Below are 72,089 nucleotides of genomic sequence, written 5' to 3'. Positions count from 1 at the left end.
CTTCATCTTCTTGGTTCTTTCGGTATTATTATTTTATTACTTCCCTTCTACGTGACTTTACCGAAAGAACCAAGAAGATGAATCCCTGCAGTCACGAAAGCTTTAAATCGAAATTTATTCTGCCTTGTTGCCAATAGAACCATAGTTACCTGCATTGCCAAGTAATCTTGAAGTGACTGTACATGGTTTCCCCTCAGTATATGTGTAGAAAATATTAAAATAGTGCTACCTCTTAAAAATGCACCTTTGATTCAACCGTGATTTTGACAGTCATTCCGAATTTGGAGGACATCTTTACAGGGAATAATTACATTTGAAATGTAAAAGCATATTTCTAATTACAAATATTTTTTTACATTATATAATATTTTTGTAAAAGTCTGTGCCAGATTTGTTGGGATTTTCTCTCATAGGAATTCAGTTGTGTAAATCCAACCCACCATTAATTAATTTCTGCTGGTAAATTTTTCATATTTTAAAGTGAAGATGTTGAAATGTCTAACAACACATTCCTTGCAAAACAATATATATCTTGGCAGCATCAAAACAAAATTAAATAGTCACTATGTGGAAATATATCCGAGTGTGAAATGTTTCTACCCGTCAACATGTATTGGTCATAATAATAACAGAAAAAGTGAGTGTGTATATTTTATTTGAATGTTTGTAAAGCCAAAACACACACTACTCGTAATAATCAATACATTATTAAACCTATTTTATTGTTTATTCAGACCTAGACACTTAATGATGCCCATCTCTTAATTGTACTCATTTATTGCATTCCGTCCAGCCCCTTACAACTATAGCAGTCAGTTTGTATATTGCAGATGTTTTTTTATTGCAAACGAGGGGGTAGGTGGACAGCACCACGCCCGGCCGCCTTTGTCTCCCCAGTGGCGATGTTCACACACCAAAAGCAGTTACTCGTTTGAGGCTGAGTGGACCTAGGGGAGGCCCAGGAGCGGTTAAAATAATCGTCACCAGTGGTGGCTGTGAGGGGGAATCGAACTCGGGTCGCTGGGCTCGTAGCGCGGCGCGCTAACCACTACACTACGATGCGTTACGCTTCCACATGCGCGGGTCACATGACATATTTGACGTCACAGCTCACTTGCCGTGAAAAACATATATGCATTATTGAGCTCCCCCCTAAAAAAAAAACACAAAAGTGTATTTTAATAATTTTTGCATGGTGTACCGTCTGGAAAGTACCAACATGTAAAATTTCAAGTTTGTTGCATGTCGGGAGGTACGCTAAACATTTTGAACAGACACACATTATCACAGCTTTGCCTTTTATATATATGGAGATAACTTATATTATATCCTGGAATAATAATTTAAGCTACGTTTGGAACATCCTCAAAGGTTTCTTCTGCATTTAAATGGAAAATAAAGAACATCTCTTTCAATATCAAAACTCTTCTCTTCCTTATTCAAATTGAACTATTGGCATCATGTCATGGGAGAAATTACCCATTTAGAACTCACAGGGTAGTATCACCCCATGTGTTACAGCAGTCGTGGAAAGATATACTCACAGAACTACGTTAGAGATCCCTTCAAGTATTTTTTTTCAGACGCACCTTTCCCACACTCCCTTTTATGTAATAACTAGTGGTAAGTACCCGGCGTTGCCCGGGCGAAAAATACAGACACACAGACATCGACCCACACACATATAAACACATCGACTTACATGCACACACACACATATGGACTCACACAGACAGATATCGACTTTAGACACACACATATGGAGTTACACACACGTCGACTCACACACACACACACACATAGACTTACACACAAATATGGACTCACACAGACATATATGGACTCACACACACATACACATCGACGTACATACACACACATCGACTGACACACATAGCCACACACACATAGTGACTTACACACTCACATGGAGCCATGCACACACATCAACTAACACACACACACATCGACTAACACACACACAGCGACTGACACACACATAGACTGAGATGCACACATCGACTTACACACACACATGGACCTAAACGCACACACATATGGACTCAAACACACACACACATCGACTCACGCACACACATCAACTTACACAGCAATCACCGATGATGCCAAAGCTAGAGCAATTTTCCCTCCACCAATGGAGTGCAGTTTGTCCTGAAGGAGGATGAGGGCCTGTTAGAAGATGACATCAGAAAAGTTGACGTCGAGGTTTGTATTTTCTCATTGAGCTCTGTGGAGGATGTCCTCACTCATGCCCTCTTTGTATTTTTGCCAGTCCCATGGGTTAGATGGGCTGCAAACTTGAAGATTTATGCAGAAGAGCAATGTCAGTTGGAAAGGGGACTGATCAACATAAGCTTCTGTCATAGCTTTATGAAGATGGTGATCATGCGCAAGAATTGCACGAATATTGCAAGCTTCCCTGTACGTTTGACAGACAACTCCTTCCACTGTTTAGAGGTCTTGAAAGATTTGTGCCCTTTGGCAACACGGATAATCATTGGGAGTAAGTAGCACATATGATTTTTGGGATGAACTGTGTAGACTCGTCCTAAGTCATCAGATTCACCGTCAGCAGCACATCGCTTCCATTTTTTTTAGCAGTCCATGTATAGTAGGAGGGAACTTAATGGTACAGCAGGTTGGCAGAAAATGGGTCACTTGGGCACAAAACAAAGAACGCCATAAGGAGCCAGAGCCTGTTTTTGGGCATTTACTTTGGTGACGTAGATGCATTGACCATTTTGGAGGTGAAGTGCCAAATGGACGACTGGGGGGGAACGGTCATGGATGGGGAAGCCAAGAATTCAGCAAATGGCCTCATTGTTGCTGATGTATGTTCCTTGGAAAAAAAGTTTGAGCTCATGCACACTTTGCCCCTCTGTTTTGTAAGGCAAAGACAGCCATGTCAGAGCCTTCGTTGATGTATTGGCAAACATATTTGATGGCTTTTATTAGAATAGCAGAATTTAACATCAAAGTGGGGCTGGAAGATCTTGCACAGAAGAGGGCAGTTGGGAACGATCCACCGGTTGTGAACCTTAATTAGCGAGTTAGTGGCAGGTCTGAGCGTTGTTTGAAATCTACCATGCTCAGTATTTCTGTGACGATATAGAGGATAGCCATCATGGGCCGACTGAGTGTCTTTTAAGTAGTTCCGTGGATACTTTTTGGTATACCTGTGGTCTTGGATACATGGCGCATTTAGATAGAACTGGCCACGTGGGCCAGGGACCATTTGGTTGTTGACCACATAGAAAAAGGGCAGGGTCTTGATGGGGGTGAGGTAGCTCAGCACTGATAAATGTGTCAATGTGAATTGCATGAATTGTTTCCCTCATTCATCACGAAATGTGAGCATGAGGAAGACGACGTTTTTGCCACCCAATGGTGTGCAAGTTACTGCTTGGTCTATCCAAAGACCCCGCCTTCGTTGGTCGTAATAAGCATCATGAGGTCATAAACTTTAAGTTTTAAGACCCTCGCTAGGATGTCATGTCTGTCTGGTGGCTTTTGGTTTGGATAAAGGTAAACCTGGATCTCCTCCACATATATAACCTTGTTGTAACAGCTCTCTCGCTGGTTTAGCAGTTCCACTGCTGGATTATTTTTTCCGCCTGAGGACGACCGCTTGTGTTGCGATCGAAACGTCGTGATATATATTTTACCTACGTGACTTTACCGAAAGAACCAAAGAGTAAGTGAAGGTGATGAAGAGATTGGGCATGGCATATTGGCTGATGTACGTCATGGCATCCTGAGTCTTCTCATGCATGTATCTTGGTGGAGCTGTGAAGGATGAAGGCAAAATAACACATTATCACCGTTTGCATCTCCTTTGGCATTGATGGCGTCGAGAGATGAGCATACTGTTCCCATGCAGGCGGTTTTGATTCAGTTGAATGTAAAGAAGGTGCTCACTCTCAATGTTGGCATACTCATCGACAACATACTGGTGAAAGAGGTTGGTGCACCGTAATACGTGGTTTCCTCCTCTGTCCATAATCACAAAGGAAAATATTTTTTTTTAGAGGAGACAGTTTTGTGAGGATGTCTTTGTCCTGCAGCTTTGTAATTGGAGGTATCTTGACGTGGTACCCATCTTGGTCTTGCGACAGGAAAATGTGTTATTGTAGGGCATCGTATGCTCTGTTAGTGTCAGGAAATCATGAGATGGTGTTTTCTTGGTATGGAAGAACAATGTCTCTCTCACAATGTTCCTCACCCACCGTAAGAAAGCAAAGTCAACAATATTTGGGGCATTGAACCTCCCTGCGTGCTCCCCGGTTTGGTGGAAAGTAAAAGTGCGGTACGGCAAAATTTAAATGATGGGTGATGTTCCCACAAATGTAACAAAACGTTAGACGAAATGCAATGGGTGGTAGCTATGAAAGTCCAACGTAGTTAGCAGTATAATATATTAATCAGCATTGCAGTACTACTTATCAGTAAATAGTGTGGCGTGAGCAATCGAAACAATAGAAATGCATTGAAGAAATAAGCTTAAATTAGTGTACATTAAAGAGCAGCAGTACGCACAGGTAAGTTGAGAAGCAGGCTACAGTCTAGATTATAAACTGCCAGTACGCCAACTCAATGATATAAAAAGCTGGCAATACGGTCAGCAGCTGAAAAAGCAGGATACAGTCGACATGAAAGGCTGGCAGTACACTGAGTGAAGTAAAGAAGCAGGCAACAGATAATTATAGACTGCCATACACTCATCATGGCCAAAAGCAAAATTAGCAGTGTAGATAATAGAGTGCCAGTGCACTGACGTTAATTAATCAGCAGGCAGCAGGTCACGTCACAGACTGGCAGTACACCGTCGCAGCGTCATAAAAACACATCTAAAAAAGGAAATAATTTGCAACATAATAATGAAATATTAGTTTTCTGCACACTAACATTATAATTGTAATATTTTCCAACTTATTTGTTTCATAATAGTAAACAATGAACCTGAGTTCTTAGCGAAAGATTCAATAAAATAATACTTTACATTGCCGTGGTGAGGCCTCGTCCCGTGCAGAGCCCGCGGCCTAACCTAGATTGCCCAGCCGGAGGAGGTGACACATTGCCAGACTGGGGGCTGGGCCGCTCTCGCCACCTGGCCTGCAATAATGTTATGTAAGCGCTATAATATTAATATCTACGGACTTTATATCAGTAACTGCACGCATTGGAGTGGGGGGGGACATAAGACTGTGAAGAATGAACCTCAGCATTATGTGTATATTTTTTAAGCATTGTTAACGCGAATGAAAATGTGCGTTGCTAGGGGCAACTCCTGTCAGCGTTTCGCAAATGCGCAATTGTGCGCTGTGTCCCGGGCCGGGCGGCAAAATACTGTTAATAAATAAATACTCGCCAAAAAACTTTATTTAACTATTTTTAAGGTTAGTGATGTGAAAACGGCATAGCGCTTGCCCACTGCGGGGCTTACGGCATGCTGCCCGGCAAAAAAAAATCGACGAAAAAACCCCACCGTTTGAGAGCCAAATTCCTCGCAAGCGCGCGTGCGCAGACAGACAAAAAATTACTTTCATAGGTTAGATGTTAATCACGTCACAATTAAGCAGACCTTGTACATTCTGAAAGTTGGAATTTTTTTCCAGTTCGATTGAAAAACCAAATTTAACATGATGATTGTCTTATTCAGTCATTAACTAAGATTATTAATGCACGACATTTGAGAGCATGATTTAAACTTTTTCAGTGACTCTCATTCCAACACAGAGAGAAAACAATGGACGATACTGCAATGGCACTGATGCACACAAAGCAAAAGACTCAGGTAAAACATGTAACAGGCAACGTTTCAGGCAATGGTCCTTCTTAACAACATAAAATGTGTTTATATCTCTGCTGCGAAGAAGTGTATTTTTTTTGAAACGGCACCTATTATATACTCGGGGGCACCTGCGGCACCCCTCACAACCATTTACGGCCTTCGGCCAGGAAAGTCACAAAAAAATTGCACACGAAAGAAGCTTTCACGCAAGCACCCGATGCTCCGTTTGGAAGTTTTAAAATGAATCATCTTTGAATTGTATTGTTTTGAATTAGATAATTGTATTTCTTCATTAAAAGCTTATATCATTTTACATCTGGAAGACGTAATTGAAAACGACATTTTGTGTGAATTTTCTCTCGTCGTTAAGTAGATGGCCTTTATGGGGGTTTGGTTCAATGTGGACTTTCACCTGTTTTTGATTTCGGGATCTAGATAAGTCGACATAGAGCTGGCCGTGCGAGAAGACCACCATCTGCAGATCGATTCCAACGTAATCGAACGTCTGTCCCTGCGCCTCCGCCGTTCATGCAGGGGCAGCGTAGGTTTGGAGTGCCCCCTGCATGAAAACGACGATAGATAAAGTTGCGCGCTTATATAGGAGTATTGTTTCCTCTTTGGTTCGGTGATGTAAGTTGTACAGAACACACACATTTAACTTTTAAAAAATCTGTGAAATGTCACCCTGTCATTGATTAAATTTCATGCGCAGACCTGGCCCCTATGTTTAATGGAAAACAAGGTTCTTAATTGGTGAAAATGGTGGCACTGACGATGGGTTTGGCACCTCCCAGTACTGGGTTGTACATGGCGCAGGACTGCAGGGTCACATGTAAGTGCGAATGCCACCGGCAGCGCAAATTGGCTGGGTTGCTGACATTTTAAGTCGTTGAGGCCACTGGCTATGAGGGTGGTTCACTGGTCTCGTTCTGCAAGGCTGTCTGCCTTAGTTGCGAAGTGCCCTCGTGTTGCCACAACTAATGCATTTGTTCACACAAATGGCTAACTCAGTAATGCATTGCCATGGGCATTTACATCAATAACACATTCATTGAGATGTATTAACACGTTGCGGGTCTAGTGACATTGAAAACCCAGTGGATTCTAAAAGTGTTGGGGGTTTTGTTGTTACATGAGTACGTGTAGGTGTGTATTGGGGGGGGTGTGTTAGTGCACAAACTCACGTTTATATGTACCTACAAACATTTATAGGAGTAGTGGTGCATTGGTTAGCGCACTGCGCTACATACTTGAACTTCTTTCGCATCGTACATAGCCAACCTTGCTAATCGGAGGTGTGGGGGAAGGACAACAAACTCAACACAAAAAGCAGTTCTAAAGATATGATTTGTCAATTTAGATTTGAAATTGCATCGATTTAGTGGCTTCCTAATATGGGAAGGAAGAGCATTCCAAGCGGCCGTAAAAGCACATCTGAAAATGTCGTCTTTGTTCGATGGCTCGCCAAAAGCCACTGCAAGGATGACCGGAGTAATCCTTGCAGCGGCAGTACTCTAGTGTGTGGTTCACGGGACTATGAAACTGGCAAGACGAGTTTAGCTTCTAGACATGGCTAACATCAATGGTGAGTAAATCCAATCCAGTCCATGGCACCTCCACCCTTTTCCCTAATTCCCCAAACCCACACTGACCAGCATGATGAAGTATATTAAATAAAAACGAATTTCCTATGACCAACACAGAAGAGGATAGGTCTTCATCAACTAATGAATTGACAAAGGGCCGTACATTATTTGTATTATATTTTGTAAAATTATTTTATATACATATGCATGGTGACCAATACACATTTTTGAGGGCTGGGTACTCAAATAAAGTGAAAATTAACACTTATCCAAAGGTTATAAGTGAATTATATTCACTTTAAAAAATTATAAAGTGCAACAGTCCACAAAAAGGTTTCAAAGTGCTATACAATATAACAAACATCTTTCAAGTTAAGTCACAAAACACATGCATAAGACAGCATCAGTAAAAAAGCACATTCATGCAATTTTAAAAGCTAATAATGCTTAAGACCAACTTAAATTTCGATTTAAAGCTTTCGTGACTGCAGGAATTCATCTTCTTGGTTCTTTCGGTAAAGTCACGTAGAAGGGAAGTAATACAATAATAAAAATAAAACATAATAAAAAAATTCTCACTGAGAATTATTTTATTATGTTTTATTTTTATTATCACTGAGAATTATTTTATTATGTTTTATTTTTATTATTTTATTACTTCCCTTCTACGTGACTTTACCGAAAGAACCGAGAAGAAGACCAACTTACTTGTACACAAATATAATTCATAAATACAACGATTGTCAAATAACATACTCTCAAAGCTTAATAGCAACATATGTTAAGTTTGTATACAGCATAAATACACAGAATACAGCCGTTTTGACTGCACGACAATGTTATTAAGGGAATCAACGTGGTTTCTGCTCAAATAGAGGTGCGCAGGAAGGACAACAAACCAACTGCTTTTCTGTTTAGTTTGTTTTCCTTCCTCCGTACCTCCGATTAGCACAGTGGGCTATATACAGTGAGGGAAAAAAGTATTTGATCCCCTGCTGATTTTGTACGTTTGCCCACTGACAAAGAAATGATCAAGAAGAAGCACATTAAGGTCCTGGAGTGGCCTAGCCAGTCTCCAGAACTTAATCCTATAGAAAATCTGTGGAAGGAGCTGAAGGTTCGAGTTGCCAAACGTCAGCCTCGAAACCTTAATGACTTGGAGAAGATCTGCAAAGAGGAGTGGGACAAAATCCCTCCTGAGATGTGTGCAAACCTGGTGGCCAACTACAAGAAACGTCTGACCTCTGTGATTGCCAACAAGGGTTTTGCCACCAAGTACTAAGTCATGTTTTGCAGAGGGGTCAAATACTTATTTCCCTCATTAAAATGCAAATCAATTTATAACATTTTGACATGCGTTTTTCTGGATTTTGTTGTTGTTATTTTGTCTCTCACTGTTTAAATAAACCTACCATTAAAATTATCGACTGATCATTTATTTGTCAGTGGGCAAACGTACAAAATCAGCAGGGGATAAAATACTTTTTTCCCTCACTGTATGGTGCGAAAGATGTTCAACATACATGTGTAATGAGCGACTTCCACGACCCGTCGTGTAGACAATGAGCAGAACGAGATAAACAGAATCACAAGCTTTTAGACTGAGTTCGTGGCGCCGGTCCATTGACGGGAACGCTCTTCCTCTCGTGCTCAGGTGGTGTGCACACTGCCTGAACCCCCGGAAAAGCGGGTCGCAACGCAGGCGGCACAGGTGCAGTAGGCTTGGCAGCAGCAGGCACAACCCCACTTCTGACACCAATGTATTGAGCGACTTACGTGACACGTCGTGTGGGCGGTACTTCTTTTATTCTTACACGGGCATAACACAGGCCAACCTTATCTTTCTCACTCTGAGTACAACACTTAGATATTAGCGTCTCTACTGACTACACACACATGGCCGATCACTCGGCGCGGTTCCACCGTCCACACTCGGCTATGCCGCTGGCTAGCGTCATGACGAGGATGGTGATGGAAGCCCACAGGAGATCTTCCACTTGGCTGGATGACGGAGAGAGTTGACGGCGAGCAGCGTCACAGTCCGTACCCAAGACTCCACACACAAACCCCGAGCCCCGGTCCGGCCCTGCTTATATCTCCCCAGGCGTGGCTAGGCTCCGCCTCTGGCCATGCCCTATCGTGGAACCTTCGAGCAGGTTCCCGGAGCATCTGGGCCAATCCCACCTATTACTTTTGTCCCAGATACCTCTCCTTTTCAGATTGGATGTTGCCTTTAGCGGTGCCCGTACCGTGCTTCCTTTTCGAGCCAGCAAGTGTCATCATGTCATTACACATGCATACAAGTGAGCATAGAAGTGGTGCTCGCCTCATGTATACAACATTGAGCCCGCTGTTGAAATGGTGGGGCCAGGTACATTCATCGGACAACCACTGTTGAATTCCCTACAAAGTGGTAGAGATTTTATCGACCTCTTAGGGATAAAGATGGTGAGCTGAGTCAATTCCTAGCCAGGAATTGAACTTGCCAACCTTACAATTGCAAGCCACCAGTTTGATACCCAATCTCACTACAAACCCAATTTTCAGTCGAGATGTGGTGTGAACAAAATGTTCTTTCGTGGGCGATCCAAAATGATGAAGATGTTTTGCATTGGTATATTTAATGGACCGAATTATAATAGTGTTACTTATAAAAACTACACAAAAAACACATTGTATCATGTTCAAGGACTAATACCCTCCACAATTCTTTAAATTTGCATTAGTTTGCTAAAATAGTTTGTTTTGTGCTTTTGTTAATCCCGTGATTAAAAAAAACAATTTAAAGTGATGAATACCGTAATAAAGTATTGTTTACCACAATGTACGGTGATGTTTATTTTGGAGTTTAATAATGTTACAGAAATGCAACAACACAACAAGTACAGGGCCCCTTGTGCCTCAATTATGTGTAATGGACTTGAGACGTTTTTAGAAGCGGTTTGTTAATGTTTTGCTTGGGTGTCGCAAATGCTCCATAAATATCCTGGCACATTGACTGCACATAAAACTGGCATCGACAATCAAGGTGTTGCATAACAAATAAACAGCTTTGAACAAAAGAATTATTAAGGGATGGCCTAAATTTTGATTAAAGGGTGATCAATTGGATCCACTTTACAACCCTGTTCACATTCACGTGAAAATAATTTAGTTGTGACACTTAAACATTGCAAATTGTTCCGCACTATTGATTTTAGAAACACATGCCTTTTTATTCTGTATGTGCGCTATGGTTATGTTTATACCTACACAACTGATATTGAGCCACTTCGAGGTGATACTACATGATATTCGACATGTATTTTTACACATGTTCTGGTATAAATCCAGGATTTTTCTAGATAGCAATAGCGTTAACTTTTTTTGTCAGACAGTCGTGCTACAAACCTTTCATATATGCATAGCAACTTATTAAATATAAATAAGAAAATAAAAAAAATCCATTTGGTTAAAATTATTTTGAAATCATAAAGCTTGCAGCAAGCATCCCAGATGGGTTTTCAGCATGTAACACAAGTGATCAAAATGCAATTTCTTCTTAAAGTAATTCAGCCGCAGCCTTCGAGGCAAAAAAAAAAACTCTCCCTAGGCTGAGCATTGGAAATCCATTTATTCTTGTACATGGTGACGACGCGACAAGCGCGGCAGCCTGGTTAAGCCGGACTTGGCCTGCAGAGAAGCATCAGCGTGAGCGATCGACCCGCGCGGCGCTGCGCCCCTGGTTTGACGACGGCGGTGTTAACAGAACGGATCATTCGATTCCTGCCACGTTGAGCCGGCTGGCTCCGTGGCATTACCAACGGACTATGTGGACATCTTGCGTTCAATGTTAATGTGGGCGAGGGGAAATCATGTTGCGGTGGGGGAGGGGGGGGCAAGTACAAAACAAATACTGCACTGCATATCGTATTAGGTATTGCGTTGTAAGGATAGCTGCTTCATTTACGATTATTTTTTTGTGTAGGTATATAAGATTACTGATGTTGGTGTAATGGTTAGCACACTGGACATGCATACCAGAGTTGTCTCGTAGAGGCTTTGACTTTTGGCTAACCATCGGACAACCACGCATCGCGCGCTTTCAGATGCGCTTCTGCGGCCGTCTGGAACGCTCTTCCTTCCGATATTAGGAAGCTGCTGGAGCTATGCACTTTTAAATATACATTTACATATAATGTCTTGTTTCTTAAGAATTGCTTTTTGTGGTTAGTTTGTTGTCCTCCTGCATCTCTGATTAGCACGGTTGGCTATGTATGGGGAAAAAGCAGTTCAACATACATTCATACAAGTTTCAGAATTAGTGGTAGCTAGGTAATATTACTCGCCTGTAGTGTGACTAGTGAGGCATTGCTGCTAATTGCGGAGATCATAAACAATGAGAGGTAGCTTCACAACCCATTAGTGTAACATTGTGTAGACAGATGTACAGTTTTTTGTGTGCAGTACTCTAGTGTGTAAGTCACGTTTCCAATTGTGTCATATAAAACCTCCTGATGTGAAACCTTTGCAATTATCCATGAACTGCAGTTAGCACGGTTACCTACGTGCGGTATGAAATAAGTTCGACATACATCCATACGTAAATTTTGGCAAACATGCTTTTTTATCACAGTTGCTGGTCACAGAGCCAAAATTCGAGTCCATAAAGACGCCAACAAACAGCACTACTGACGGTGTAGTCAATAAGATTGAACACAATTTGTTGCTATTAGGCAAGTTTAGAAAAACATTGAGGAAAGAGACGTTGAGAGTGAATTACAAAATATAGCAGTGTGATGAAAGAAGCAGAGACATAAGAGTTGTGACCAGCAGTGTGGTGGGTGAATGGGTGCGTGAGTGAGGGATTGGGTTGAGTGGGTGACTAAGTGTGTGTGTGAGTGGGTCCAGATCAGGACATATTTACATCAGTGAGTTCCTCTGGCGGGCAAGGCTGCTTTGGCATGGGTCATGTAGCCCACATGCCCAGCCACAACATGCTCATGCAACATGGGCTGGAAAAGAGATGGACTGTATGTATATTGAACTTATAAGAATAGGTTTTCCCCTTATTTTATGGCAACACAACTGGTGTTAAAATGTTAAAACACCAAACTGAAACCTTTTGCAAGTGTAATGCGGGCGTAAGCGACCTTCCGGATGTGACGTCACGGGGGGTGGAGTCATGTGACGTGGGGGGAAGGTTCGGGTCCTTAAGCGGGTAAACCGGAAGGGGAAGTCAGTCGGGGTGTGAGCGGAAAAGAGTGAGGCCACGCGGGCGAGTGTGGAGAGGGGGGGCGCCGACGGCCATCGGGAGCCAACCCCGAAGAGGAGAGGAAGCTGCGGAGTGGTGTGCAGCTGCAGAGGAGACAGCCAGGAGGGCTGCGTGTTAGAGGCAGCGGTGTGGCTGCCAGGAGGAGCTGCGGAGAGAGAGGGAGAGGGGGCTGCTTGTTAGAGGCAGCGGTGTGGCTGCCAGCAGGAGCTGCGGAGAGAGAGAGAGAGAGCAAGAAGCTGTCAGAGCTGGAGTACAGCCAAGGGGGGCTGTGTGAGAGAAACAGCAGCGGAGCTGCTGTTGTGGATCGGGCCGACATTGGAGTCAGCACCGTGGAAAAGCTACAGAGTAAAGACAGCCGTGTGGGTGTACAGCACGAACCGAATAATAAAGGACACTGAGCCAGACATCGTGGTCCAGTCGTTTATTACACTGGTGTCGGAAGTGCAACGGCATGTCGAAACAAGTGAGGAAGAAAGTTAATCCGGCGCCTGCATCGGCTTCTTCGTCCGACGACGACGAACTCCCTCCAACCACGGATCCTGTTGGGGTGGTGGAGGAGAGCCCGGCTGAGGCGACCACGGGAACGGGAGTGGAGGATGTTGGCGCGGTGGCGGGTCCGTCGACATCATCAGACGCGGATCAACGATGGCAAGCGATGGCGGTACAACTGGAGGCACTTAAGGACGTCCTGGCGCATCTATGCCATCTCGTCGCGCCAGGGACGATGGATGATGCAAGTGGTGCTCCGCGGGCCGCCACGTTGCCTGTCCTGCCGCCGCCATTGCCCACGCGGCAAGAGGCCGCCATTTTGCGCGCTCCGTGGCGCCAAACCGCCATCTTGGCCACGCCGCGGGCCGACGCCATTTTGAATTTGCCACCACAACCACCACCATTGGAAGACGGCGGGAAGAGGAGTCGGAGTCGCCACCTTACAACGGTTAAAGAATTTTCCGTCGGTGGGGACTGGAGCGCGTTCGCCTGCCGCTTCTTGGCGGCGGTACGCACAGCAAGATGGACCGATGCGGAGGCTTTGGAGGTGTTGCCGACTCTCCTGGACGACGAATCTGTCCGATTCTTCCGTTCCATAACGATCGATAAGAAGGCAACTTTACGTGGTGTTTTTCAAGAAATGGCCGATGCTTATGAGCCACCAGATGATGCGCATCGGCGATTCGCTCAACGACAACGAGCACCAGAGGAGTCGCCCGTGGCGTTCAGGGGTGCGGTGCTGGAGCTGGCCATGGCAGCTTATCCTGAGACGCCACAGGACCTGCTCGAGCCGCTCATATTAGGGAAAATGTTGGAGCTGTCTCGGGATCTAGGGATCCCCATGCCTGTGTGTGGGCATGAGAAGCTAACTTCCCGGACGGCTGCTAAGTGTCTCGATGCGCAATTCAACCTCCGTCGCTGGAAACAAGTGACGGCGTGGACGGGGGGGCCCGTCAAAGAAGGGGATGCGCTGGGGTGGAACCCTGCGCAGGCCGTCTATGTTCCGGATGACCGGGGCCCTCAACAACTGACGGCCGCCTCCGCTCCATGGACGGGACGCGGCGGGCCGAGACCGCGCGCGGTGCTACCAGAACGGGGCCGTCAGGAGGCGAGGCCTGCGCTTCGGCGCAACGAGGCCGAATGTTTCCGCTGCGGGCGTAGGGGCCACTACGCCAGAGACTGCTGGGCCCGCTTCCCGGCTCCGCCGCAGCAGGAGGCCTCGGCACCGGTCAAGTCGGCTAAAGATCCTCCGAAACAGGCATGTCGGCACGCACCAGACACTCGGCAAGGCTTTCCACCTCACCCACCACCTGTGTTGCGCGATCCTATTGTTGTTGTTAAAGAAAGGCCATCGACGGGGCCTTGTCATTCAGTTACGCAGTGGCGCAAATTGGCACGGAAAGTTGTCGCGGCCGCTACGGGTTCGTCCATTGTACCGGGGTCCATACAAGGGGTGGACGTGCGCATTTTGGTCGACTCGGGGGCGTCTGCGACTATTATATCGGATGTCATTTTCCATCTGTTGGGCATTCCGTCGGGGGCTGTGCGTCCGGTTTATGGGTCGTGCGTCGCTGCGAACGGGGGTAGCATGGGTATCGTGGGTCAGGTGGATGCTAAGATATCTATTGGGGATGTGTCGGCCTCGGGTGTTGTGTTGATATCGAGATCTTTGGCGGTTCCTTGTTTGTTAGGCACCGATTTTTTGGCTAAGATGCCCATTTTGATCAAAGTCAATGAGAATTGTATTGAACTGCCGGGGGGCCGTCAAATCTCGTTTCTGCCGTCGCCCTGGGGGCGACCTGCTTCGGCCGTACAAGTGCAGGCGCTGTCCGTCGCATCTGTGGACATCCCACCTGGTACACAGATGCTTATACCCTTGCGGTATCGGAAGCCCCTGCCTGATCGGCTAGGAGCAGTAGGGGTCTTGTTGTCACCGTCCGCCACGATAACAACCGGGTTGGCGTTAGTGGGGGCACAGACCATCGTCCGGCCGGATCAATTACCGTTTTTACAGGTGCTTAATGCGGGGGGAGAAAACGTCCGTGTCCCGGCCGGTACGGTTGTGGCACATGCCACTACGGCGTTTGCGACCCATGATTGTCCACATAGCCGGGGAGTTGTTGCTGGGGTTTCCGAGCCAAGGAGTTCGGATGATCGTTGGGTTGCTCATTTATGTGACGAAAATTCTTCCCTGTCCATGGAGCAACGTGGTGCGCTGCGTAAATTGTTGTTGACATATTCCGATGTGTTCAGCTCCGATGATTTGGATTTGGGCCGCACTTCCTTGCTTTACCATCACATTGAGACGGGCGATGCTGCCCCTATTCGATTAAATTCGCATCGGATGAGTCCTGCGGAGCGAGAACACGTACGGGGGGCAGTGGAAGACATGTTGGCTGCGGACATTATATCGCCATCTAACAGCCCATGGGGCGCTCCAGTCGTCTTGGTTAAGAAGAAGGATGGCAAATTGCGATTTTGTGTTGATTTCCGCAAATTGAATAAGATATCGGTGGCAGATGCGTACCCCCTGCCGCGTATGGATGACTCCCTCGACGCATTGTCGGGGGCTAAGTTCTTTTCCACACTGGACCTCTCTTCGGGATTTTGGCAGCTTCCCCTTGACGAGTCCTCACGGGAGAAAACCGCATTCCGTACGCCGCAGGGGTTATTTCAATTCAACTGTCTCCCGATGGGATTGAATGCGGCCCCTGCTACATTTCAAAGATTGATGGAGCTCGTTTTGACGGGGTTGCAGTGGGAGACATGTCTTATATATTTGGACGATATCATTGTCTTCAGCCGCACATTCGATGATCATTTGACGCGGCTGGAGACAGTGTTCACGAGGATGCGTTCTGCCAAATTGAAATTCAAACCAAAGAAATGTCACCTACTGCAATGGTCCGTCCGCTATTTGGGGCACATTGTGAGCGCTGAGGGAGTGTCCACGGATCCGGAAAAGACGGTGTGCGTCCGGGATTGGCCGACTCCGGCCACCGTGGGGGATGTTCGGCGGTTTTTGGGATTTGCCTCGTATTACCGAAGATTTGTGCCGGGTTTTGCGACGATTGCGAGGCCCTTGCATCTCCTTACGGGTAAAGGACGGAAGTTTGTTTGGGGACAGCCGGAGGAGGCGGCCTTTCGGAGTCTGCGTGATCTATTGGCCACGGCCCCAACATTGGATTATCCCGATTTCGATCACCCATTCATTCTTGATACGGACGCGAGTGACACAGGTATTGGGGCGGTGTTATCACAGTCTAAAGGGGGTGTAGAGCGTGTCGTGGCGTATGGTAGCCGAGTCTTGTCTCCTGCGGAAACCCGCTACTGTGTCACTCGCAGAGAACTATTGGCGGTTGTTTTTTTCCTACGGCAATTTCGACCATACCTCTACGGTCGTTCTTTTATTGTGCGTACGGATCATGCGGCCTTGCAATATGCCCTTAAAATTGACCAGCCATCCGGACAGTTGGCACGTTGGTTGGACACGCTACAGGAATTTTCCTTCCAAATTCAACATCGGAAGGGAGTGCGCCATGCGAACGCTGACGCACTTTCCAGATTACCGCGGCGCGCCCCTTGTAAATGTGAGTCGGGGACGCATAGGTGTTCGCCGATTCCAAACCCCCCTCAGCCGCTCACGTTGGCCGTCGAGAAGTCGGACACTCCGATGGAACCGGGACCGGCTGACGGGGTTTTGAATCTGCCGCGGTCTGTCTGGATCCGGGAACAGATGATGGATGAGTCATTGGTGTCCTTGCGGAAGCGGTCTGCTAAGGACAATGGGAGTCCGAGTACGGCTGTGGGGCCGCAAACCGCTCTCCGAGATGGTCTGCTTATGTGGCGGGAGGGGTTCCAGGAACGTTGGCGCCTGGTGGTACCAACGTCCTTGCGGTTCGAGTTGATTAGAACCCTCCATTGTGACACTCTCTTACATTTAGGGGTGCAGAAGACCTTGTTGACGTTGCAACGTCATTATTTTTGGCACGGCATGGCGACAGATGTCGTAGGGCACGTGCGCGCGTGCCCTGCGTGTGCACAACGTAAGCCGCCGAAACATCCTTACGTGCCGCCTCTCCAGTCGATTCAGGTGTCTCGAGTCAATGAATTGGTGGCACTGGACATATTGGGACCTTTTCCACCATCGGCGAGGGGTAATAAATATTTGCTGGTAGGGGTTGAGTACCTCTCCCGTTGGCCGATGGCCTGGCCGTTGCCCGATCAGTCGGCCGCGGCCATTACCGACGCCTTTTTGTTTGGGTATATTATGGATAAGGGGGCGCCTGAGAGACTCCTCACGGACCAGGGCAGGAATTTCTCTTCTAAATTATTGGCGGAAGTGTGCGCGGGCCTTGGGACTAAGAAAGTACGGACATCCCCATACCATCCGCAGACGGATGGTATGGTTGAACGGCTGAACAGGACATTGTCTGCCATGCTTTGCCATACCGTGAGTGAACAACAATCAGATTGGGATCTGCACATCCCCGGGGTGCTTTCGGCGTACAGGATGACGCCTCATGCGGCTACAGGATATTCGCCGTTTTACCTTATGTATGGTCGGGAAAACGTGCCGCCGGTGGATGTGCAATTGGGAACTGGGGTGAAGGGACCTCGGAAACCACTTCCTGAATACATTCAGGACACGGTTCGCCGAGTCACGGAGGCGCGGGAGAATGCCCGCGTGGCTACGGCCAAAGCCCAGGCCCGGAACGAGCGATATGCGCGACGGTCTGAGGGGGAGTGCCCTTGGAAGGTTGGGGACCTAGCCTGGCTTCATTGTCCACAGGTACGTCCGGGGACCTCGCCGAAATTGCACAAACCCTGGCATGGTCCCGTACGCCTCATTGCGGTTCCCAACCCACAGTCAGCACGCGTCCAGATTGGGTCTCGTCGCTGGGTTGTGCATACGTCGCGCTTGAAACCATATGTTGCTCCCTTACATGATGCGTCATCCCCCAATGTTGCCTTGCCGGGGTCTGTTGCTGCTGACTCTCCCCTGCCTGCGTCCATTGATCTTGCTCGAGCGCCTGTCGTACCTGTTCCAGACAGGCCGGCCGTGACATTGCGGGGGACGAGGGGCGCTGCTCGGAGGACGCCTGCCAGGTCTGCGGGACCTTCGAGCCCTGCAGCCCTTCCGACCCAGCTGCGGGCACGGTCACAGGACAAGCCCAAGACTAACTCTTTAGAGACACGGGACGGCGGTGGACTTCCAGCTGCGACAGGGGGACTACCCCCTGTCATTCCTCGACTTTCATCGCGTTCCCGTTCTGCGAGTGGGCCGCCGACCGTCCGGGACGGGCCGGCGACCCGCACACGTTCCAAATCGCTTACGTTTCGTTGATTGTTGCTGTCTTGTTATTTTTTTCTTACAGTTGTATTTATTGCATGCTTTTTGTACGTTCGTTGATGTTAATTGTGTTGTTGTTGTTGTTCTTGCTGTTACATTGTATGCTTAGTGTCCTTTAGGGGGGGAAGCTCGGTTCGCCGCATTACGATTTGCTATTGGTCAGCCGAGGTCGGCTGGGATTTTTCTACGGGGGAGGGTGGTGTAATGCGGGCGTAAGCGACCTTCCGGATGTGACGTCACGGGGGGTGGAGTCATGTGACGTGGGGGGAAGGTTCGGGTCCTTAAGCGGGTAAACCGGAAGGGGAAGTCAGTCGGGGTGTGAGCGGAAAAGAGTGAGGCCACGCGGGCGAGTGTGGAGAGGGGGGGCGCCGACGGCCATCGGGAGCCAACCCCGAAGAGGAGAGGAAGCTGCGGAGTGGTGTGCAGCTGCAGAGGAGACAGCCAGGAGGGCTGCGTGTTAGAGGCAGCGGTGTGGCTGCCAGGAGGAGCTGCGGAGAGAGAGGGAGAGGGGGCTGCTTGTTAGAGGCAGCGGTGTGGCTGCCAGCAGGAGCTGCGGAGAGAGAGAGAGAGAGAGCAAGAAGCTGTCAGAGCTGGAGTACAGCCAAGGGGGGCTGTGTGAGAGAAACAGCAGCGGAGCTGCTGTTGTGGATCGGGCCGACATTGGAGTCAGCACCGTGGAGAAGCTACAGAGTAAAGACAGCCGTGTGGGTGTACAGCACGAACCGAATAATAAAGGACACTGAGCCAGACATCGTGGTCCAGTCGTTTATTACACAAGGAATCATGTCTGCATTAACCACAGATACTTGTGGTGAAAATACAAACAAAAAACATGCTCTGACAGTATATGCATTGTCTTTGAAACTGATTTGTCCACACCAGAGACAACTTTCTTTAGAGCCTAGTCTCAAACAGTGTTTTGGCGTCCTCTGGTCTATTTGGAGGAGCGGACGAATACAACACAGGAGGATGCGAACCTGAGTGGAATCATCGAAGACTGGTACTAGCAGTCTACATCATTTTCTCCTTTGCCAGTACCAGAATATAATAATAGGGTTTTTCCCCTTTTTTCTGGCAACAAAACTGAAACCTTTTTACAAGGATTAATGTCTGCATTAACCACAATACTTACGAGGCTCAAAAGAAAGCCGTCCCTGGTGTGGACCAATCAGTTTCAAGGACAATGCATATATTTTCATAGTGGTTGTTTTTTTTGTTTGCATTTTGACTGGAAGTATTGTGGTTAATGTAGACATGAATCCTTGTAAAAAGGTTTCAGTTTTGTTGCCAGAAAAAAGGGGACAAACCCTATTATTATGGTACTAGCAGTGTCAAGTGTAGCCTCTACGGAGGAGGCTCGTTAACGATGCTACCGGACAGATGGAGAGAATCACCCTCCAACATCAACGGAGCGACACTCACAACAACGAGCTGAGCACCGGGCAGTTAAATTACAGCACGTTGGCACAGTAAGGGGCACAGCTGGTGCTCCTGCCAGTCAGCTCTGTCAGTCTACCCATGGCATCTGGGTCTGTCCCGTAACCTCCAGTCGGCAAGCCTTCGACACTTCACGTGGCATCCGAGTGCACCTGGCCTGGCACAAGTGCCAGGCCACTTCGTGGCAAAAGGCAGCTGTTGTTGTCGGTGAGTCATTAGGTGTGTGTGTGTGTGGTTAAAAGTGGTGTTGTGACCTGCAGTGTGGTGAGTGCGTGGGTGGATGAAGTGGGTTTGTGAGTGAGTGGGTTAGTGAATGGGTCGGTTAGTGACTGGGTAGTGAGTGTGTGGGTGGTTCAGAGTGTTGTAATATATCTATTATATAACAATGATAACACAATATTATTATGACTACATTCTGAAACTACGCCCACATCTGTCACAGGGCTGATTATTTTTAGCTTCAAGAAAGCAATGTATTACTTAGCAGGATCCAGCAGCAAGCAATTAGCATTCTTGATCAGAATTGACTGTGATAAATGGCCGGTCTCTGTACTGACAATCAATATAAAACAAAGCAATTGCAATTTCACTGAAAATTATAAATCTCCCGCTCATAGAGTAAACTTGCGAGGTTTTTTTTCTCTCTCTCTCACCTTGTTTCTCGTTGAATGCAACTGGAAAGCCAGACTTTATTATCATCGTTTACCACAATTTATGAGCTACAACTGATCCAGAATGGAAGAAGAATTGGTCTGGTGCGCTTTTAATTAATTAATTAATTATTGACATGTGTAGACAAGGTTGCTCAATTAGGCTGAAGCCAGAAGGTTCACAGCAATCTCCTTGGCATCGTGGATTGAATGACTCAAATAAGAGAGCAAGGGGAACCCAACGAATAGTTTACCAGTTTCAGATGACAAACAAAAAAATGCATTTAAAATGTCTTCGTAAGTTTGTTTTTGTGATAAACGTAACACATACATTTCCTCTGGGTAAAAATTCCCAAGTCCAATTGTATTTAAATCGAATATTCGTCGGACACGTGGACATTGACATTGTTTGGGGGAGCTCAATTATTCCTTCTTGTAGCTGATGGTTGTGCTTTTCAACATTGCAAAAGTCATGCATCCTTTTCCTAACTTAAGTCGTTGATATATAGTGATTGATCGCTGGAGTTAGATCATGCACAGCCAAATGTATTAATCATGGCAACGTTAATTGCCTTTATTATGGGCTAAGAAGATAACTTTTACTATTTAACAGGGGGTGGGGTATTGTTCGCACTGTTATTAGTGCACTGTTCTCTGAACCCAACAACCTGAGTTTGATCCCCAACTGTGGTTAACGTCAGTGACAAGTGACTCCGGAACTGTTCATGGGAGTCTCCTCACATTCACCGATTCACACCGAGTCGACTGACACAAAGGGTAGGAAGACCTTCATCCCATCCCGTTGTAAAATTACAAAAGCCTGAAAATGTATTCACAAATAATATATGGAATAAGTGTCGGTAAGACAGCAATTACAATGCCATCAAAGTCATTTTGAGAACAATATTAAACGTATGCAGACTCACTTTAATTGACTCGACTTAAAGGTCACACGTACATATTTGCGGTTTTCATGACGTTCAGTTGTGAAACCGATTTCACCCCCAAAATTGTAATCACAGTAAACCACGCTGTGTGTGCTTAGAGAATACAAAACCACGTATCACTGAAACTCTACATTGCAACGGTTCATTCCCACTGCCACACTGTGGTCGGTGTGCTACCACAATGTTCTCTCTATCATTTATTAAAGAAGAACATTGCACTGTCCATTCTACTTAGTGATGTCAAATTTCCAAATTACGCATATAATCCATAGGTCAATGTGTGCCTTTGAATTGCTGACGAATACCACCTCCACACTATTACCTCAAGTAATATAAAATCGTTTTCAGGACTCTACAGCCTCTTTGCACTGTCGGTAATGAGAGTTGTTTGACCATACTTCACCATGCTGGTCAATGCGGGATGATGAAGGGGAAAGGGGTACCAGGACTTGTTCTGACATCACTCTGATTAGCATGGTTGGCTACGTACGGCGCGAAAGAAGTCCAACATAAATACACACTCGCTACTGATGTTAGCTGTGATCGGGTATCGAACTCAGATACTATATGGGTTGATAGCACAATGCTCTCAACCATGTACCACCGATCCAATTATTGCTTCAATCAGCCTTTTTTTCAACAGGAAATGGCACTTCACTAGCTCGTGTTTCCGTGCCGAATTATGGAAGCGTGGGTGTAGTTAATGCACGTGAAGCAAAGGTAATTAGTTTAAGCTTGACTTTTTAAATGTACGGGTCTGTTCGTTGCCACGGTAACATCGTAAACAGCATTGGGTGAGGGTAGGGGGCAACATGAAAGCTCGAGGCTCCTAATCTCTCTTTCGTCGGAGTTATTCAATATTTAGCTTTTGCCCGTGGCAGAAATTGGACACAATTTGGCTTGAGCCACTGCACCAAGTTCATGGCTTGGCTTCGCGAACGAAGATCTAGGAAGGACATCCACGTCTTCTGCAGGCACGCTGGTGGCTGACGAGGCCTATGCGGGACAAGCAGGTCCTGCCACAACAGCTGCAAGTATAGGTCTGATCTGGGATGGGTGCTGAGGGATTATGGTTCTTCCTCCTTCTCCTTTTGTCCTCCATACGGGCCCTGCGGGTACCTTCGAATAAGGAGGTGGCCTGGTGGACTGTGTGCCGCCAGGAGTTGCGATCAGCTGCTTGTGTTGCCCACTGACGGTGATCGATGCAGCAAGCAGTGAGGGACTTCTTCAGGGAGTCTTTGTATCGCTTTCGTGGTGCCCCTATGTCGCGATGACCAGAGGACAGTTCCCCATACAGCACAATCTTAGGTAAGTGGTGGTTCATCATCCTGGCGATGTGCCCTGCCCAACGAAGCTGTATCTTGAGGACGATGGCCTCGATGCTGATGACCTTCGCTGACTCGAGGACTTCAGTGTTGGCGACGAAGTCACTCCAGTGAATATTGAAGATTGTGCGGAGGCAGCGCTGATGGAAACGCTCAAGGAGACTCAGGTTACGACGGTACGTGACCCAGGACTCAGCGCCATACAGGAGAGTGGTCAGCACAACAGCCTTGTAGACGTTGACCTTCGTGTCTCTTTTAAGGTTGCTGTTGTTCCAGACACGTTTGTATAGTCTGCCGAATGCACTGTTTGCCTTGGCCAGCCTGTTGTCGATTTCGTTGTCTATCTTGGCGTCAGACGAGATCACGCACCCCAAGTAGCTGAACTGGTGGACAGCTTTCAGTTATGTTTGTTCAATAAAGATGCTTGGTGGGTGGTGCTCCTCATGGGGTGCGGGCTGATGAAGAACTTCAGTCTTCCTCAGGCTGACTTCAAGACCGAAGATCTGAGCTGTTTTCGCGAAACAGGACGTAATTCGCTGCATAGCTGCCTCTGTGTGAGCAAGGAGGGCAGCATCGTCAGCAAACAGCAGCTCCATGATCAGTTGCTCCATGGTCTTTGTGTGGGCCTGCAAACGCCTGAGGTTGAACACGCTCCCGTCGAGACGAAAACGGATGTATACGCCATCAGCGTCGCCGAGGTCCTCTGTGGCCTGCTGGAGCATCATGCTGAACAAAATGGTGAACAGCCTGGGAGCAAGAACACAGCCCTGTTTCACGCCGTTTGCAAAAGGGAAGGGCTGCGAGAGATCGTTGCTATGTCTGACTTGTCCAAGCTGGTCTTCATGAAGCTGGACGATCATGGTCAGGAACTTCGGTGGGCAGCCTAGCTTTTCAAGAATTTTCCAAAGTCCCTGACTGCTCATGGTGTCAAACGCTTTTGTCAGGTCCACAAAGGTGACGTACAGCGCTTTGTTTTGCTCGCGGCACTTCTCCTGAATCTGCCTCAGGACAAACACCATGTCTGTGGTTCCCCGGTTGGCTCTGAAGCCACACTGGGTCTCTGGGAGGTGATCTTCAGCTATTGTGGGTACCAGTCTATTCAGCAGTACTCTTGCGAGGATTTTGCCGGCGACGGATAGAAGTGTTATGCCACGATAATTGGAACAGTCTGATTTCTCCCCTTTGTTCTTGTACAGGGTGATGATGACTGCATCTTTGAGGTCTTGAGGGAGTTTACCCTGCTCCCAGCAGCAGACGAATAATTCATCGAGTTTGGTGTGCAGTGCTGGGCCTCCGTTTTTCCATACTTCAGGAGGGATGCCATCAACTCCTGCAGCTTTACCACTCTTCAGCTGTTTAATGGCTTCCTCAGTCTCTTGTAATGTTGGTGCCACATCCAGTTCAGTTTTCACTGGTTGTTGTGGAATGCGGTCAATCACTGGTTCTTGGACTGAGCGGCTAGCATTGAAGAGCATGTAGAAGTGCTCAGACCAGCGGTTTAGGATTGAGTCCTTTTCGGTGAGCAGTTCTTTCACGTCTACACTCCGCAGGGGGCTCAGAATTTGGTAAGAGGGGCCATATACCGCTTTTAGAGCTTCGTAGAATCCCCTGTAGTCGCCAGTATCAGCGCAAACCTGAGTTTTTACTGCGAGGTTGGTCCACCACTCGTTGTGAATCTCTCGAAGCTTACGCTGGAGGGTGCTGCATTCCAGGCGGAAGGCTGCTTTTTTGTGCGGACAGGATGGTTGAGCCAGGTGGGCCTGGTGTGCTGATCTCTTCTTTGACAGCAGCTCCTAGACTTCTAAGTTGTTTTCATCGAACCAATCTCTGTTTTTCTTCGTGGAGAATCCGGGGGTATCTTCAGTTGTTTGCAGAACAACAGTTTTGATGCGGTCCCACAGCACTTCAGGAATTGGAGGCGAGTCTGCTAGGCAGTTTGGTTCCTCTAGCCTAGATCTTAGGCTTTTCTGGAAAGCTGCTTTGACCGTGGCAGACTGAAGGCTGCAGACTTTGAGCTTCTTCCTCGGGGCACCTCCTTTCCTTGGTCTGGGCTTAAAGTGGAAGCTGAGTTTTCAGCGGACAAGACGGTGGTCTGTGTGACACTCGGCGCTTGGCATTACCCTGGTGTGAAAAACATATTTTAGGTCACGCTGGCGCACTAGGATGTAGTCTATGAGATGCCAACGTTTTGACCGAGGGTGCATCCAGGTTGTCTTCAGACTGTCTTTCTGCTGGAAGATGGTATTGGTAATGGAAAGCTGCTGTTCCGCATCCATTGTCGTTGCAGCTGCCCACACCGTGCCTTCCAAGTACGCCGTTCCAGGTTTCCGAGTCTCTGCCCACTCTGGCATTAAAGTCGCCAAGGATGACAATCTTGTCGTCAGCTGGGATATCCTGCAGAAGGCTGCGTAGGTCGGAGTAAAACTTGTCTTTGTCAGCGGGATCTGCCTGGAGAGTTGGAGTGTACACACTGAGCAGTGTTGCTGGTCACAAAGTGGTAGATGCATTGAGATGATGCGGTCAGAGTGGCCAGTTGGCAGGCTTTCAAGCTTGGTAGCGATAGAGTCCCTGATCATGAAGCGGACACCTGAACGGTGTCTCTGTGTCGCTGGTTTGCCTGACCAATAGAGAGTGTAACCTGCGCCATGCTCCCTCAGACTGCCTTCCTCTGAAAAACGGATTTCGCTGAGGGCTGCGATGTCAACATCCAGCCGAGCGAGTTCGTGTGCAATTAAAGCAGATCGTCGCTCAGGTCGAGTGCTGTCAGCTGAGTCTAGCATGGATCTGATGTTCCAGCATGCGAGTTTGAGTCCTTTTCCACCTTTTAAGGTGAGTGGGATGCGCCGTTGATTCTTTGATATAGTTCGACCGCATATGAAGATGCCCGTTGACCACGGTAAGCCAACTAAAGGAGGAAGAGACGAGCATTGGTTAGGCCACCTTTTCTAGGCCCCTTTTCGTGTGGAGCAAGCAGTGCTGTCCCTAGAAAAAGGCTGCTTGGTCGCTCAGGGTGCTGCCGGGCAGAGGTGGGACAAAGTCATTGTTATGCAAGTCCAAGTCGAGTCGCAAGTCATCAAATTCATGACTCGAGTCTGACTCGAGTCCAAGTCACATGACTCGAGTCCACATCTCATAGGTGGGACAAAGTCATTGTTATGCAAGTCCAAGTCGAGTCGCAAGTCATCAAATTCATGACTCGAGTCTGACTCGAGTCCAAGTCACATGACTCGAGTCCACACCTCTGCTGCCGGGTGATGATGTCGTCTCCAGTTTATCATCAGACGACCACTAGCACCTGAGCCGCCTGCATGCAGGATTGAGACTGCGGCTGCCAGTGTCATCTTACACCTGCCGAGTTCACCCATTTCCCATCGCTACAGGACTTAGTGAGACGGGGGGGTGTAGACGTGAAGATTTCCTTCTTGCCTGCGCAAAGGAGCTTTTAAGTGGAGTGCAGTGTGCGCAGAACTGACCCCACCCTTTAAACCCGGGGTTCGTCTGCCATGACCTAGCAAGCTGGGACGGTGACAGCGAGGTCCTCGGGCCGTAGGTTTTACATCAGAGTTTCCTTCTCCTAGGTAGACGGCCTTCCAAGGCTGAAGAGATCCACCTTCCCTGCTATTTCAAACCATAACTGGTAGGCCACAGCCGCAGTCCACAGTAACGAAGTGGCGCGCCATAGTCCCGAACACTTGGCCGTTGGGTCCTAACGAGACCTTTCCGCCCTGGCCGGTGACTCCGTTGTGGGAGTTCATTCGCCCAGTGATGCAGTGTTGACATCACACCCTCACGTCGTTTAGCCCGCCAGCTGAAGCGGTTTACCGGGGTGTGGCACTAGGAGCCAGACGTCAGAGATTTAGGAGATGGATGAGGACCTGTGTTTCCGTCCACTCAAAAATTGAGTGCAGCTACCAGAAAACAAAGGTACTACCTCTACCCAGAGCTCCCTACACCCAAACTCTGAGCAAACAATCAACACAAAAAGCAATGGACGAAGCAAGCTCTGAAGTAAATAAAAAGGTTACACAGATTTATTGTTGGGGGTTATTGAAACAAAATCTCTACACTTTACTGCATGGCCCATCTCACAGATTCATGTTACGCATATACTTTAACAATGGGAAAGACTTTAAACGTACATATGAAGCACATACAGTCGTAATAATGAGAATAATTTAGAGCCGTTATTTTGTCAATCAATATGTGTTGAACTTTTTGCACTGTATATAGCCAGCCATGCTAATCGGAGGTGCATCCATTGATACATGCAGGCCTCCCCCCTATTTGCCGGTTATGGTAGTCGCTTGACCATACTTCACCACACTTATCACTATGGGTTTGTGAAGGGAGTTGCGGGGCGGGGGGGGCAGGACCAATTCAGATATTACTCAAAACTGCTATCTGTGGTCTGCATTCAAACTCAGTCTGCCGGGTTGATCGAGCAGTGCGCTAAATACTGTGCAACCTGTCCACCCCACAGTCATGTTTACTCAACAATAATTCAACCCCCCCAATTCCCTTATTCCCCTTTCTCCCCCTTCCCTGGTTAACCCACTGCGTCGTTGTAAGGTAGTGGACCCGGGTAACTTTAGACGGCCCCCATTTGGAGGAGAATTACTCAGTGCTTGCGGCTGGACCGGGTAAGTTGGGCACAAGCGGAATTTATCCACTCTGTGACTCCTGTTCTTTTGGTAACACCCACCCCCCACACACACAATTCCATATACGTGTATGCATAACACCATTGATGCTGTGTATATGAACCTGGGTAATAGAAAAAATAAAAGACAAAAACAACTACTGTGCATGAATGGCTATCAGGGATCCTGGACATAGTGTGTTGTGTCACATACAATGTCTTTGATTTTCTGTGAAGCCTCAAATATAGTGGCCATCTTTAAGTTAACGTGGCATCAGTGCAAATGTCAATACAATTCCGCTCTTTTGTGTTACCGCCATGGCCTGCTTGCAGTTCACGGTAACCTGCCATACATAATTTGAAGAGTGAATATATGGTTTTGAGAATTACTGAATGCATCATTTGCATCTATATATGTGCATATGCATTCCTAAAAATAGAACTACAAAAACACGTGATTTGTTAATTAAAAAAATTGTCAAGTACACTTCCAATAAAATTTAATAACCCAATGGGGTTTATTACTGAAAATCAAGTTAAAATACTAAATTGGCAGAAAATAAGAAGCATAATTCTCCGAAGGTTATTTTAAGATGCATTTGTGTGGAGGTCATGTGTTTAGTTTGTATATTCCACACAAGTTTCAGAATTAGGAGTTGTGATGTGATATTTCCTCTTAAATTTAGTCCAAAAGATTTAATGGAAGACGTTTCATTACCATTCAAATATAACATTGTGAGACTGGTAAAACAAACATCAGATCTGTAATTCATGACATTCACATGCCTCGAGATGTTTTAGCCAATATGATCGACCCAGATCTGTACGTTGCACATCTATTAAACACTGCAACCCTATTTGTCAAGGTTCTTGGCGTCATTTATTAGCCTCTTAAAATCCAGGTTGTAACGTGCTCAAATGAATCAGGCCTCAAAAGCAGATGGCGAGCGCCTATGACATACTGCATTGTTTTACTCGCAAAGAGAAAACAAATAGAACCATCAGTGGTAGACCATGCATCTCAGATTAGCACCGTACGTGGCCAATCGTGATAATCTGAGGTGCAGGTGAAGGACAACAAACTAAATAGGAAAATATTTTACTGTGCAAAATAAGTTCAACATACAGGACATGAGCTGAAACGTGATTTGTATAAGATGTATCTTAAGCACATTTAGAAACCTTACTGTCACAGTTCCACATAGCTTGGCAATATAACGTTCACTTGTTATTTGTAGCCTATAGTTATTGTTTAAAGAATAAAATGTATTTGCGAAGTATATATATCAGAAGCAGTTCTTATGCTGAAACCTTAGGCTATATGCCTGATAGTGTCCATATTTAGGACACTTTTTTCTATGAAGGCTCATTCGTTATTGTTTTGCTGAGCTCCTAGAGGCTTAGGCGTAGTGAAAATTGGGGCTTTTTTGGCCTGAAGCAAACTGGTGGGGAGAGAGAGTGATGTAACGTGATTTAAAGCGTCAGTATAAGGTTGATCTTTTAACGCATGTGTCCGTTTAAGTATGTGATGTGCAGTGCTACTCTTTGAGCAATGCTGCTTATATAGTATGTGAACAAATAATAATAATAACATTATCTTCTTTTAAAAAAAAAGTCTTAAGGGCTTTATTAAAACAATGCATATTTCAAATAGTCTGTGGTTGTAAAATCAGGTCATTAAAATATTTTTGCGTATACCTATCCATATTTCATTCCTGCTAAATTGCCAACAAATATGGCTGTGGCATTTAATTAAAATACATTTGCAATTAACTGAACGTCATTGTCCCTTATTAATGTTTAGATAAACCTGCTGGAGTATGAATGTTCTATTCTGTTCAGTGACTGCTTTTTTGCTATTCTGTTTGCCTTTAAGTAAATAATACATCGGAAGAATTTCTAAACATTATATTGTTTTATTTCGTAAAATGTGAGGTAATGCCTTGCTATAATATCACAGATACATGTGTAATGCATGTTTATTTCAAAGCAAAGAAAAATCTATCTCATTTGTGTACTATTTATTTATAGGTGCTTTAAGTATGTCCCAAGAGCCCTTGGAATGCCATGAGTTTGCTATTATGAACATACGGCGATTGTTAATGAGCATTGACATTGCATGGCTTGTTATCGCATAAAAAAAACATATTGCTAAGTTTATTGGAACAGGTGTCAGGCATCCAAATGAACTATTCATAACATGCATCTTCAATCAGCTATTTGGTTATATAAGTTAAACTGAGAAATGCCAGTGTTGTGTAAAACTGTTTTATGAGGAGCATTCTACTCCTTTGGTTTATTAGCGACCTTTATCAAGCAATGATAAAAACTATTTGAGATGCCTCCTCTTTTTTTCAGTCAGGCGTTGTTAGCCGTAACCATGATGGCAAAATAACATTGTGCAGGTTTCCACAATTGTGCTTAAAAGTATCCAATGTGAGGAACTGAATGAGCTCCCAGCTCATGGAGTGAAACGTCAAAAAATATATTGAAGAATGCGCAGTGCAACCTGGAAACACATCGGAGAGTGATTTGCTCGGATAATATTAAAACATTTTATCCGTACTATAAATCATAGCAATGATGTTGTGTTTCAGTTCGTTGGATTACAACACTGGAATATAGCAGCCTACTCACAATGTATTTAACCTCAAACTCCATCCTTTTGTGTCAAACTCTTAAACGTAATTTTTATATTTGTACAATTGATATGATTGACTCAAAAACGTTTGCAGTCTATCGCTTGGAGCTACTTGATATATTAAAGCCCTGCTTATAAAATATTATCATTTGTCCTGTAGCCAGTGGCGTCACTAGGGTTGGTGTCACCCAGTGCGGTAACTCATGGTGTCACCCACCATGGACCTCCTCCCGTACCAGACTATACAGAATCCTTCGTAATGTTTTTGTACTGTTACTCGTAAATCGTAATTCCTGTATATCACTGAATGTGATGGCAGTAGGAGTGACATAAACAACTAGCAAAATTTCAATTACACCTTTAAATTACAATATCATACGTACAGCCTAAATGTACTTTTACATAGTTTCATGTGGTTAAAGTGAAAATTCGGTAAGAAAAAAATAGAATTCTCAGTAAAAAACGTCAAAACATTAAAGAACTACATTAAATCAGATGTATATTTGCAAAACAGTGATGTTTTTAAAGAAAAGTAAAGACTAAAATGAAAACAAAATTAAGATTTAAGTTATATTTCTAAATTCTCAGGTTTTTTCGGTAAAGTCACGTAGGTAAAAACATTAAAATTAATGAAAGTAAAATAAAACAAAACAAAAATAAAATTCACGACGTTTAGGAGGCACCACAAGTCTCCGTCATCAGGTGGGACCGTCACAGCCGAATTAGCTGCATCAAGTGAAGCAATGATTCAAGATGTAATCCCTTATAAGCAAGTTGAAGGGAGGTGGAGAGGGGGGGGAGAGCTTATCAGGCTGTGGTAGCCAATGAATGGAAACGTATCGGGCGGGAGGAGGAGCGGTGATCAAAGACTGCACGCAGTGCTCAACACAATGAATGGAGACGTGTCGGGACGGAGGGCGAGCGGCGATCAAAGACTGCACGCAGTGCTCAACACAATGAATGGAGACGCGCCGGGACGGAGGGCGAGCGGTGATCAAAGACATCACGTAGTGCTCAACACAATGAATGGAAACGTGGCGAGCGGTGATCAAAGAACAATGAAGAGATTACTGTTAAACACTGTGGATGTTAACACTCGGTGAAGTAAATTAAAATAGTGCCTGTCAGATAAGATGGTCCAAAAAGTGTAATTAAGTCTTTTTTGCGTGGTTAATAACATCTTTCCAGTGATTACTGAGTTTGTACCCATCATCACGGTTGAAATTATGTCTGTGTTTGTATATTTGTATGGCTTCGTGTACAAACCTTTGATGGTAGCCCGGAGGTTTGCAGAGAACCTTGGTCTCGGAAAAGACAATTTCATGAGAGCCCGCCGAGTTGTAGCAATGATCGGCAACGGCCGAAGAATCAGTTCTGCCGTGTTTCAGATCTGACTTGTGCTCGCGGACACGATCAGCAACATGACGTTTTGTTTCTCCAATGTAGCAATCACCACAAATGCAACTCAATTTGTAGACTCCAGGATACTGTAAGTTAGGAACGACATCCTTCACAGATGGAATCAGATCACGGATTTTATGCACTGTACTGAATCGGACTTGGATCTTATGTTTGTTTAGAATTTTGGAGATCTTTTTTGTCACGCCTGCTATGTATGGTAACGTGATAGTTTTGGTCGGAGTTTCATGTGGTTGTTTCTGTGTGGTGGGAGAGACAGCTTGGCGGATAGTGCGGTCAGAGTATCTGTTCATCCTGAGGGCCCGATGTACATGTCTTAATTCATCAGTCAGGTGGTGTTGGTCAGAAATGCCATGGGCTCTGTGGTATAGCGTTTTGATGAGAGAATTCTTTTGAGATGGGTGGTGGTGGGAATCCGGTTTCAAGTAGGAATTTGTGTGGGTGGCTTTCCTGTAGACAATGTCCCAAGGATCCGTCAAGCCTCCTCTTAAACAGAATATCCAAGAATGGTAGTTTACCGTCTTTCTCCACTTCCATGGTGAATCTGATAGATGGGTGTCTAGAATTGATGTGGTCCAAGAAGTGGTTCAATGCTGGGAGGCCATGTGGCCAGATGACGAAAGTGTCATCCACATATCTCTTCCACAGGGAAGGACGCAGGGTGGATGTCTGGATGGCGTCTGATTCAAACTTTTCCATGAACATGTTGGCTATAACTGGTGACAAGGGGGAGCCCATAGGGGTACCCTCATTCTGTTTGTAGAAGGTGCCATTCCAGGTAAAATAGGTGTTGGTGAGGCAATGCCTAACCAGCGCAGGTACATCAGAATTCAATCCATGTTGGACTAAGTCCTCAATTATTGTTAGGGTGTCCGGTACTGGGACTTTGGTAAACAAAGATACTACATCAAAGCTGACGAGGATGTCATCAGGAGATAGTACCATGTCCTTAACCATAGAGACTAATTGGGTTGAGTTGAGTACTGCCGAAGAGGTCTTGCCTGTGAAGGGGAGCAGAGTATCTGATAGAAAACGGGCTAGTTTGTACGTCGGAGAGTTTATCGTCGACACGATGGGTCGTAGCGGGGTGCCTAGCTAAAAGCCTAACGACAAAAACCAACAGTATCATCACGAGTTCGACTTCCCTAATCGAACCAAGCAAACGTCCCTCTCTAAAACCATCGGCGGCAAGACCTCCCAGACTCTATGGTCTTCCCAAAATCCATAAAGAAGGCACCCCGCTACGACCCATCGTGTCGACGATAAACTCTCCGACGTACAAACTAGCCCGTTTTCTATCAGATACTCTGCTCCCCTTCACAGGCAAGACCTCTTCGGCAGTACTCAACTCAACCCAATTAGTCTCTATGGTTAAGGACATGGTACTATCTCGTGATGACATCCTCGTCAGCTTTGATGTAGTATCTTTGTTTACCAAAGTCCCAGTACCGGACACCCTAACAATAATTGAGGACTTAGTCCAACATGGATTGAATTCTGATGTACCTGTGCTGGTTAGGCATTGCCTCACCAACACCTATTTTACCTGGAATGGCACCTTCTACAAACAGAATGAGGGTACCCCTATGGGCTCCCCCTTGTCACCAGTTATAGCCAACATGTTCATGGAAAAGTTTGAATCAGACGCCATCCAGACATCCACCCTGCGTCCTTCCCTGTGGAAGAGATATGTGGATGACACTTTCGTCATCTGGCCACATGGCCTCCCAGCATTGAACCACTTCTTGGACCACATCAATTCTAGACACCCATCTATCAGATTCACCATGGAAGTGGAGAAAGACGGTAAACTACCATTCTTGGATATTCTGTTTAAGAGGAGGCTTGACGGATCCTTGGGACATTCTGTCTACAGGAAAGCCACCCACACAAATTCCTACTTGAAACCGGATTCCCACCACCACCCATCTCAAAAGAATTCTCTCATGAAAACGCTATACCACAGAGCCCATGGCATTTCTGACCAACACCACCTGACTGATGAATTAAGACATGTACATCGGGCCCTCAGGATGAACGGATACTCTGACCGCACTATCCGCCAAGCTGTCTCTCCCACCACACAAAGACAACCACATGAAACTCCGACCAAAACTATCACGTTACCATACATAGCAGGCGTGACCAAAAAGATCTCCAAAATTCTAAACAAACATAAGATCCAAGTCCGATTCAGTACAGTGCATAAAATCCGTGATCTGATTCCATCTGTGAAGGATGTCGTTCCTGACTTACAGTATCCTGGAGTCTACAAATTGAGTTGCATTTGTGGTGATTGCTACATTGGAGAAACAAAACGTCATGTTGCTGATCGTGTCCGCGAGCACAAGTCAGATCTGAAACACGGCAGAACTGATTCTTCGGCCGTTGCCGATCATTGCTACAACTCGGCGGGCTCTCATGAAATTGTCTTTTCCGAGACCAAGGTTCTCTGCAAACCTCCGGGCTACCATCAAAGGTTTGTACACGAAGCCATACAAATATACAAACACAGACATAATTTCAACCGTGATGATGGGTACAAACTCAGTAATCACTGGAAAGATGTTATTAACCACGCAAAAAAGACTTAATTACACTTTTTGGACCATCTTATCTGACAGGCACTATTTTAATTTACTTCACCGAGTGTTAACATCCACAGTGTTTAACAGTAATCTCTTCATTGTTCTTTGATCACCGCTCGCCACGTTTCCATTCATTGTGTTGAGCACTACGTGAGGTCTTTGATCACCGCTCGCCCTCCGTCCCGGCGCGTCTCCATTCATTGTGTTGAGCACTGCGTGCAGTCTTTGATCGCCGCTCGCCCTCCGTCCCGACACGTCTCCATTCATTGTGTTGAGCACTGCGTGCAGTCTTTGATCAACGCTCCTCCTCCCTCCCGATACGTTTCCATTCATTGGCTACCACAGCATGATAAGCTCTCCCCCCCCCCTCTCCACCTCCCTTCAACTTGCTTATAAGGGATTACATCTTGAATCATTGCTTCACTTGATGCAGCTAATTCGGCTGACGGTCCCACCTGATGACGGAGACTTGTGTTGCCTCCGAAACGTCGTGAATTTTATTTTTGTTTTGTTTTATTTTACTTTCATTAATTTTAATGTTTTTACCTACGTGACTTTACCGAAAAAACCTGAGAATATGAATCATTGCAGTCACGAAAGCTTCAAATCTAGAATTATATTTCTAAACATGTATCAAGAAACATACCATTTCCCCCCACTTCATGTTTTAAATTGTCAATTTCTCTATTGAGTTATCAAAGAGTTATATAATGAATAATTGTTCTACATGTATGTTTATTATCAATTTTAATCATAGAATAATATGTGATATACTTGTAAATTGCGTAAATGTAATATTTCTTAGATTATATGAATACTAATAACACAATTGTTTAGTAAATCTTTCTAGATTGAATTACAACATTATTAGGTACAACATTATTCGTAACTGAGAGGAATAATTTTTCTCCTTTTCCTTTAATTACTACTTCATTCTCAAAAAAGTTATTGATATAGGTTCACAAATACTAATTACCACAATATTGTAGCTAAAACACCAGAAAATTTTACAAAATCGGCGACTAAAAAAACACGAGCAGCAACGAAAACAACAGCGCGTGCTTGTAGTTCGTGCAGACGAAACCACGTGACTCGCAGCGTCACTTATTGTTGGGTAATAATGACTGCTCTGACCGGAACGCATTAGAAGGTTAAAAAAGTAAATTAGCATTTAGCCTTGTAGGTATATTGATACAGTCTATGTAAGCTGGGCTTGCGAAAACAAATTTTGTTATAACTAACGACAGGGATATTTTTATGAAAATAATTTCTGCTGAAACACTGCACAAAAATGTTATAGACAGTCATTTTGGTGTCACCCCCTCTAATGGTGTCACCCGATGCGGTCCGCACCCCCCGCACCCCCCTAGTGACGCCACTGCCTTTAGCACAAATATGAAATTACCATGCACCAATATTTAGCCACCATAATAGCTGGCAAGTTGCACTGATTGAAACAAGGTTTTTTTAAGCATATTGCCAGCTATAATATTACGGGCCAGAAACGTGAACATTGCCAAAATAATAATGGACGAGATATCTGAAGTCAAAAAGAAACATACAAAGAAGAGCTGCATGAAGAGCTGAATTCTCACAATTACACTGAGAGACCAGAAGAGGAGAAAAATGGACCAGGGAACAAACACAACTCAGAGACATCACGTTAACCTGGTCTTGAACAAAATAGCTACCGACTGATGGCCATCCTCGGTACGTGCCCGAGAGGATGGCCATTATGGAGATGCAGTGATAAAATAAGCTTTCGCATTCATCCCGCAGTGCGTGGACATTGGACAATGATAACGATGTGGCAACAAAGCACAGATTACCCGGGTTACTAACTTACTCGTGCCATTTCCTAACACGTGCAATTCTGATCTCACACGGCATTTCATTGACGTCAAATCTCTGCGTGCGCAGAAGAAAGTCACGCAGCTCCCGCGTGGCATTCCTGTAGCCAACCGTGAACACAGCGCAGTTCAGCATGGCTCTTAGTGCCCGGCCAGCCGAACGCCGTCCCGAGCTGTACGCACGGCCCTTTTTTTAAAATCAGTGAACCCTCAACCCTGCTGGCTCGGCAAGCCTTCTTCCCGAGAGGGCATTTATTTATGCCGCAAAAGTTTGCTGGTAATTTATTTTTCTGTGTCCACACGTAAACCCCCCCCCATCCCAAAAAAAATTGCTCCCTTTAGAGCAACAATCATTTAATCAAGTGGACAGAGGAGACATCGGCGATCGTCACCGTGTGAAGGCGTTAGTCAATACCGCAAATTGTTGCCAATTGGGATGTAGAGCAATCAGCGTGTTGCTCCGTTAGGGCGTCGCAGCGCCGGAATCGGTGTTTGAGAAAACTGCGCAAGCAACTATTGAATGACGGGTGGTTAAAGCGAACATCACCATCGAGCCGTGATGACCGTCACACATTACTAATGCTCAAAATCTGAACCTTATGGCGGTACCCCAGGGTATCATAGTACCTCGGCTCTCGCATAATGTCCGTGATGCAGTAATATTTAGTCTGTTGATGGTCGGCGATGCGGCAATCGACTCATCTCGGACGAGCTGTGTGCGATGCACCACCACGGGTGCCACGTGCGAGCGTTCAGGGTTTCGGCGCAATCGTTCTCGCTGCGTTTCGACATCGCGGAGTAGCACCACCGATTTCGGATCGATTGGTACCCCAGTCGCGGAGTAAAGTAACACCCCTGGGAAAAATAGTGTCCCAGAAAAAATATTTAATTGCCTCGGCCAGTTTGTATTATTTGGTAACCCCGGGGTACCGCCATAAGGATAATCTCTCCTATGTTTTTCATAAAAAAAGTCTTATTTACTATCACGGTTTGTGCAACATCGCAGTTCGCCATCTGTCGCCTCCCTCAGAGGCTCTGCTTCAAACGAACTCTCGTGTTCGAGTGACAATGCCTGCAACGCTGCTGACAAATGCATCTAAACACTTCCCCTCTCATAATGAACGACAATAAACAATGTGGCACGGTGACAAGGCCAAGCCTGCTCACAAAGACACGGACAAGCGGATCTCCAGTGCTCGCCTGCATATGCGTCAAGGCGGTTCTTTTTATTTTATTTTTATTTTTTATTTTTTTTATTTTATAAAAAATATTAAGGCAGTGCTGTTGAGGAGCGTGTCGAGTTCTTTGCAAAATGGTCGTGCAGTGCAGTTATGTGCCTTACGTAAAATGTCAACCTTTGAAAAAGCCACATTTTTTTAGTTTTTTTAAGTTTTTTTTTACAATAACTTCCTATTCACAATGGGAACACCTGAACGGTCTGACGTTTTACGAACGGTTCTAAATAAACATGAATTGTTAATTGGGGAAAAAGAAATATCATACAGCGTGATCCAATTATAGATACCCCGTCAAGATAATACAAAAACTACAAATACACGATTGTGGAAAAGAAAATTGTCATTCAAAGCATTATCATGTCTCCCTCCAATATCGATACACATTAAATAATGTAACACTCTTGATCAACCTATTTCTACATAGCTTTAACAATTTTCCATCACCTGTTGAGAATACATTTGGAAGTGTCATTGCATTTTCATTCGGATATTTGTAAACGGATCACCTTAAACCTGAATTATGTACTTGGATAATATTACAAAGAAGATAGCTATAATTAATCAACGATGAAGGTGCAGCCCTACGATTGCTTGTTCACACCATTGCTGATGAAAGAGTTTCCACGAAGAGGCAACTCGAGAGGGTATTTGGTCTACTCTTCCATACTGGCAAGACATGCTAGAAGAGGTGGGAGTATTGTCATCTACCCCACCGCATGCAGCTTGCTTATTAACCACGGTTTATCCATTTGTACTGCTGATTGGACGGAGGTGGAGAGATTTGAATAATCTTGCCCCATTGTTTCAACTGCCGCGCCAGGTGGTGTTGAACCGGCGACCTCTGGATACCAAGTCCACTGCGCTAACCATCACACCACTCGGGTTACAATTAATGGACAACAATACACGTGTTACTGTGCGGCATTAGTGATTAGGGGAGTTCTGAGCTGCCGCAGTTGTCTTTCATCCCAATTTCCGAGAAACAGTCGGTGAAAGAATCAATGTTATTCCAAGTTTCGACCCCAGTGGAAACATTTACCTTTCTTGCTGCCCCAATGAGTGATAGCTGAAGAGTGTGCAATCCACGTATTTAAGCCTTATCCCTGTGGAGCTCTTACTGGGAATACTTGGCTGCATGAGACATTTAATTGCGATGGCATATTAATAATACAATACTGCTGAGCTGGTAGTATCTCTGTGCTATTCAATCTCCCAAAGGCCACACAATGGCAAAGATGTACTTCTAATGTGCCACTAATGAGCAGCACGTTCTGGCATAAGATAGGCTCAGTTGACAAGAAACTAAGCCAAGTGTCCTCTATAATTAGTAAATATGTTGCACGATGTCATATTTCGAGTTCCAACGGGAGTGCACAATTTGGTGATGCACCAAATAAATAGTAATTATTTTATAATTGTTTACCGGTATTTACTTTTAATACTTACCTACGAATCACAATGTCTCAATTGTATGGGTGTCTTATCAGATATTGCAAGTTACAGAAAGCCAATACAATGTCATACCAGTCTTAGATATGCAAACCAAACACGCACCTGTGCCATAGTAGGGGGAAGGGTGTACGAATCAATAACAGACAAATGCACCAACCATTTTGACACCGTTGACCCCCGGTATTCAAATACCCATGAATGGCTGGTGGCTTAATGTGTCCATGCTGACACACACCTTAGTTAAACTGTAGGTGGAGGTTGTGATGTCTCATGACTTACATCAGAACACAATGCTGCCGTTGCATGCAATCGTTTTTGAAGGAAAATGTTCGTTACTATTGGGAAGGAAAACAAACTGTGTCTGAACAATCTGCTTATATTATAACTTTATACTTTGTTATTTATCAGATTTTCATTTATTTATTAACTATATTTTTTGTGACCGTGAAATACGAATGATAATTCGCAGAAGGATGTGCCAAGATAATTTCTTTGCTCCGGTTGTCTCTGGCGACATCTAAAGCATGACAACAGTCTGACCTTTTCCGTCTGACTTCACGAATAGAATGATTTGCGGTGATTGCATTCTGAGGTGATTAAATTATTCCAGAAAATGGGCAATATTGTTTCTCAATGAATAAATTCTAAGCACTTCAAAATGTTGCACTATGAAAAAATTAATTGGCATTTTGACCACGTTATCATTATTCGAAAAGAATTGCATACAGTGGGCCTACGATTTCTTGATTTCTTTTCAATGGTCACAATAAGCCATGGTCTCATTAAAATCGATTGTTTCTGAAGTATCCAGATGCCACATAAGTATAATAAGAGTTGTACATATGTTTTTCCCTACAGGCTTCCAGTGTGATTAATGCTTATAAATCAGTATGTAACATTTGCAATGGAGAATTACCTTATGTCTGATTTCATTGCACAGCTGTTAGGTCCAAATTTCCCAATGCATGTGTCAACTCAAATTAACTGCACCACTAAAACATTCTGGAGTAAAGGCAAAGCAAATAATGCCACTGATGTTACAAATAGATAAGTAGTTATGAAAACAAACAAAGCAACTCCTGGTGTCTATTGTAAAGCAGAATGTGACATTTACCGATATTGATGAATTAATAATTAATTTCTCATCTCACCTATCCGTGGGCTTAGTAGGGCAATATTTTTTGCTCAAGGCCACAAAAGGGCCCATGTTACCTGATGTATATATATACAGTATATATAATACAACCCTTTTTTTATTACACCATTTTCTGAACACAGGCCCAAGGACCCAACAACGCCAAGTGGCCAGCAAACAAACGGAAATATCAAAGTCGGAATAGTCAACATGTAGCAAGTTTCTGCATGCAGAAAAGAGACGACGGGAGAAGAATTCCAAAGTCGAGCGATGTGAGGGAAGAAGCAGCAAGAGGAGTGTTGTGATCAGGAAACTCAGGATCTTTATTTATCCTGGAGAAATCCGATGAGCTATGCAGCTCCATTTCAGAGATGTCCAGTAGGGGTGGGTCACCAAGTTACAGTGTGGTGGATGAAACGAAAACAATCAGCCTGGTAGACCGAGTCCAAAACATTGGGATGCCACACAGTTTTAGGGAACATTGTAACGTGACATTCCAATGCATTCCTTTCTCACCTGCTTCCTTTACATTCCAACTGAAATTTCCAATGGAGAAAATGCCTCGGTTGCAGCACAGGCTGCCTGTGAAAGGTATGGAAGGTGGGGTGCTACTTGCATCGGAGCCTTTTGGGAATACTGCACAATCTAATTTTACTGAGCAATTTCATTGCAGCAATCTGGGTTGTTTATGGATTGCTGGGCGGTGACATGACCGAGCGGTCGTGTATTTGCAGAGGTTTCGTCGAGGCCAGCAGCTTCCCCTGGTTGATCCTGCGGATGCATTAACCATAAATACGAGTCGTCTGCTTCATGGTGGAGCTAGTCGATCACATGACGTTACTTGAAAAATGAGAGAGGTCACGTGTGCCTGATTAGTCATGGACCAAATAAAAAAAATGTACTTCCGAATTACTTAATCGAGGAAAGCCACGCAGAAACATCGCCGCCTACTGGCAGTCTAATTTCCATTTGTAGACAGGTGATACAAATACCTTGGTGTGCAGGGACAGCTGCTGTGGGGGTCCCTTAGACTGTAGCAAGATAGTGAAATGGTGGATACGAGATGCGGTGTAAGGCACTTTGGGTTTCTGAGGCATTTAAGCGTGACATATGAACCTAAATCTTATTCGGCGTGGTTTTCACTCATAATCCCTGGCACTGAAACGTGGAATCTTCATCACTGGCTCAGGACCGCCACTGGAGATAACCAGTGGCTATTACTTGGTTGATCATAAAGAAACTGAATACGGCACATGGTGTCTTGTCGCTTTCTTTGGTGATTTAGATTTTATTTTATTCGTGAAGGTTTACAAGATGTGTTTTTTCCATAAACAATTCAAGCTTTCATTTTTTTTTTATAAATAAACAAAATCAACAAACTGTTATTCAAAAGGATTGCAATTACAATGAAAGCCATGATAATAAAAAAACACACACAAGACACAAAAATAGGATCTCAGTAACATGTCTGTGGGATTTCTGTGAAGTGGAACAAATGTCCTATCTTTGTCCTGTAAACCTTTTCACCCAATATATATTTTTTATAATTTTTAAACGTAGCATACGGAAATGTACAAACATTAAGAAAAGGTAACAGTTATTATTATTATGATACCATGTTATGAAAACAGGAACGTATATATTATAAACACATTTCAGTCCATAGAAAGTGGTGGGTGGGTGGGTGTGTGGGGGTAGAAATCAAGGGAGAGGAAGTAAAAGAACATGAACATCATTGCCTGCGCCACCATCAAACTGGAAAATTACATTGCTCACGCGGGGATAGTCCCAACAGCAGACAGAAGGGAAAGAAAACGATACTTTATGTTAATCTGGGTGATAACAAGTAATCTATAAATAGGGTTTCTAGCAGGCGCGGTTCGTCCACTAGGGGCGTTGGGGCACCACCCCACCAAGCAGCTGGAGATGAGAAAAAATGTTTCCAATAAAATTACTTTTCTATAAATAATTTTGTTATATTTAAAAAATTAAATGTAATGGGTTTTTTCAACGTGAATTGCCTAATGAAGATAACATTTTAAGTTGTTTATATTAGAAACCGCTGAAACACCACAGTTAGATGTGTGCCTCGGGGAGGTCTAGGGGTGGCTGTGAATGTGTCTGAGTGAGAGATGTCCCCCTTCATTCATTGCGATCAGCTTCGCATTTTAGCCACGCCGTTTGAGACCCATTCAGGGCGGTGAAAAAGACGCCCATGGCTGCAATGACGATGTCACACAACGCGAGGTTCACTATGCAAATGTTGTAGCTTAGGGGTTGTGCCGTGTGGAATTGAGGGTCATGGGGACCGCATTTTAGTGCTTTGTTGTTTTGTTTCGTATTGTTTATACATGTCTACCGTTATACATGTCTACCGTTATTGGCCTTCACGGGAAGGCCAATAACATGAAGAGGTTTTCCTTAATTAGAACGCCATCTTTTCAGAGGCGACTCACAACAGCCCCACCTGGTGTAAATGTCACGAGCCGCCACTGGTTTCTATGCATGGTGGCATAGACTCAATTCCTTTCGCATAGAGCTGCCGAGATGTTCTAGAACTGTCCCTTCATGCATGTTTTGAAGCTCACCTATTAACCTCCTATATGCGGACTATGGTAAGTGTGACCATGCTGGAGCACTGGTATAATTTAGCAAGCTGAGTATAGAAGTCCTAGAAGGCAATTTATAGGAAGGAATAATGCAGAACAGATTTGGTTAAAGTTTTGGACACATTCTACTGATATAGTTTGAACATATGGACATGACCAGAAAGCATGTTCACGTGTATTTTGAATGTTGTCATAGTCTAAAGTGGATGTGAACCTGGCCAGTCGTGCAATGTGAAATTGACACTTTGATTGTGGAAGCCTCAACGGAGCTGACCTAATACCATGAAAAGCGGCTATTCCAAATGAGAGGACAGTCTCGTTCTTTAATTCATCCAGGTACATTGTTTTTGATCCCATAGAGATATTGTTCAATCCCTGTGTAGAGACCTCTGCCCAAGAGCGGTATGTCCCTCGGATCTATAGTATTGCCTCATCCAGTCTGGCCAATCGTCCCCTAGAGTTTTTATAAATGGTAATAGTGAAAGAGAGAAAAGAAAAATATCATGGTTCTTATACATATGCAAGGTGATGCAAAAGTCAGGACACATCGGGTGATTATATTTATTTTAACAAATCAGAGGGTTATTTTAAGTATTTTAACAGATGTTCAAACTGACTTATCTTTTGAAATAAATTTACGACTTTTTTAAGATTACAAAAAAATAATCTTTGAACATTCATCAACCATGTTTTGTCATTTTTATAAATGTTGTTTCCATTTTTAAATGTCATGTGAAAAGTTAGAAAATATTTATGAATAATGATAATTGACAAAATGTTACTTAAATAATAAACAATTAAAATAATTTAATGCCAGTGTTAAAATACAATGAAATAACCTTATTTGTCCTAACTTTTGGACCACCCTTTATATGTATGAAAGTCATGATCAGGGAGCACATTTCTACCTGTTAGACCTTGAAATTAGTAAAGTACATATTTTTTATCCAAAAAATCTCAGTGTAAGATATTTGCTCGTGACAGGAAATCGGGGATACCTTAAATGTAAAAGCTTTGTATGCACTGCCATCTTGGGGAAATTAAAGTAAAATTTCACTTTGTGCATTGCTCTTATCGCGTCCACAGTTAATTGCATTACCACATTTGCTTACACACATTGTACCCGAATGTTCCAAAAACGTAATATAACCCTTTACTCACATGAAATGCTTAATATGAGCCAGAACAGTCAGGAACACTTCTCTGGTCATTCTTTTGGTATGCCACACCCATCTAGACTCATTTTGTCCCCATCATTTTTAAGTAACACGTTTATATAACTACTAGCATAAGTACCCGGCGTTGCCCGGGTGAAAAATATATTTATTAATAACCTTACATATATACACACCCTCACCACTCACCACTCACCCTCACCATTCACCCTCACCACTCTCCCTCACCACTCTCCCTCACCACTCATCCTCACAAATCACACCCTCACCAATCACCACTCACCACTCACCCTCAACACTCACCCTCACCACTTACCACTCACCCTCACCATTCACCCTCACCACTCTCCCTCACCACTCATCCTCACCAATTACACCCTCACCACTCTCCCTCACCACTCTCCCTCACCACTCATCCTCACCAATCACACCCTCACCAATCACCATTCACCACTCACCCTCAACACTCACCCTCACCACTCACCACTCACCCTCACCATTCACCCTGACCACTCTCCCTCACCACTCTCCCTCACCACTCATCCTCACCAATCACACCCTCACCAATCACCACTCACCACTCACCCTCAACACTCACCCTCACCACTCACCACTCACCCTCACCATTCACCCTCACCACTCTCCCTCACCACTCTTCCTCACCACTCATCCTCACCAATGACACGCTCACCAATCACCACTCACCACTCACCCTCAACACTCACCCTCACCACTCACCCTCACCATTCACCCTCACCACTCTCCCTCACCACTCTCCCTCACCACTCATCCTAACCAATCACACCCTCACCAATCACCACTCACCACTCACCCTCAACACTCACCCTCACCACTCACCCTCACCACTCACCCTCACCACTCACCCTCACCACTCAACCTCCCCTCACCACTCACTAATCACCACTCACAATCGCCACTCACAACCGCCCTCACCATTATATTTTTGCCCCAGTCAACGCCGGATATTTCCCATTCGTAGCAGTTTATATCAACTCTATAAGCAACTTATATTAAACAGGAAGCGCGATCCTAAAGTAATTTACAACCTTCGATTAGTCCTTTTTGCGATTCAAATAATCGATTCCTGGCATGTTGGGGGTTTACATTTTGAATGATAGAGTTTCATTTTCATTGTTATTTAAAAAAAATTTTGCAGGAGTTTTTAATTACATTTTTGCCCCGGTCAACGCCGGATATTTCCCGTTCGTAGCAGTTTATATCGATTTTAACCAACTTATAGTAAACGGGAATCGTCCGAATCTAAAGGAATCTACAACCTTCGATTCCTTTGCGCGATTCAGAGAATCGATTCTTGGCGCGTCGGGTTTAAAAGTAATTACACAGTTGTTTTTTCATTGGTATATAATGTTTGCAAGTTTTCGTAAGATTTTAAATGTATTTCCCCCCCGGGCAACGCTGGGTATATCGAGTTTATACCACAAATGCGTGCGCATATTTTTAACGGAATTAAAAATGGCGTCCACCCGGCAGCGAATGCGTCGCTACCCGTTGCCAGGGGCAACCGCCGTCCAATGAAACTGCGTATGGTCCGGCGACACACAGACACACACACAGACAGACAGACAGATTTGCGATTTTATATATATAGATAGGAATAAATAGATAATTATTAGTAATATAGAATGATTACATGTAGACATACCTTATGCTCTAGTGGTAGTGCCTTACGCCAATAATCCCTACTCCAAACTAGCCTTAGCAGCATTCCGGAAAATATCGAGTGAGAAATTAAGCCACACTCACAATTGAAATAAATAAATGTCCGTCTTATCGATGCGGTCTTAAGGGAGTGGGGATTACAGTTGTCAAAGGAGCCACAAGAGACAAGCGGTGGAAGGAGGAGGAGGTTTGAATGACAGGGCTATTTGGACAGCATGTGCCGTACCTCTAGCTGAGCGAGCTGTTCATATTTAGAAAAGGCAGGCCAATTCAAACCATACGAGCCCCATCTGCTGGTGTACACGTCAGTATGTAGCAATATTGGTTTTTATTTCTCGGCTGTATCGAATCATTATCTAATGAAAATATCAGTCGCCTTTTGTATACATTAGGATGCATTATTTGATGTTGTTACAGTGTTAGTGGTGGTAAAATAAATTTAGACGACTGTGCTTTGTTCTGCACTGCCTTTGGTGCATGAGAAATCTACTCAAGGAGTCATTTTCATCATCTGAGCGGGCTCCTGTGCCAATGCGATGTAGCCGTGTGGGTCCATATATATCTTATATAAGTGATATTGAAGGCTACTGAGCTGGAAAGGATAGAAACTGTGTAGATGCATCAAAACTTGTGTTAAATGAAAGTGAAACTAGTGACAATCAGATACAGGCATGTGTGGGAGCACATGGAATAGTGTGGAGGGAAATGTTACTCTATTTTTTGTATGCATTTACTGACATGGAGTTGTAACCTCCATATACTAAATGACCAGCAGATACTTGCACTAAACATGTAGCCTATTAACGAAAACTTGTAATGTATACCACAGAAATACTATCATTAATACGAGAAAATAAATACGCAAAACAATACGTAAAAATATTATATATGATATCTGTATTGTTGGCCTTGTGATGGCAATGAGTCAGGCACAATAGCACATGGAAATAATCTAGCCCTTGGGAGCCGAGGCTGAGCAGATCACGCAATTTTGTGAAACTTCCAAACCCACTGGGCTACAAGGTGGCCAAGAGTTGATATCACAGCAAATAGATTAAATCTATATGTGTGGCGTTTTGAGTAATGTTGTGTTATATGCATTGGTTTTTATTCATATACAGGAACTCTGTTTTGCTCCCAACATGCCAAAACATATCTTCATGGAATTGGCGAAATGTACAAACCCTGAAACAACCTTAAAACCCTGTGAAGTTGGCCTGTATAAAAGAAGGCTTGATTATTATTATTATTGGCTGCGTCTTGCATATGTATGTATATATGTTGAACTTCTTTCGCACTATACGTAGCCAACCATGCTAATTGGAGGGGTGGGGGAAGGGCAACAAACTAAACACTAAAGGAGTTCACAATATGAGTTTTCAATCTAGATTTAAAAGTACAAAGGTCCAGTTGGCTTCCTAATATCGGAAGGAAGTGCGTTCCAGACGGCCGCAGAAGCTCATCTGAAAACGCGTGATGCACTAACCGTCTTCGTTCACTGGGTAGCCAAAAGCCGCTGCCAGGATGACCGGAGTTCGCGTGATAGTAGTCATGAGAAAATATATCACTTCTATACTCAAACTATGAAAATCCTCAGCCCATGCTGCAGTGGTACTTTGCAGTCCTGGATACGTTTGGTTCTGTGATTTTGCATGGAGACTTTAATAAAAGTGCTTCGTCATGCCGAAAAAAACATCGATGCACACCTAAACCTTTGATAATCAAATGCATAATACATACATGGATGAATAAGTGAACATACACTGTTATAGGTAAAATGTTAAAATACATATATAAATTAATCAATCTGGTACATTGGGTAAATCATTAAGTATGTATACCTCAGTCTTAAGCCAAATTTAAAACCATTACCTAAAGTTTACAATTAATAAAATTAGGTGCTAACATAATCAAGCATTGGCATATAGAATTTGGAAAAGGCAATTCTTTATTTATTTATCTGAACACGTATTAAGTAATACAAAATATATAATAGAGAGGGTCTTTGCCTGTAAACATCTGGCAGTTCACCAGCATTTTTTCAAGCAGCCCTGGCTCTTCTGGTGTGACTCTGAATGTCAAAACCAGCCCAGTATTGCTTATTTTTGGCCAATATTGCTAAAATTATCCACTCCCAGTAGGCCTTGTGGCTGATGGGATGTGTTAAAAAATATTTGTGTGTGTGTGTTGAACGACAGATGTCATAACCGGTCATCTAGCTTTGCTCATTTTAACACTTGTGTATTTTTTGTTATTTTAAATAGCCGAATTTAACCACGAAATACTATGCAAAATTGAACAGTTCCAGGTTATTGATGTTTGCCATCAAATGCTTACTGAGAAATAATGCTGTTCAAATAAGCATTGGGATGGTGCTTATCTCCTGTTTACAGCCCTGAGCCAGTGGTGGGAATTCATAATTTCAATGGTGTGAACGAGTCTATCCATAGAACAACCACTATTAACTTTTCTACGAGGTATGTATAACTTATTTTGCCCTTTACATAGCCACCATGCTAATCGGAGGTGCGAAGGTGGTATTCATTTTATCGACCCAGGAATTGAACTCGCAACTGCAGAGCCTGCCGCTGAGCCACCTGGCCAGTTGAAATGATGCTATGTGTGGATTAATGTAAAACAGCATCAACACTGTGAGCGGTAGCGAGCACTCAAGTGCATTGGCATGTGAATAGCATCTTGGTGCGACATCAAGTCCATTCCACTTTTTTTTTAGCACACATTGCCTGTAAACAAAATAGGCAATTTAACAAAAAAAAGATCGACTGGACTTTGAACAAGAGGTGTTTAGAAACTTGCTTGCCAATGTCCATGTATTTGGAACAAAATGTGTTGAGACTGAAGGAAGGTGAAGGTCACGCATTTTGAGCCATCGCTTAACTACTACGACGACTACGACAAGCTTTTGCTTTTTTTGTCCCAATAACTCAAGTACTGCATTGAACAACTTTTTGTACGGATTTCTCTAGTTTGGTTGACATTGTATGTATGTTGAACTTCTTTCGCATCGTACGTAGGCAATCCCGCTAATCGGAAGTGCGGGGGGAAGGACAACAAACTAAACGCTAAAAGCAGTTATCAAGAAGTGAGTTTTTAATCTAGATTCAAAACCGCATAGCTATGGCTTGCTAACGAAGCCAGATCAAATGTGTCTGTATATAATTCTAGCAGCACTACTTACAGCATAAGACACCACTGAGTTTGGTTGTTATCGACTGTGACGTTCTGGACATGAAAGTATTACCAGTACCTAGACTGTGATGTTAGTGGTTTGCAGTTCATACCAGCTGTAGTCGTATAATTAATTAATGCAAAACTCTATGAGAAATGTTATCAAGGGAAAACCACATATCATGTTTTGAAGAATCCCATTTTACATAATAAATTTCAAATAATCTTGTTCGCATTTAAACGTTGAGTAATTAATTGAATTATTTTTCAGTTACAAACAGATGTCTGTATTTGATGTAACATTTATGATCGTGCAAACAGTACAAAGTAAAGTAATGATGTGCACTTTTCTGAGATGTAACAATTTAGAAAAAACACTTTGCAGTCGTATGTCAATCCACAAATGGATGAAAAATTTCCCACGCCATTTCAGTCATCGAGATTTTTTCGTACCGTATTTAACTATGCTGGTCAGTTCCAGTTGATCTTCTTGGTTCTTTCGGTGAAGTCACGTAGAAGAGAAGTAATACGTGACTTTACCGAAAGAACCAAGAAGATGAATCCCTGCAGTCACGATAGCTTTAAATTGAAATTTACAGTTCCAGTTGATGAAGGGAGGCAGGAAAGAGTCCAGGACTGGTTCAGATATCACTCGCCACATTTGTTCAAGGTTCAGCGCGTGGATAACTTGTTTTTATGGTCAGGCTTGGTCTGGAATACAATGAATATATCAACTATATATATGGTGTTACAAATGTTTGGTTTATACACATATTGGGTGGAGAAAGTATAATTTATTGCAAAGACCAACTTATAATGTAAATACTGTACTAAGTGAACCGTTTGCTTTTACAACAGTGGGACAGAAGTTTAGTTTATTTATTTTTAACCAGGTGCGAACTTAAGGTACCAAGATGAATCTAGATTTGAAGTTTTCGTGACTGCAGGGATCCATACTCTTTGGTTCTTTCGGTAAAGTCACGTAGGTATAAAATAAAACAAAATAAATTAAATCACGACATTTCGGGCGCAACACAAGCGTCCGTCATGAGGTGGGACAATCACAGCAAGAAACAATTGCTGAAGTGGGCAAAAGGGCTGCTGTAACAAGAGGCCATATAGGTAAGAGAAGGGGGGGGAGGAGCCAGGGAGGAGAGACAGAGGGGGGTGGGGTAGGGGGAGTGGAGCGCTGCCGAGTGAAGAGCAGCTAGAAGGGATTAAAGGGCAAGCTACACAAAATGTCGGAGGTGGGGGGGGGGAGTGGGCGGGACTGGGAGTGGGAGGTTTAAGATAAACTGGAGATGCGGATATGAAGGCAACACTATAAAGCATTTAATGTTTTACCTGGTTAATAACATCCTTCCAATGACTGCTCAATTTGTATCCATCTTCTCGGTTGAAGTTACGTCTATGTTCATATATATATATCTGGATGGCTTCATGAACAAACCTTTGAGAGTAGCCCGAAGGTTTGCAGAGCACCTTGGTCTCGGAAAAAAACAATATCATGAGAGCCCACAGCGTTATAGCAATGGTCAGCCACGGCGGAGGTATTAGTTCTGCCGTGTTTCAGATCTGACTTGTGCTCGCGAACACAGTCCGAGACGTCGTTTCGTTTCCCCAATGTAACAATCACCACAGGTGCAACTTAGTCTGTAGACTCCAGGATATAGAATTGCCAACTCTAGCTATAGCTTCTGTGCAACAACACCTTAATTAAATTGCTCAATATGAATCCAGTACAATTGGTCATTATCATAAATAGGGCAGTAATGATCGACCTTTTGTGTAGGACTTTATTTATACACACATAGCAATTTTCTTCCCACTGAAGATATTGCAAATAAGACTTCAAATAGACTTCAAATCAAGATTAAGACTTCAGATAGTTTAGATCCAGGGCAATTAAGGGACCGTTGATGGTCAATAAACCGAGGTGACCATTTGAATGGCCGAGGTGCAGGTTGTTGGTGACATTGATGACATCATTTTTTGTTACATTCAAAAAGGAAGTTCCAAGTAACTCGAATGCGGAAAGGAGGTGGAGCAACTTGATTGATGTGAAGGCATTCCTCACACAATGGCACTGATAATTGTTGCAGAGCAGTAGCAATCACAGTACAGCAGGTTACCAAGGATGCTTAAAAATACCCCTGTTTATTTTCAGATTGCAACTGCACTGAATATGTCCCAATTTCTTTGTAGGTGCGCTTGTACTGATTGGGCATCTGCTATCGTGAGATTCACAGAGAGAAGCGAGGCTTCTTTTCTCCCGTAACCCCTTATATCACCGTGGGTCACCCATCTCAAAGCAGACTTTTTTGTAGTGGTGGGTTCAAAGGGGCCATCTGTCAGACCTATGCAAATTGATTTTTTTAAGACGTGCACTCAGAATTCAAATGAGTTCAACGTGATATTTTTCTTTAAAGTTATTAATAGAAGTGTCGCCTTTTATTTGCATGACACTCAAATGTAACCATCTCCATTGAAATCATGCTAAAGGTGCAGCCCTGCAATTACTTGCTCATACCACTGCTGGTGCAAGGGCCTCCACATGAAGAAGCTCTGGAGAGGGTATGTTGGGCTAATCCTTATTTGCCGGAAATACATTTTGGAAGATTTATAAGTACCAACACTTGACCCCACCACACGCGACCCGTAAATCGACTAACTGGCATGCCCATTTATTGTACTGGATGTACAGAACTGGTGAGTCTATTAAAATATTGGTTCAATTTGCTGAGATGGAATCCAACTGATGACCTCTGGATTGCAAGTCAAGTGTGGCTGTCAAACAAAGGCGGCACATGTCTGAGAGACAATTTACTAATATTTTTACGAGTAATAATTTTACCACTGACAACCCACACCACCACAGAGGTTAAAAAAAGAATGTGGTTTCATATATTACTGGAGATTGCACTTCAAATTAAGTTACGTAACAGCTAGACTACCAGGAATTGTGGTCGGTGACCTACAAGACCTTAAGTTGAATGTCTCATTAGTTGGTCAATTAAAGCAGTGTAGGTTAGGGGGGAAACGATATATAACTAGAAGGTGTTTCATGAAAGAGACAACTAGTCCCTCTCCTTGCCAAGTGTCTGGTGATTTTGCTCACGTGAACAAGTTCCAGTGTTGACAGGCTGCAGTTGTGCATAATGCGGAATTGACAAATATAAGCGAATCGCAACAGTAACATTACTAAAGTGCATACTTGTGGGGATGTGCCAAATTCCATATGTAGAGCTACTCAGAATGATGGGATGTTCACCTGCAGACGTTGTTCTTGTGCATTGCAGCATTGCATGAGTGTATAAATTTGTATCAATTGTTCAGTCAAACACCTGTACTCATTTATGCTGCTGGGTGGACAGAGGCGGTGATAAACTTGAACAGTTTCAACTGACTTTCCAGCTGGCTCGACACAGCCACTTCTGGATTGCATAGCAATTCCACAAGAGCAGCATCCCCTGTATATATTGAGGATGGTCAACAGTTTAAGCGTGGAATGGTAAGTTGCACACAAGTCCATACTTTTACCTAAAATTTGAAACATTATCACCGTCAAATTATTGCAATTTACACACGGTGGAGATCTACTACATAATTTAGCTGAAACGGATTTTTTTACCTGCTTTCAAAAACACAGGCCACAAACACTATAATTAGCATACAGATTGCAGTATTTTAAAAGACAGCCATTTGCAACCAATCATTTCCCAGCAATACCAGCAGAAAAGAAACAATGCATTTTAAAGGTCAACGCTTTACACAACTCTTTTTTAAGGCAGCATTTAAACCGTTATGTGGCAAATTGCTCATGACGAGCAAAAGGTTACCATCCTCCTTCTCTGAGAAGTAATTGATTTTTTGTTTGCTATTTCTCAAGTGCTAATTTGTCATTCCTTACATTTTTAAATGCCAGTTAAATTCTGCCATACACTCTTTGCGAAACTGCGCAATGTTTGGCTCTTCAACGTATCATTGGAATGTAAGTCACAACCGTTATTAAAGTACACATTATTCCAAAGTTCCAAATGTTTGCTTGGTGCGGGCACATTCAGAGAGTCGTCACGTGTTTGCAGTTAGTTCACCGCCCACTACTTTTTTTTACTAAATTTAATTAATTGTACACACTATGGCATGAGACACATTGTTTTCTAATGCACAGCATTCATCTTGTGCTGACCTTTCCAGACAGATGCCAGCAGATGGATTATCAGTTGCTGTTGTGGAGGGATGAGACAAGTTAAACACACTAAATGTGGCCCTCACTCGCTAAACCAGTTATTTTCTGCAAGATCCCTGATTAAATTGCCACATCCGTTGTGGGAACGTGTCAAAAGGCAGGTTAAAATGTAAGTGACAATGTGCATGGGGTTTCAGATAATCTTTAAACTAAGCAGAGGGCTCATATTCTTAGTTTTTTTCGGTAAAGTCACGTATATATACCAGTATATATACAAGGACGGTTTTCTTGGAATTTCTCTTACTTGATACAGCATTCGTGCTGTGACGGTTCCACCTGAAGACGGAAGCTTGTGTTACCTCCGAAACGTCGTGATTTTTATTTCATTTTTATTTTACTTTTATAAATTTTAATTTTAATTTTTTACCTAACGTGACTTTACCGAAAAAAACCTAAGAATATGAATCCTTGCAGTCACGAAAGCTTCAAATCTAGAATTAAGCAGAGGGAATCTACCACAATACGTGCCTGCATTAATGAGCAAACTGTTGAGTGCTTAATTTAAAAGCTGTACTGTATGTGGCATTTTCATAGGCATGATTTTGCTCTCTGGGCCACCTTTATCCACCAAATTGTAAAAACAGAGCAGACTAGCTTGACGTGGTTCTTCTCGACGGTGGGAACAGCGATGAGTAACTACTATTTGCTGGTGGCAGACCTACCCAAGCGAGGCCAAATCCAACATGAAAATCCAATGCTGAGCCCGATGGCATTCTGCCTTTGTTGGGGTTTCATTCTGAATGGCTGCGAGGAAGGATCCAACCATTTGAAACAAAAACAATGTTTGGCCGTCTACATTGACAGTGGTGTGCCATAGTGGCATTGAAGGGACAACATTATACGGCTGAACACAACAAACAAAACAAGGTACAAAGATGTGCACATACATGTCTGAATTTTACAGTTATTTTTACGAAGCATTTATTATTTTATTTAAAATACTTTTCCCTATATATTTAAAACGTAGAAGCCAAACAAATGACCATCTCATGGTTAAAAAAAATGTTCATTGGGAAATGTATGCGCATAAAATCTCATCAACAATCAACCACGAATGACACCTTATTGTGGTACCTGAAAAGATGTTGTTAGCTTTAAGCTATCCATCGTGTATTATCATGTATTACTGGGCAATCCTAAAACGCACTTCTTGTTTTATTTAAGGGCAATCATAGTGGATCATGGTTAGCCTGGTGTATATTACCTGGTTTTCACCTCGCACCCACTTACAGTTAAAAAAAAGACTGCCAATGTGCATGCAGAGTGAAATTATTTCTGGTGAAATCCTTATATTTTTTTCCATGTGGAGGTCATATAATACTGTATTGTGCTTCCCTGCCCAATCCCTGCACCAGTAGCATGGGTGAAGTGACATGTTGTAACACAATAGAAAAAAAAAATACCATCAGTAAAGCTGAAAGTGCCGTGACCTTGTGTGAAAACCTGCATGAACCTCTCGCTGAGGCCACAGCTGTCGTATATTGATGGCATTTGCCATTTTCATGCAAGGGATCCCCACTACACCTATAGATGTTTTTCAACAATCTCATAACTTCCAGAGTAAAAAATAATAACATGAATAATATGAGAATACATTATTGAGGGGTGCGATTTTTTTTAAAGCAACAATTACAGAATATTTCTGATGACAAGACTTGGATGAGTCACTTATGAAGACCTTAGTATGGAATGTAGTGTTATGTAATCATAAATTGTTGTATGTGACAAAAACTTGGACTCTGGGAAAGGAATTCATGAGACTGGGAAGTTTTAATTTGTGGGTTGTGGAATCAAATGGAGAAAATAAGTGAGATGGAGAGAATCAACAGCAAGTTTTTGAGGACAGAAGTCTTCTTAGCATGCATTAAAGGCAAACGATGTGGATTCGGCACATTCTCAGAGGTGAAAGATTGACGAAGGAAGACCTGAAAGGAAGGATGCTGGCACTTGAACGAAGTGAAATGAAGAAAAAAGTTCTAGATTGGACCACATGGAGGGAGCTTGAGCCAAATAGAGTTGTGGACTCAAGAAGAAGATTGGGAATTTGCAACATCAAAACGTGTGCCTACCAAAGGAATGCGAAATACTTACCATTGTCTTACCATTGCTTGTGTTGCAATCGAAACATCGTGATCTATTAATGTTCTATCTACGTGACTTTACCGAAAAAACCAAGGAATATTTTGAGCACTTTGAGGGAAAAAATGCACGGCTCTTTGTTATATGAGAAGGATTTCTGTGGCACTATGTGATCTCATGTTAGAAGGCACTGCTTCACAGCTGGCAGAGTTGTTCAACAGAATGCTATTCTTCCCATGTGGCTGCTATTGGGAGCGTTGTGATGTCAACCTTTGATCTTTTCATCTAAAAAGCAATCACAGATATAACTCTGTGGTATTGTATGGATTATCTCTGAAAATGCTGTATCACGGCAGATTCAGTGTACATATACAATGTTCCAGCAACATTTTTTAGTAGAGGGGGGGGGGCGATTTAATAAATTATTATCAGTGCTGTACGTGTCTACAATCTTGTTAGTCTGTTTATGGACAAGAACATGAATAAAATAAATAATAAAAATGACAAAATTTAAATGTATAAAACAGACTGGGGGAATGTACACGTTCCGGTTATTTTTAGATGATTTGCAGTAAATTGGATGCAGCTTTTATCAAGCTGAAGCTCATATCGGCATTGTGAGTGTGAGTGAAACGTTTTGTAAGCAATGTAGAAAATTTGATCCCGAAAAGCAATAACTGCTCTGGCAAGGCACCATAGGAATTACACATTTTACCCTCTCCATGCAACCTTATCGAGGAAATTATCTTTACGTGCAATCCCACAAGCCCTCTTTTCATGTCACAATTGTTTAAATACAATAAGCATATTGTGACGTATTGAACATTTTTATTGCACTCTGCTACTGCAAGAAGGCACCCTGCATGCACACATGAATGCAATAGACTATTGTGTACTGTTCTTATATATTTTATTTGTTGTCATAGTCAATATTTGCATTTTGTTAAAAGGTAATATTCAGCCTAATATGAAAAAATAATCTTTCAATATTGTGCTGCTTTGATGGAATTACAGTTTGTACCCCATGATAAGCCACTTTGTTGAGCTATCATTTGTGGCCAGGTCGCTTCTGAAAAATAAGTCAATATCTCAGTGGGCTTTGTCTGGTAGGATGGGGATGATTTAGTTTATTTGTATGTTTTTGGGTGATTTGTTTAGCTTTCTTGTACTATCGTGTTTATGTATTAATTGTTGTTGTAACGTTCTTACCCACCCCTACCGAACATCTTTGAAAAAGAGCTTCATAGCTCATCGGATTCCCCAGTATAAATATGCAATTTTTTTATTATAAATACTATATTATATGCTGAAAATGTCTTAATTTTGTGAAGTGATGTGTAAGTGGGTTTTCTCCGGATACTCCACTTTCCTCCCAAAAAAACAAACACATGTTTATGGAATAGGTAAAATGCAGGACTGTTCGAAAGGAATCTTCAGACGCACTTAAGCTTCCTTTGAAATTATGTAGTCAAATCAACGGCTTACACATTCATAATGTTTCTTTTAAACCCATCGTAGCCGGGACGAGACAATGACCATAGACGCACAGCAACGCACCACTACTGGAGTCTCCTTCTGCCTCAATCGGTGACTGGAATCTTGAAACTAGGATATTGAGGCACTTGCACAGAACAAGCAGTCACATCACGGAGGTTTTCAGCAGCATTGTCAATACGTACTATAGTTGAACCTAAAGTGGGTGTCGACGGTAATCACCAACAAGTCTAACATTGTGGCAATGTGCCTGCTATTCATGACATTATCAGAGATTAGTGTCTGCACGTGCTGTCTATTGGATATTCGCGTCCTAACCTCGGTCAAATATCAAGGGGAAGAGAGATACCCTTTACAGATTTCCAGCACATCAACTGCAGCATTGGCATTATCAAGACATCAAAGTGTGTGTGTAAAGTCTTATATGTGTTAAAAAATAGCAAGAAAATGAGAAGCCGCTTTACAATTATGCTCATGCCATTTCTAGAAAAATGAAGAAATGCCGTTGACATTTTTTAGCTTCTTGCACTGAACATTCTAACACGCTCGATATATGACCAAGACTGGGAAACCGGTTACATAGTCAAATGCAATTATGGACTCTATCCAAATGTGTGAAGAGAGAAAGGAACAAAGATCAGACTGCATTCTTAATTACGAAAGATCAAGAAGTCAATGAATGAGAGGCTACAAATGACCTCATGACCAATCACAAAGAAAAATAACAAACCAGAAATATTAATTTAATTTCATTGACATCAATGTCAGCAGAGGGTAATATGGGCTTGACTTTATTTATGAGGTTTTTAGTGAGATTATTGTATGCTAGCTTACATATTTCTTAAGACCACATTAAACTTTGAATAGGCAAAACAACTTGTGCAGAATTCATACACAGGATGCATTTTCACTCTTTGAGGAATAGGACAGAGCACAGGTCTGTTGCACAGCCACGCGTTTGAAGCAATTCACTGCTCTATGGCAGTTCTGCATGAATTCTTCCTCTCGCGACATCACACGAATAGCACAACTTGGAGAAAAACATTGGGGGAAAATACCGAAAAAAACGTTACAGTGATAGCCTACAACTTCAGAATGCAGGCAGTGTTCGTATGGCGAAAGTACTTTCGTACCCTAACCTTTGGCACGGTGCAACGAATTAGGCGTACGGTAGGCAGGATACTCTTTGGAGATAAATGTGATGAAGATCCCCATTGCGCTCTGAAAGCCATAATCATGGCGATATCCTGATGAGCTGCCAACGGTGTGAGAACTGCAGAAACACCTCTCAACGTCCCATTGTGTGCAATTGGGTTTGATCTGCTCACGCATTCTCTTCATTATCCATATCTAGATGAACATATACATTTTCCTCATTCAATCTATACAGTATTGCTGTGAAAGTAGAATTCAAATTTTAATTAAATGCTGATCTCGTTGTATTGCTGGATTTTTTTTGTCAAATGTGGAACTGATTTACATATTCCATTATCAAAACCAGTTAGTGATACTTTAGCAGATATTATTTGATCCAATATTAATACAAGGTAGTTTATATAAATGCTAAACGGTTTCCATTTTTGTATATGAGTGTTGTTATCATTCCAATATAATGTGTGCCTTCTTATGTAGGCAGTTATATTCTAAAAGTTTAATATTATAAACCGACGATGGGGAAGCCGTTGACATTCCACAAGCACATTCCTGCGGAGGGAGCTGGTAGGAACGTTGGATTGCTCGGTCAATGGCCAGGGTCAACGGCGGCGTGGTGTATTCCGCAAATATGGCCGACTGTGAGCCGGCGTGAGTAGGTTAAACGTTGAGTTTTATAAGGGCACCACGGGGTGACCAGCCCCTCCCCACCCAGCCCCACCCCTCTCACCCCCCACCCAGCCCCTCCCTCCCCACCCAGCCCCTCCCCACCCTCCCCTGCCCACCCAGCCCCTCCCCACCCTCCCCTCTCCAGCCAGCCCCACCCCTCTCATTTTTGGATGCACGATGGACGGACGGACACAATAATCCCCTGTGGGCTGGTGGAACCAGGTGGTTCCTACCAGTATAATGCATTGAGTTTATTCACCCGAGAGAAATGTGGATTATTTGAAAATGAATCACAAAATGTCTAACATTTCTACAATTAAAGATTAGCATGAAAGTGGTATAATATAAATAAAAAAATATATGGCCCAATAACGGTTAAACGTAAGTTCTTGAGGGCAATGTAAAAAATTGCTACTATAAAAATACATACAAAATTTTCACCTATCAATTGAATGATTTTGACATGGTATCCGAGTCACTCCACACTATTGTAAGTGGTACAGCAGGTAAGCAGTATCTGGTCTGATAAGCCAAATTATCTAACTAAAAATAAATATTATAAGCCATTCACGTGAACTACATAAAAGGCTTTTAAAAGATAGCTAATTGAAATTGTTGAAGGTGTAGGCAGAGTGCCCTGGACAAACGTATTCCTAATGTAATAAAGGACTCGTTCACTGGGTCTGTCTCCGTTGTCCTTTATTTGGGTTCTTTACACTTGTCCCACACGGCCCTCGCTCAGAGCCTCCCCCGTTTGGCAGCTCGACCTCTGCCTTCGCTCCCGTAGCCTTTCTCGCTCCGGTGCAGCTCCGCTGCAGGTTCCCCTTGTGCAGTCCTCCGGCTGCTCTCACTGCAGCTCCACCGCTGCTCCCCGTTCCTCCGTGCTCGGTCACCGCTGGCTGACGGTGCCGAGTCTTACTGTGTGTGGCGATCTCGCCACTCTCCAACCTCCGCCCTGCGTGGCCTCTCCCTGTCTCTATTCCCAACTCTCTTCCGTCTCTTCCGGTATCTCTCCCTTAAGACCTCACCCCTCTCTCTCACGTGACCTAACCCCGCCCCCCGTGACGTCATATCTGCGAGGCCGTTTACGCCCGCATTACACCACCCTCCCCCGTAGAGAAAATTCCAGCCGACCTCGGCTGAACAATAACAATTACAAGTAATGCGAGCGAACACAACCATCACACATGCAAGGACAACGAAGCATACAATAAATATAACAATAAATACAAGAACACAACAGTAAAATTCAACGAAATGTAAGGGACTTCGACCGCGTGCGGGTCGCCGGTCCGTCCCGGACGGGCGGCGGCCCTCCTGCAGACCGGGAACATGACGGGGTATTAGGAGCGACAGGATGAAGTCCTCCTGTCAATATTGGAGGCCCGCCAATGTCCCGGTCCCGTATCCCTGAAGGCCCAGCGTCGGGGGTGTCCCGCAATCGTGTCTGCGGCGGGGTCGGAAGGGCGGCGGGGCTCGGAGTCCCCGTAGCCGTGGTAGACACACCCCGAGCAGAGTCCCCTGTCTCCTGCAGTGTCACGGCCGGCTTGTCTGTAAAAGGCACGACAGGCGCTCTTGCAAGGTCAACAGGCACAGGCAAGTGTGAGTCGGCAGCAACAGACCCCGGCAAGGCAACTTCAGGAGATGACACATCAATTCGAGGGGCCACATATGGTTTCAAGCGAGACGTTTGAACGAACGAACGCCGAGATCCAAACCGAACACGCGCAGACTGTGGGTTGGGAACCTCGATGAGGCGAACCGGCCCTAGCCATAGTTTATGTAATTTAGGAGAGGTACCTGGCCGCACCTGTGGGCAATGGAGCCAGGCCATGTCCCCCACCTTCCAGGGGCAGTCCCCCTTAGAGCGTCGAGCACACCGCTCGTTCCGGGCCTGGGCTTTGGCCGTAGCCATGCGGGCCCCTTCCCGCGCCTCAGTAACACGGCGAACGGTTTCCTGAATGTAATCAGGAAGAGGCTTAGCAGGTCCCCTCACTCCAGTTCCCAACTGCACATCCATAGGCGGCACGTTTTCGCGACCGTACATAAGGAAAAACGGCGAATATCCTGTAGCCGCATGCGGCGTCATCCGGTATGCCGAAAGTACCCCAGGGATATGCAAATCCCAATCTGATTGTTTTTCACTCACCGTGTGACACAACATGGCGGACAAAGTCCGATTTAGCCGTTCGACCATACCATCCGTTTGTGGGTGGTAGGGAGATGTCCTTATCTTTTTAGTTCCAAGAGCCGCACACACTTCCCCCAACAATTTAGAAGAAAAATTCCGGCCTTGGTCTGTGAGGAGCCTCTCTGGCGCCCCCTTGTCCATAACATACCCAAATAGGAAGGCGTCTGTAATGGACGCCGCTGACTGGTCGGGCAAGGGCCAGGTCATCGGCCAGCGGGAGAGGTACTCCACCCCAACCAGTAAGTATTTATTACCTTTAGCGGATGGCGGGAAGGGTCCCAAAATATCCAACGCTACCAATTCATTAACTCGAGACACCTGAATAGACTGTATCGGCGGCACATATGGGTGTTTAGGCGGCTTTCGCCGGGCACAATCAGGACACACGCGAACGTGACCGACGACATCTGTTGTCATGCCGTGCCAAAAGTAATGACGCTGCAACGTCAATAGGGTCTTCTGCACCCCCAGATGTAAAAGCGTGTCGCAATGCAGAGTCCTAATCAATTCGTACCGCAAGGATGCCGGTACAACCAGACGCCATCGTTCCTGTAACCCTTCCCTCCACATCAGCAGACCATCACGGAGAGTGGTTTCCGGCATACCCCCCGTACCCAGTCCCCCACTCTCCTTCGCAGGCCGATCCCGTAAGGTCACCAATGAATCATCCAACATTTGTTCCCGAATCCACACAGCCCTTGGAAGATTCAAAATCCCATCAGCCGGTCCCAGCTCCATTGTAGCTTCAGGCACCTCGACCGCCAACGCAACAGGCTGAGGGGGATGCTGGATCGGCGCACATCTATGCGTCCCAGACGCGCACGCGCAAGGGGATCGCTGCGGCAACCTAGAAAGCGCGTCCGCATTCGCGTGACGCACCCCCTTCCGATGGTGAATTTGACAGGAAAATTCTTGCAGCGTGTCCAACCACCGCGCCAACTGGCCGGATGGTTGGTCCATCTTGAGAGCATACTGCAAGGCCGCATGATCCGTGCGTACAATAAAACGAACGACCGTAAAGATACGGTCGAAATTGGCGGAGAAAGAAAACAATAGCCAAAAGTTCCCTGTGAGTGACGCAGTAGCGGGTTTCTGCGGGAGACAAAACCCGGCTACCACACGCCACCACGCGCTCCACACCACCTTTGGACTGAGACAACACGGCCCCAATGCCCGTGTCACTCGCGTCCGTATCCAGAATGAAGGGGTGATCAAAATCTGGATAATCCAACGTCGGCGCCGTAGCCAACCAATCGCGCAGGCCCTGAAACGCCGCCTCTTCTGGCGGTCCTCAAGCAAATTTCCGTCCTTTACCCGTAAGGAGGTGCAAGGGCCTCGCGATCGTCACAAAATTCGGAACAAATCTCCGATAATATGAGGCAAACCCCAAAAACCGACGCACATCCCCACCGTGGCCGGGGTTGGCCAGTCCCGGACGCACGCTGTCTTGTCCGGATCCGTGGCCACCGCGTCCGCACTAACGATATGCCCCAAATAGCGCACGGACCGTTGCAGTAGGTGACATTTCTTAGGCTTACATTTCAAATTAGCGGAACGCATCCTGCTGAACACAGCCTCCAACCTCAGTAAATGCTCGTCAAATGTGCGGCTGAAGACGATAATATCGCCTAAATATATCAGACATGTCTCCCACTGCAACCCCGTTAATACCAGCTCCATCAACCTTTGAAATGTGGCAGGGGCAGCATTCAACCCCATCGGAAGACAATTAAATTGAAATAACCCCTGCGGCGTACGGAAAGCGGTCTTCTCCCTCGAGGGCTCGTCAAGGGGAAGCTGCCAGAATCCCGAAGAGAGATCTAGCGTTGAAAAAAACTTCGCCCCCGACAAGGCATCGAGGGAGTCGTCCATACGCGGCAGGGGGTACGCATCTGCCACAGACACTTTATTTAATTTACGAAAATCTACACAAAATCGCAATTTGCCGTCTTTCTTTTTAACCAAAACAACAGGCGCGCCCCATGGGCTGTTAGATGGAGATATTATGTCTGCAGCCAACATGTCATCCACTGCCCCTCGAACCTGATCTCGCTCCACCGGACTCATCCGATGCGAGTTCAACCGAATAGGGGTAGCGTCCCCTGTGTCAATATGATGGTAAAGCAACGAGGTGCGTCCCAAGTCCAAATCGTCGGAGCTAAACACGTCAGAATAACTCAATAATAATTTACAAAGCGCGCAACGTTGTTCACCGGAAAGGGAAGGATTTTCCCCACACAATTCGGCGATCCAGCGATTATCTGCGGCCCCAGGGCCCGAAACACCACCAACCATGACCTGGCTGCCCAGATAATCCTGTGCCGTAAACGCCGTAGTGGCATGTGCCACAACCGTACCAGCCGGCACACACACATTTTCGGTACTTGCATTAAGCACCTGCAGAAATGGCTGCTGGTCCGGCCGGACAATAGTTTGCGCCCCGACGAGCGCCGATCCGCCCGTTATGGTGGTGGACGGCGACAACAAAACCCCAATTGCACCTTGACGACCAGGCACAGGCTTCCGATATCGCAAGGGGATAAGCATCTGTGAGCCAGGTGGAATGTCAACAGATACCTCGGACAGCACCTGCACCTGGGCGACCGGAGCAGGTCGCCCCCAGGGCGATGGCAGAAATGTAATTTTACGACCACCCGGTAATTCAATGCAGTTTTCATTAATTCTAATTAGAATGGGCATCTTGGCCAGAAAATCAGTTCCCAACAAACAAGGAACTGCAAGGGACCTCGAAATTAACACAATTCCCGAGGCCGACACTCCCCCAATAGATATATTAGCGTCCACCTGGCCCACAATGCCCATGCTACCCCCGTTCGCAGCGACGCAGGAATCGTAAACCGGACGCACGGCCTCTGGTGGGATGCCCAACAGATGGAAAATGACATCCGATTTAATGGTCGCGGACGCTCCGGAATCCACTAAAATACGCACGTCCACCCCTTGTATAGAACCAGGTACTGTGGACGAACCAGTAGCGGCCGCGACGACCCGTCGTGCCAATTTATGCCACTGCGTTACCGAGCGACGTGGCCCAGTCGATGGCCTCCCGTTATTAACAACACCCGGATCGCACAACAACGGTGATGAGTGAGGTGTCAAGCCTTGCCGGGTGTCTGGTGCGCACCGACTTGCCTGTCCTGGAGGATCCTTCCGCGGCGCGTCCGCTGTCGAGGCCTCCTGCTGGGGCGGACCTGGGACACGGGCCCAGCAGTCAGAGCCTCCCCCGTTTGGCAGCTCGACCTCTGCCTTCGCTCCCGTAGCCTTTCCCGCTCCGGTGCAGCTCCGCTGCAGGTTCCCCTTGTGCAGTCCTCCGGCTGCTCTCACTGCAGCTCCACCGCTGCTCCCCGTTCCTCCGTGCTCGGTCACCGCTGGCCGACGGTGCCGAGTCTTACTGTGTGTGGCGATCTCGCCACTCTCCAACCTCCGCCCTGCGTGGCCTCTCCCTGTCTCTATTCCCAACTCTCTCCCGTTTCTTCCGGTATCTCTCCCTTAAGACCTCACCCCTTTCTCTCACGTGACCTAACCCCGCCCCCCGTGATGTCATATCCGCGAGGCCGTTTATGCCCGCATTACACTAACATTATATAGCTGCTAATACAGGAACACATGTTGGTGTGTCCCATCGTGGTTCGATATGATATTAAGTATTCGTTTGGTCTTTCAGTAAAGCCACGGAGATAGATAAATAAATAAATAATGGTGTTAAGTATTTTAATGTATTTGTAATTATAGTGCTTAAGTATTTACTCTTTACACCAAATGTGTCCCTTTCACTAAATGCATTAAGTCCCACAATAAATGTATCTATAATATATATAAAGAATGTGTCCTTAAAATGACAAATTAAGGTAAGGATGTGTATGACCATTGAATACGAGGGTATCTCGAACCACCTTACATGAATACAAAAACAAGAGACAACCATTCACTGTGGAAAGGGAAAAGAAAAAAAATGATAAAAGCCTCCACGCTGAGCCTTGTGTGTCTCTGGGAGAGTTCCCATTGTGTGGGAAGGAGGCCAGATAGGAGCCAGAAGGTTCAGTAACCAGGCCAGCAACATGGGCTATAAATAAAAACATTGTTTAAGTTTTACTATATTCCTTTGTGTTATCGAACACTCCAACATCATAATCAATATCAGCAGCAGTAGAATCCATAGCAACATACACCTCATCACCATGATCATCATCAACATCCACAATGTTAATATCCATCAACAATATCGGTATCATTATTTTATTTGCCTTCATTGCCTCCTCCTTCTTCTTCTTGTGCATGCATTCCTCCATTCGGACATTTTTCCTAACGTTGAAAGCACAAATATTTCCAGAAGTTTTAAAAAAAGGAGGCACCAAATGTGCACATAAATTACAGATGGATTAGCAGCCTGACCCCCCACCTCGCACAAGCCACACCCCTAAAGTATGATTGACAAGACTCCTGAAGTGTGGCTCCGCCTTAACCCCCTTGCTTTTCACGATTGGGTGAATCCATAATTGTGGCATGTTGTAGCAGGACAATGGGTTTTCGTCTTTGCGTTGAATGAGCCCCACGTGAATTGCAAAATGTGAAATGGGGGCGATTTTATGTGGCCGAAATAGCCACGGTGTACGAAGCCCTCTATGTCTGGGATGGTAATTGTGCCTTGACTCGCTCCGAATTGATTGCATTATGTGTGTTGGAATTCTCAGGTTGTTAATCTAGCCAACTAATCTCTCAAAACGAGTTAGTCAAGAGGGTTTTTTTTTTATATTTCTGGGATGTCCTTCAAGGCAATGTTTTCCACTCGAAAAAAAAAATCATTAACTTAAAATGCTTGCCGATAAAATATTTTTTCTCCTTTAAATGATCTAATTAGACACATTTACCAGAATTAAATGTTCTTCTAAAATTAAACTCATCACTACAATATTATGCATCATTCCCAATTGGTATGCAGTCCTTAATAAATCATCTTGTCTGCATCGCTGCATTGCGTTGTATATTGCATTATAATTGATGTTCTCTTGAAATAAAATATAATTGTTGGCCCATAGACTCCAGTATTGGTGTGTGTAATTAATCATTTTTGGAGTGAGTCTGTAATAATGTCCATTCTGGATTTTTTATACTAATAATGTGTAATGTAAATTGAATTTTAATGCATTCTGGTTTCTAACCTTGTAACTGTTCAGTATAAAAAACTGGATAAAGTTCGTAACAGGATTAGCTGCTGTACATTGGAGAGAATAGTTATAAAAAAATATTATAATTAAAAAACAATGAGTTTGATATTTATTTAAAATAATGATTCTTGTGGAAGATGGTTGCACCATCATGATTGTGTTATTGCATTTAGCCTCCATTCTCACATCACAGATATATTAGTCTGTGGTTTATAGATTGTCTGAAATTATGCTTCAAAGTACACCGTGCATTTGTACTTTTTACGATACTTTGACAGCGGGCGTGCTTTTGAAAATATGTTATCAACGGACAACAAACTTGACGTATAGATGAGGAACAATTTAGCGTGGATTATTTTTAAACTACACTGTTCTTTTTGAAATTCCCAGAGCACTGAGGGCTTCAGAACATTTGTCCCCCAAAGGGGTTTAACCATGAATATGGATTTCTAATGTAGAATTAGTATAAAAAGGACAATTGTAATGCTTTAACATACAATTACATACACATGGTGGAAAAATAATGTTTAAAATGCACTTTTATTATATTTCATACATTGCCTATATGTGGAGCTGTGGCTGCTAATATTGAGATTACAACTCAATGTGATGGTGCCTAATGGGTTGTAAATACAAGTACTGTACTGATATCATTAAAATTATCTGATAATGTGTAACGAGACTTCTAATACTCCAGTATGGCCTAATTGCTTATGTCTCTCAACTTGGTTATTTAGTCTTCAAGGTTTGTAATGACCAATGCAACATTGCTTTGTAAGCTGCGTCAAGCGCCTTCATTGAAGGCGCTCTATAAATATAAATTAGATTACTCTTAGACTTCAGAAAAAAAATTGTCATCATTGAAGTGATCATCAACAGCCACGAGCAATGTACTGCTGGATGAAGGTTCCGCTAATTCTTCATTATCTCTCATGATCCTGCCGTTTAATAATCCACATAGCGCAGGCACACGAGCTGATTTCATCGCTCCATCTCCTTGGTAGTCATGCTCTTAAGATGCGTTCCATTGCGTAACATAATAACTACGATCACGGAAGTGTGCAAAGCCATCAAAATGTAAAAGACAAATAGCAAGGTACAAGAAGTCGCAGTGATGGTTGGTTATGCACGTGAATAACAGCTTTTTTGTCAATCCACTGCTGGATACCGGGTTCCCCGGGCCGTGCGGGTCGTGAGATTGATAATGAAAGGGTTAAGTTGCTGACCCGTGAAATGAGATGTGCAGCCTCCCTCTCTCTCTCCCTCGGCATCTCGCTCTCTTGCACTCCCTTTTGTGTTGTGCTTTCCTCTCCCAGCTCCATCACGACATTCAAGTCACGACTCAAAACATATCTCTGCGCAACTGCATACAACAACTAAATCACGACCACGACTTGATTTTTTTTTTTACAACTGTAGTTTGCAAACATATACATATGTTTTTATTATTGTGTGAGAATGTCTCATTTTATGTTGAGTTTGAGTGCTAATGTGATTATGATAACGTCATCCAGATGAATGATGTTGGAAAATGTGGACATTGAAGTCAGGTATTTCCCATTTGTAATAATAACTTAATCAGGTCTCATGAGTTATTTGGCATGGGCAAACATCAAATTTGTTGAGTGTTTAAGCAACATGTATAGGAGACACTCCAAATACTATTTTGCGCTCATAAATTGGCAGTGAGACCTCTTCGATGTTTTCTTGAATACATTTTTTTTTTAGAAACCACTTTTACCTTTGTACAGTTGTATGTATGTTGGACTTCTTTCGCAACGTACGTAGCCGATCATGCTTTTCGGAGGTTGGGGAGCGACAACAAAAGGTGACGTATAGACGAGGAACAATTTAGCGTGGATTATTTTTAAACTACAATGTTCTTTTTTAAAATTCGCAGACCATTTCGGGCTTCAGTGGCAGTTCTGTGTCAGGGAGGTGCCACGTGTGTAAGCAAAAATAAAATTGACTTGACACTCACGCTCGCTCCTTATAAATCAAAGGTTACGTGTAATCACACGGATGTGACATTTAGGGGATGACAAAAAAATAAACAAACAAAAAACAAACTAAAAACTTTAGTCGAGTATTGTTGTTCATGTAAATAAGACGTGTATTGACTTGAAACTAAAACGCGTACTATTATTCGTATTCTTCTAATGCACGTTCCAATAGTGTCTGCTAAACCAACTCTGCAGGCTGTTATATGGACGAGGCGTAAAAGATCATGGCTTCAGCTTGCCTTGGGAAATCAGTAAATAAGATATTAATGTCAAGCGCCGTGACAGCATGTTGACATACAACACATATCCTTTTAAGAAAAAGGTGTTGCGACGCACTGCACTGTAGTAACGTTGTAGCATGTCATGTGGATTGAGCGGTGAACGGTAAATATTCGGTAGGCATGTTGAGTGAGCTCTATCTAAACCAGCACCCATTTGTGTAGCACATTCTGTGCGAGAGAGACCTGGGGGAAATGACGAGTCAGGCATGCTTGAGGTTATATGTTAATTGTAAAGGAGAATCGCGCATATTCATGGATTATGTGGTGCTTTCCATCTTGTGCTTATCTTTCGAAGAATAGAATTAGCCGTATGGAGGTCAACAGATGGTTGTTAGGGCAAATGGATTTTAATATTTGCGAATAGTTTTTTCTTGGATTGATTTGTGTTTTCAAGTGTTTGAGCTACCCTCGTATCAATGAGGTCAGTTTTCGATGGGCTAAGTTCCTAATAGCAACAAAACTTATCCTAAGGTTTTGTTCAATAGATCATCATTTTCTTGGTTCTTTCGGTAAAGTCACGTAGAAGGGAAACAATAAAATCATAAAAATATAAAACAATAAAATTCTCACGACGTTTCGACTGCAACACAAGCTGTTTTTTCACACATGATGATGATTGCTTGTGTTGCAGTCGAAACGTCGTGATAATTTTATTGTTTTATATTTTTATTATTTTATTGTTTCCCTTCTACGTGACTTTACCGAAAGAACCAAGAATATGAATCCCTGCAGTCACGACAGCTTTAAATCAAAATTTAGATCATCATTATGAGAGTTATTATTACCCCGTGTCACAGACAATCACACATTATCAGTGAACGCTTTCAAGCTTAGTTGTAAAGTGTAATTGTATTACAATACTATGAAAATTACCCAAAGAGTGCATATGTTACTCTTTGGTTCTTTCGGTTGCTTGTGTTGCAATCGAAACGTCGTATTCTATTATTGTTTTATTTTCCTTCTACGTGACTTTACCGAAAAAACCAAAGAGTAATTCCTGCAGTCACGAAAGCTTCAAATCAAGTTAGTGCATATGTTTTATATTACTTTATACGATTTAACATTTAAAAAAGTGCTGAAAAAGAAATCTCTTACAACTAGCATTAAGTAACATTACGATTATAGCTCACTGATATAGATGTATCTAACTGTACAGACATTGTCGAATACACGCATATGAAATTAATGCTATTGAACTCTTTACAGTTTTTTTTTTAGCAGGTAAGGCCCACTGAGGTATATAGCTCTTATTTCAGAAGCGAACTGGCCACAAATGATAGCTCAATGAAACGGCTTATCACGTGGCAATTTATAGCAGCCAACTACTTTAAACGCATATTGATTTAAAATGTGGAGGGAAAAACCGGAGGACCTGGAGAAAAATCGACGTGAACACGAGGAGAATATGCAAACTCAAAATATACAGGCATCAGGATCGGGAACGAATCAACGACCTCCTCTATACCAGGCGAGGTAGTTAACATCTCGCCACTGCTAAAAAAACATATTATCTAGTATCGTAATTCAATTTGAGTAAAATATTTAAATGAATCGTTCATTCCAGTTTAGACAAAATACACACTGTAATGACATTTTATTTTCATTGTCACTAAGTAATGCAATTCTGCTTTAATATGAATTATAATATATTGAAAATTGTACTTAATAACATTTCCTTTCAGTGGTGTATTTGTCGCGAGTTGCAGTGGTTCATTGTTTTTAGCCGAATGACCACCCTTGTTAATGCTGTGGGGGGTATTCATCATAAATATTTGTCATCTGCTTCACAGTCGACGTTATAGATCTCGTGATGGCATTCAAAAAATACTTGGTTACATGTGTAGGGGTGTTAGAGAGAGAGCCGTTATGCATGGCAGCTTATGGGAAACAAACACAGTGGGCGGGGCTACGTGAGTGCACGGGGGGGGGGTGCTCTCAACGACGTCCGCACCAGGCAGCCCGGGGCCCCACCCCTCAGCGGGGGTGGAGTATAAAGGGGGATGTGTCAGAGGGCTTGGGGCAGAATGTTAAAGCTAAACCAGTGAAGACCGAAGATCGTCTAGCTAGAGCCCTGGACTCCCCTGGGACGCCGCCCTTGTCAGGGCCGCGCAGGACCGAGCCAGCGGCGTGGTCCCGAGAACCAGAGCTAGTGCTCTGGGACTCCGGGTACCGTAGCCCGACTTACCAGTGTCGGGCCAGACAGCCTCCCCTAGCCCGTAAGTGGAGGACTAGGAGGTAGGTCAGAGATAGCTAGCAGTGTATTCCCAGCTAGCCGGGTGAGGGGGCCGATACCCCCTCTAGTATTGTATGTCCACAGTTGTGACTACTTGTACGGAATAAATATGTGTGCCTCACCAACGGTGTCCAAGAGTCATCAACGGTACTTCACATGTGCCAGCATCATACTCAAAATAGAGGTTAGTCAGTTTAACACGTAGGATTCGCGACCAATATTATTTAAGGCACGTTTCGTTTACGTGACAACCCTTACCAATTCGTTGTGTCGGGTAGTGGTGGGTTAACGACACATTTATATTCACGTGTTCTAACCCAAAAAACCTTTATGATGTCATACTCCAAATCTACCAAATTTTTCAAATTTCAAAAATGGTCTGCATATCACAATTTTTTTTTGAAAAAGTAATAGCAATCATTGCCTCATGCTGTGAAACAACTGCAGACTGTGTCTGTGAGACGTATAGCGACTTGCGATATAAGAATGGCGCAAATACCAAATGTACTTATGATTTGATTTGATTTCATCTAAAAATGGTTCGGCTTACGTCGTGATCTAAATTCTAATCATGTTAGAAGGTTTATAATGCTGACATTTGTTGCACAATGTCCTTGAGTTTATGCTTCTGTAATGCAAAAAAAATACAAAGGCAAATTGCTGCAAGGAGGTTGATTGGTTTCGCTCGTAGAGCAGGGTCAGTCCGAAGTTCGACACTGCTTCATGTCTCATTCTAACCACTTCAACATATGATCCCCAAAGTCAGTAAACCACGCTGCCCGCGTGCTCATGGTGTGTGGTTTTAAAGCCACTAGAAAGTGGGTGAAGCCTGTTATCAGTTACGAACGCACTATATATAATAAAGGTTCAGGTGCAAAGCTGCAATTGCTTGCTTATGCCACGGCTGTCAGAAGGACCTCCACAAGAGAGAGCTCTGGAGTGCCCCTCGAGACAATATTTGGCTGACTCTTGGAAGAGGTGGTGACTTGCAACGTGCCGACTGACGAACTGTGGTGCGCACATTTATACTTCTGGATAGACAAGGGCGCTGGGGTTTAAGAAACTCGCCCTATCGTTTCACCTGTGCCGAGAGATTGAATTGAATTGGTGTCCTCTCGATTGCGGGTCCAGTGTGCTAACCAGTACACCATGGCAACCATTACACCATGTGTTTATTTTTTCTTGCTGCAGGAAAAACTGCATATGTTTGTTATTTTGCAGTCATCAACATGCTATTGGATAAATAGTCTACTCAGAAGACTCTAGTTATCGGTAATATTTTCAGAGTAGCTAATATGTAAACATTGTAATAATATTTTTGGACCTGGCCATTCTGCATGTTTGTGAGATCACAGTGGAACCATATTTACAGTACCCTAATTAGGTCAGCAGGTTTATCAGTTTCTTTGGAATTCATACTTGGGAGAACGAAATGAAAAAGCTATCTTCTGGGAAGCAGAATAGTGGATCATTGTAAAATACGCATTGCAGGTGTCTGAGCACAGTTCGAAACAAGATGGCGTGTATTGTGGCAACAGAAATCTGCACATGTTTTGATCAGTCAAAGCACTGCCCCTTTATATCCCATTGTATTATTAACAAATTATTATTTTTTTCATTTGAAATCCAAGAAACTTTGAGCTAAAATGCACGCATCATATTGCTTCAGTAATAATGTCCAATGGCAGCTGTGCCTAAGTGCCTGTGTGTCCACATCACATTGAAATACAGTTCATCATATTTGTATTCATGACCATTGTGCTTACAGCTAGTCAATGGAGAAGATAAATGGAAGCATAATTCTCATTAAAACCCATTACCATTTCATTGTCTACTTGTAATAATACGTACTTCAAATATATTGTATAATACATTTAATTAAATGTGCCTGTTACCAAATCACCCGAAATGCACCCAATCTCATTAGATCTCAGAAGCTTAGCAAATGTGAGCCTGGTTAGTGCTTGGATGAGCAACCACGTGCACACAAGCAAGTGTTGTAGGCTGCTGTGGGATTACGGTATCAACTGACGAAAGGTGAGAAATATACATTGTTGTACTGT

The sequence above is a fragment of the Lampetra fluviatilis genome, chromosome 4 (assembly GCF_964198595.1).
Source record: "Lampetra fluviatilis chromosome 4, kcLamFluv1.1, whole genome shotgun sequence".
NCBI classification, from domain to species: Eukaryota; Metazoa; Chordata; class Hyperoartia; order Petromyzontiformes; family Petromyzontidae; genus Lampetra; species Lampetra fluviatilis.
This window is presented reverse-complemented; position numbering follows the sequence as displayed.